Genomic DNA, 72,089 nt, shown 5'->3' on the forward strand with positions numbered 1-72,089 from the left:
CTTAGAAATAAATATAAATCAAGTTACGAGTCCGAGAACAATGTTTCTGCATGTTCATAAGGAGTATGAAGGACTCAAATTCTCACACATATGTATTCAGTTGGTCTACTCGTGGTTTGGATTTCGAGTACTCAATTCAACTGGTTAGTCCTCCTTGCCTGATATTGTACGGAGAAGATGAAATGAAACCATGAACCTTCATACTAAGTACTGGTTTCAGTTTTCTATTCTCAACCAAACCTGACAAGATGTCATGTTATTGTCTTAGAAAACACATCCTTTAGTGTTCTTTCTGTTTGTTCATAGAGCCTAAAATCATGACCCTGGTTCTGAGTTATTCTTGGTCATCATTTCCGATTCAGAATGAGATCTGAGTTTTATTGAAGGATGGGAAAAAAATTTTATTGACTTCAAACAAAGTCAAACTTTTTAGGTATGCCTAGTACAAAAATTAATCAGTAGACCGATGAGACTGGTTATTTTAATGTTTATGTTATAATTATGGTGGATTTAGCATATTATTAACTTTTATAAATCATGACTAAGTCAAAGTCAAATTTTGGGATAGACAATATATATGGCCATGTATGATAGTTCAAGGGAAACCGAAAAGGACAAGAATTTCTTCATCAGAAATGGCATCACACAAAATATAAATTCTTTCTGTTCCAATTTTTTTTTCATCATTCCATTTTTTTTTATATTCATGGACTTTCACTAATAGTTCTTAAAAAAATGAAACTGACATCATGAAATTGATGGTAGCTATCAGAATAAGTTTTGATGGAAATAAGAATAAAGTGGGCGAAATACTTTAAATTCCACTTTGCAAAAAAGCATTGCCTTTTCAAAAAGATGGTGGTTACTGGTTAGTCTTGTCATGTGGCCATGTACTGTGTGGGAACGTTAGTTTGTAGGACCATAACCATTCGTGTTCTGAGGCCATGCATTTTTCTATGACTTATATTTATCTAGCTCCTTTTTTTTTTCTTACACCTAAGATAAAATATGTTAAGAATGATGTTTTACCAGGTTTTTCAGCCAAATTAAAAAACAACAAACAAACAAAGAGAGAGAGAGAAAAAAGGAATGAAGGATCAAATTTAAATAGGTCAAGCAATTAAAACTTGATAATGACACAAGCTTTTCTATTATATCTCATGAGTAATTCATAATAAAGTTATCGCAAAAGGTGGGAATGGGATTATACTTTTTAAAAGGTTTAACTTTTAGTCACAAATAATAGAATTTTCCTGTTGATGCATCATAGTGTTTCTAAACGGCGAGCAAAGCAAAGAGGAAAAAGAAAAAAAATTAAAAAAAAATGCTTCCCCCAACAAATTCAGTTCATAGTCATGCTATACTTTTTTTTCAATCCATATTAATAACCTTATTAGCGTATCATGTTTTTTATTAAAAAAAACTCTAGTAAGTTAATGCATATGGGGTCAAAAATAACCTCGTTCTTATCAATTAGCCAGAGTCAATTATTGTTCCTTTTTCAACGTTGGAGTTTGATTAACTTATGGAGATTCTTTTCCGATGATTAAAAAAAAGGCTTTAAAGCTTGTCTTTGTGCTAATGAATGAGACAAACAAATCAAAAGAAAACAAGAATGAGAGCACAGAGATTATTGATTAGAATCATTTGCCACTTTATTACAAGCTTAGCAATTATTTTAAAATGATAGTATAGTAATTAATAGATGGAGTGGTTGATGCATGTATTGGATTTTTAAAACAACAATAGGTTTCATTGGATAATTAATCTAGTAGTACGTTAAAATCAAACATGACATATTCTAACGACTCATCCAAAATATCGTTTGTCATAATATCATACACTTATTTTGTAAGAAATTAATAATATAGACATTTTTTTAATTGTAAGTAGACCAAATTAATTATACAAACTATAAAGTACCCTAAAAGTATCATATTAATCAACAATTTAACTATCAGATCTTTTTATACGAAAGAAATATTTAAACTATGCAGATTAAAAGGCCAGTTAAAATTAGATAAAAATAATAAAAATATAAAAAAAAGTATAACTTAATTTTTAAAAACGCCTTTATTTATATACTAAAAACATGCTAAAAATTTCAGACAAATTATTAGTAGATTATTAGTGTTTTTGATAAATAGGACAAGTTATTCTTAAAAAAAGTTTTACTTTTTGTAGTGTAGGCAATGTCGGATACACTTTTTTTTAATGAAGATTTGAATTTTTATTAACATATCTCTAGACGTAAGTATGTTGATAGAGAGGAGTTAATAACTGTGAATCATTGATGATGGCCTCACAATTGATTCTTTAATTGATTCTTTACTTTTTTGCCATTGGACCCAAGGGATCTCAAGCTCCACACACACACAATTCTTGGTGGGAGGGTAAGATTCTTGTTGCTTTGAAAGAAAAAGCATTATGAGGCCGAAGAATTTTCAATCTTCACCTAAAAAGAGAATCTCCGAAACCCAACACAATAAAAATTAGTCTTTGTTAATAAGAACACAAACTTAAATATTATTACCTGCAAAGAGAACGTGAGAATAATGTTGCTAGATGAGTTAATAATGTGTTTTTTAGTTATAAAACATGTCGCAACACATGCTGTATTTACTAAAACTTTTTTAATTAAAATGAAAGAAAAAGGCACCAAAAGAAATCACAAGAATCAGATCTGCTCAAGAAAAGCTACGTACAAGGACGTCTTTTAGCTTTGTCTCCATAAATGGCATCAAAATATTTCTAAACAGATATGATGAAGAACAACAATAGTACCACCAGCCTGAAACATTTTTTTAAAAATTAAGTCCAAGTTAAATGGATTTGGTCGATCTGATTCTATTCCGTACACTTGGAAGAATCACAAAAAACAAGGAGGAGGAGAAGATATACGTGGCATGAGGTGATTGGGAAACCAAGTTTAAGAATGTACTCCCTCCGTTCCTTATTATAAGAGACGAATAACCGAATTACGTTGATCAAAAAAGCAGTTAAAATTAGTTAAGAACAATCAATATAATTTTTTTTCCAAAAACGCCCTCATTAATAAGGAGAGAGAGCATGAGAGAGAATAATTAAATTATTGAAAGAAAGAGAAGTGAGAGGGAGAGAGAGTGTGAGTTGGAGACAATAAATATGGGTAAAATAGGAAATCAACACAAAAAAGTAGAGACAACTTTTAAGTGTCTCTTATATATAGGAACATGGCATAAGCATCAAATGTCTCTTATAATAAGGAACGGAGGGAGTAATAGCCATCTAATCCCACATGAAGCATTATTTTATTGTTAATTAAGCAATTAATTAATGGAGTCGGGGAAGGATCTTCCTTGTGTTAAGCGAATCACTTGGGAAGATCTGATTGAATTGGTGGAAGCAGAGTCAGCAAATAATACTATTAGGGTCAAACAAAGTGTCTGGTTATTCTTAATTACGCTGTTAGTACTAATTAGCATAGGCCAGGATAGGATAACATGGAAAGGCAAGTAGATCCTATATTTGATGTGCCTAAATTTGGAGTGCTCACTCACTCACTATTTTATATGACCTTTCTCATGACAATATAAACTTTAAAATTTTTTATGTGATGATAATAATAATTAAATGGGAATTAATTTTCATATGAGATTTTTTTTTGTAAAAGAGATTTGTGTTTAGTACTCCTCCAGTCTTAAATATAAAACTCATATATACACTATAAAATTGGTTTTATATTTAGAATCGAAGGAGTATAAGTATCTAATAATACCGCCAGCAGGCTCTCACATGCGCTTAATAATAAAAACTCGAGAAAAAGTAACCTCACAGATCTTTTGTATTTGAAGTCACACTAAATTTTGACTAATTAAGAACCAACCATGAGAACACTGATTAAGCTAACATGACTTTTTATCAGCACATAATCTTGAACTTTATAGATGAAAAAAATTATTTAATAAGAAAATGATATCATTCAAAGTCAAATAATATTCCAACCTAACATATACCATGTAATTATTGTATTTCCCCTAATTTAAATGTTTCATCCTTAACTCGTCAACTTAAAAGGAATACAGGTAGAAGCAATTTTATATAGCCAAAAAAAATTTGGGTATAAGTAGTTTTGCATTTGTTTTTAATTTTCAAAATTATTTAAACCCACTAGGCCATCTCCAGTCCTCACTGTGGATCTATAAGATTGCACAACACAAGGACCTTAATAAAAATACCAAATCCCATTATATACCGACATGTTTTAATGGTGGGGTTATAATAGTATATTATTTAATCTCCTTTTATTTTTATTAATCTCATTAATTAAATCCTTGATGTCCTCACAAATCACATCCTTGCGGTTTGGAAAAGTTACACGACCACACACTTTAAATTTAAAAATAATTAATTAACAACTTGCTGGAATAAACTTTAATTTCAACTTTGTTAAGCCTCAGTTACTTTATATGTTCATATTATAAAAATAATAATTCTTCTTTCCTACACTTTTCAGCTCATGATTGAACACACTAGTGTTAGTGCTACCTTTCTTCTGTCACTCGCCATCACAAAAGCCTTGTCTTTCGACATCCATGGCTAACTCTCCAAGTTATATCTCTCAAATGTGGAGAGCATAGTCTAGGCACCCATTATTAATTTTTAATATCCCTTAATTATTTAAAAAAACTTAGATAATTATGTCTATATGCTTATAGTTTATCTTGTAATTAACCCTCATTATAAACATATTTAACTTTTTCCAAAGTTTCAGTTCCACTTGTTTGAATTTTATCTAGAAAAGTACACGAAATATGCAAGTTTAAGTGATTTAATTCCTAATTATCATTAAAATGAATTGAAATATGAGGTAAAACCATGATGACAAGGAAGAAAACCCAAGTAGGGGGGGATTTATTAAAACAAGAAAAACCAAATTATCTGTGCCTTTTTCAGGTCCATGAACCATGAATTTCAAAATGCTAATTTAAGATATTCACATGGAAACTACAGTGGAAAGCACCACGCACAGAATCACTATACTAGTCGACTCAGCAAATCAGGAACATACTACTTCCAGTCTAGCCATCAATAATAATCATTAACAGTACGATAGTAAAACACTCTCTCATGGCATCTGGAAAACCATGTTTTGACTGAGAGGCCCTAAGTAGGAAGAAGATTCATGATGAAGAAGAGAACTTGTGTGCAGATTCTGGCCCTGCATTCTAAACCCAAAGGATGATAAGTCATCACCAAACCCATAAGAATCAGCCATGAACAGTTTATCAAGTGCAGGATCGCTCAGAGCAGGCATTGGCTGTTGGGTCCACTGAAACCGGGTTCTGGGAACTGCAGAATTCTGCTGCTGAGATGAGTGAGACAACATCATGTTCATGGGGTTCTCTGGAGGAGGGGAGGAGGAGGACTTCTTCTTGTTGGTGTCTCGTGAATGAGAAGGTGTGATTGAGGTATCCGTGAGGTTCACAGTGGTTATGTCATGGATGCTTGCTCTTCTCTTGTCTTTCCCTCCTGAGAGTTGCCTTATGAAGTATTTCTGAGCATGGCTAGCTACTTGAGTCGGTGTTCGAGTCAGTACAAAGTTCCTTGATATGTTCCTCCAATCTCCTTTCCCATGCTTCTTCAGGCCCAGAAGAAACAGTCTGTGAAGCATTTCATCATCAAGCTTCAGGGCATAAAACTAAAGCTGACTATCAAAATAGAGAGAAAATATCTAACCCCATCTTATCATCAACTAATCATATGAAAACAAACACAGCACTTCAAAACTTGAAACAATTTTAAATAACATATCAGAATCACTAACAACAAAACTGTATCTACAAGGACGAAATTGACGCACCAAAATTGCCAAACCCCAGAGGGCAACAGGAACAAAGGAACTTACTTGTGCTCTTCTTCAGTCCAAGGGACTCCTTTCTTCCTTTCATTCTCAGTGGGTCTTCCAGAGGAGGGTCTCTTTCCATGGAATCCGTGCGAGGGATCATAACCCGGAGAAAAGTTGGCCCAACTGTCCAAGGTGAAAGGTGAGGAAGGAGCAGAGGCGTAATAGTCAGGAACTGAGACCAGACCAGCTTCTATGTTACCAACATCATCTTCAAGTTGCTGGTACTGCTTAATCACGTCACCGACCGTCTTCCCTGGGATCATTGCAGCCACTTTCTGCCACCGATCTGGTGTATCCTTGTCGTAAACCGCAAGAGCATTCTCGAATATTTTGTTCTCAGCACGAGTCCATTTGGTATTCCGATTATCTTCAACAATCCAGCTGGAGTTGGAATTGGTTATGTATTGTCCAGGTGAGAAGATTCCCGTTTCCCACTTCATCACCTCGAATTTAAAACACAAACTATAGAGGCATAGAAACAAGTTCTGAAAAACAGAGGAGATACAGAGGAAGACTGAGGAGAAGCAGAAAAGAAATGCTAAGAGGTTGAATTTTTTTAAAAATTTTTACTGGAAAATATAAAGGATAAATCGGAAAGCATTTTAGAGGAATCAGAATACTTCTTGTGGGCAAGCAATACTCCTTAGGAATCTGGGAAAGACTCACTTTATAAAAATCTACGGAAAAGGTTCCGAATTGAAATTGAACTAATAATATGATATCGAATTGCTGCTAGCAGATAACCCTAGAGCTAACACTGAGATCTGAAACCAACAAACTGGGACAGAGAGAAGGCGAAGAAGAACACCAGAAAACTGAGGAATGGAAGGATTAGAATTCTTGTAACAACAATTTAGAATTTATAGGGAAGGAAGTGATGATTTAGTGAACTTTAACTCAATGATAATTCAATTGGGTATGCAATTGGAAACTGGGGAAAGGCGAAAAGGTGAGAAGCCAAAAGCAATGAAGAAGATATAAAACCAAATCGGGAAACTAGGAGCTCTGAATTTATGGGAGTGCCCTGGCGGAGGAAAAAAGAAACATAGTGAAAGAAATGATAGTTCTTTTCTTTTCCCTCTTTTTCTTGATTTGTTATTAAAAGGAATGTAAATTATGTTTTTAATTCCCACTTGCTCTTAAAGTCTACTTTTATACTGTTCAAATTTAAATTTTTAATATATTTTAAATTATATTTCCAAGGTAGAATTTTATTTTGTTTTATAAGTTATTTTTATCTATAAAAAAATAAAAAATTACTAAATCCCAAATTAGAATTGGAAACAATTTATTTTGTGTTGGCAATACTGGATTTACAAATGACAACAAATTTTTGTTAACATTTTTTATTTAGTATTTTGTGATTTTCAACCTTTTTTTTGTTATTTTCCCTTTGACCTACTGATTTGATTTTTGACTCTGTTTTTTTCCTTTTATTTTATTTTGGTTTGGTAAGAAAAAAAAAATTCAATGTTCTTGCTTCTTTTCTTTTTGTGTGCGTGTAATCTTTTAATTGGGCTCCTGCAATGTTGTACGGATTAAACTTGATTAATGATTAGGTTGAAAAGGATTTCGAGATTAATAAATTTAGAAATAAAATTGAGATGTTAAATTATGATTAAACATAGTCTAAGAACAAATGCTAAGTTAAAATAAAATTTTGATATTAAAAAATAATCAAGATTAATTGATGAAAATAAAATCTACATAAAAATAAAAGATAAACAACATTTTAATATAGAAAGAAATAATAACCAACAGTTCAACGCCAAAAAAGGATGGGAACCCGAAATGGAAATGGAAAATATGTACGTGTGTAAGAAGTATATAACTTTAAAAAGCAGTTTCCATTGAATCTGAGTTATAAATTTGGATTAGCATAGCACAAAGTAGAGAGAGAAAAAATAACTAAAAGAAGAGGTGGGAATGAAGGTGGTGAGCTGTGATTGGAGCACATAGGCTTATGGATCCTGCAACAACAGAAAAAAGTTCCCTGTTATTTTAATGCGCACTTTCTATTTTGTGCACTTTTATTAAAAATTATGTATAATAGGAAAAATAATATTTTATTGTAATGCGAGGGTTATGTTATTGTTTAAATATTTATTTTTATTAAAGTTGCCAGCAAAAATAGACATTCAGCTCATCATTGAGGAGGGAAGCTCACTTGTCAATGAAAACTCAGTAATAAACAATCATCGTCCTTTTGATTTACTCTTCTGGTTCTATTTATAAGACAGAGAAAAAAGACATTTTTTATGGTATTTATGGGGCACTGAGATAATTTTTTTTTGTATAGATGTATAATTTTACCCCTAATTTATTATTGTGTTGATTTTGTTTACATAAGGTATAATATATATTAAATAGAAATAAAATTGGAAAGTTATTAAATTTTAAATGAGAGTTAATGAAGTTTAAAGCTTTCCTTAATTTGGGTGAAATATGCTGAAAGTGTCTTATAAATAAAATCAGCGGAATATCATTTAATTAATGAGAATTGTCGGATATTAAAGAGTTTAGCGTGTAAGATTAAGAATCAATCAAACTTATGTGACTTCTAAATAGCATTTGTATTTGATTTCATTGGCTTTTTGTGTAATATAAAATTAACATAAATTATTTCTCATACATCGAGGGGTCAAAGAGGCATGAGAAAGTCCTAATTTTTAATAATAAAATTATACTGGTTCTTAGGTCCCGTTTGGTAGGAAGCATTAAAAATTAAGGATAAGGATTGAGGTTAGGATTGAGAAAATCCATTAAAAACGTGTTTAATATAAAAGATTGCTTGTTATATAGAATTAAGCAAACCAATAGAGGTAGGATTGAAGAATACCACTTCCTCTATAGTATTCCCCAATCCCACATGCATGCGATTGACTAGTCCCATATAATAAGCAATTACTCATGCGAAATACTATTTTAATAATTTTTTTCAATTATAATTCCAATCCCTATCCCTCATCTTCAATGCTTTCTACCAAACAAAACATTAAAGTTTTAACCATTTTCCCTCTGATGATTCAGTTTGGAGGTATTGAATTCAAAAGCAAGAACACCAATTCCAGCTATTATATATTTTGGTTATGTACAAAGCTAGAGTAGAATTGAAGCCAAATCATGTCAAATGAATAAAATAACGTGTATTTAAAAAAGGAACGTAAAAGACTGTTTTAAAAATAAAACATTTATTAATTTTTGTTCATTGATGATCTAGGTACATTATAAGAGAGAATGTGGTAGCATCCACTAAGCTACCCAAGAGGGTTTCAACACTTTTTTAAAAAAATTTGCATATTGCCTTAACCCCAATTAAAAAAGAATCTTACCCGTTTCGTGCTCTAATATCTTATACTTGTTCCAAACGTGGAAGTTAGGGACTTGAATTTGACTGTTTTGTTTTTCTTTTTTAGCATAGGACGCAACAAAAATTACACCAAAAGGGAAAAAAAATTGTGTTTTTATAGAAGAAGTTGTGGAGAGCAAAATAAAAACATGTAGATATATGTGATGGGTGTGTGAGCCCGTATAAGTAAGAAAATTATATAGATATAATTAGAGCTATTCACAAGATGGGATTGGGACAGGGCCGTCTCGGTGAATAGAGAGAGGACGAGATTTTATTCCTATCTTCTATCTCATCCTGGTTTGGGACCGAAATACGAACGAGACGTCTCGTTTCCCTCTTTTTTAAGAAAAAAATATTATAATTTTTTGTATAAATTTTTTTATATTATAATGTTTATTTTTTATTGGACTTCTAAAGATTAAAATATTATAAAAAATATTATGCAGAAAGTTCAACTATATAGTATAAAAAAAAGTAAAAGCAATACCGTAAAAAAATATACCGTAAACGAAACACTATATAATGGTTTTATGAATTATTTTACTGAAGGAAGAGATTTTGTTGAGATAATACTCCAACTTAAGGGTTGAAAATCACTATAAAAATAATAATTATTAATAATAAATGAATTGAATAATCTAATAATAATTTTTAATAAAAAATACTTCGGGACAGGATGATCCTGTCCCGAATTTTTTTTTGGTCTTGTTCCAAACTTATCAAAACCGGAACAAAACAAATTGAACATCCTTAAATACAATACTGGACATAATAGAGGCTAAAAGCAATTCCAATAAGCGAATGCCATCTAATTAAAGAGATGAACAAAATTTGCAATTAATATATATTTTAAAATTATTTTGATTTAAAACATGAAAATATTATATAAAAAATTTATATTATACGTGAGTTATGGATGCAATGCATAATTTATTCCATATTTGGTTGAATTAAAATTTAATAAATTTTCATCCTAAAAAATAAAGCCCATTTCTTTTAAAAAGAGAAAAAAGACTTGCCCGGTAGCCGCCAAGGCAACGGCTCAGAATTCAGATCAATGGGAAATGAGCGACCCGCAATTTGATGCAGTGGGTCCCACTTAGGGTCGCAACATACTGACGCCTTGTCATTGGACAGCCTCCAAAATAATTGCGGGTTTATGATCTCTAGAAAGGCACCTTGCACAGTGAACCAGATTTGTACACGTGTCAGTTCATTATTGGAAGTATCACCTGAAAACAGCGCAGTCCCGAGCAGAGGGAGAGACCCTCACCATCCAATGATCTGGACACACGTAAGGTGGTGGGGTCACCAACCATTGTCATGCTCGTAGGACATCATTTTTCATTTCCGCTTAATTGTTCTCAGAACAACCACCGCCTCTGAGTCTGAGCCGCTGACGACCTCTTTTTAAAAAAGTTTTTCAATTTCATTTTTTGTTTATGAAAAAGGTTTAATCAGCTGAAAACGGTGCCTCACGCTGTGCGGAACGGGGCGTGTGAAGGTAAAGGTGATATGAGGTGGGAGGGTGTGATCGGAGCGTGGAGTAGACGCGCGGCAGCATGAGGTGGCGGTCCGGGGCGATGGAAAGGGGTGGGGTTTTTGGATGTGACCAACTGCTCCACTGGGTTTGTCGTTTTGCAGGGGTTGATGGGGTCTGCCTCTCTTTGAAAATCCACACGGCTCCCACAACCCCCACGTTCCCCGGTCATTTCCCACAGGGGTCTTTAATTTGTTTCGCTTTGCGCATGTTTTTATCAACATTTTTCCACTTATTTATAAGAAAACCTTATTTCTATTTAGGATTAGTAATAATCAGAAAAAGAAAAGAAGGTGAAACTTATTTCATGCTTTGATTCGTGACAGTATATATTATCGAAAACAGTCTAGAGGATCACCGATGTTAATATATGATATAAAATTTATAAATAAATTACAATATTCATAGCTTTGGCCTTTGGGTGACGTTTTTCAATTATCATTTCGATGTCTTTTGGCATATTCTATTGGATTTTGTGCCTCTGTTCTTATTACTCCTCTGGTCCTTATTATAAGACCCCATTTGACTTTTTATTTGGTCCTAATTATAAGACCTCAATCCATTTTATCTCTTATATTTATGTATTTTTTTTCAAGATAATCCTTCTAATAATAATAGTTTTAGCCAATATACTTAATTAGTAAGGATATTTTAAGAATGACAACACTTATTTATTATAAATAACCAACTTAACTTACTTCCTTAATCTCCTCAAATAAATCAATTGGGTCTTATAATTAGGACTGGAGGAGTATTTCAATTTTGTCCTCAACCTACCCTGTACCTGGCTTGGCCGAGTGGGGAAAAAAATAAAAGAGGAAATGGGAGAGAAAATAAAGAGAAGAGAAAAATTAGAGCATCAAATTTATTTTCTTATAAAATGGAGAGAAAAATGAGGTTTTTAACCAGGAACTTTGTCCCAGGTAACATTATCGTTGGGGTTAACAAGCCATGGACAACTGATAATTTTGGATACTATAAGAACTGCAAATGTATTTCGTATGATAATTCCTCCTCGGTATGCCAAGTATTTTTACATAATACACATTTTTGCTTAGAAAAAAATAGTCCGTTAGTTATAACACCCTGATTTATTGCTAACTTTGTCGTTATTTACTACCAAAGTACCAATAACTGATTATATAATCTTAACGAGACAAAATATTGGGGAGCAAGCAAATTTAATACTCATAAGCATTTCATGTAAAAATGTATTAATTACGATAAAAATTTTATAGAACATCTTACACATCAGAATTTGCACTACAAATGTTTTATAATATGCCACTTCCGATCATTAATATAAAAGTTAGTTTGACGTTCAACTTAGTTTAAAATATAAGATCTCAATCCAATTCATTTGTTATATTAATTTATCCTTTTTTAAGATGATCATTGTAATAATTGCACATGTTAAATATTTCATCAAATCGTAGTTGTAGTTAATAATATGATTATCAAATGTATATTAGGAAGACAACATCTATTTGTTACAGATAAATGACTTAATTAATTTTTTTAATATACTCAAATTATTCAACTAGTTTTATATTAAAACCTAGATGTGTAATAAATATTATATCTATAATATATATATATTTGATTTGCCGTGGCATTTAGGAGGGCAAGGACGCAAGGTTGGTTGGGTCACTTGGGTGAGTAACAACACGGGGGCACCAGCGGCCACTGCCCATACCTTTACATTCAATGAACTTCTCCAACCCCCGCGGGATTAGGTCGACTGGCTGGGGTCGTCCTAGCTTAACCACGGATCTCGGGTTCGAGACGTGGGAACGCAGCACTCCAAGGGGTCAGGGAGCGCCGTCCGTATGGATCCTTGCAAGCCTCCGAATCCGGATTAGTGTGGGGACGTTGTCACGGCTGAAAGACGCCTATTTCCCTGGGATACCGGATGGAGTAATCCAAAAAAAAAAAATGAACTTCTCCATGGTCATGACATACTTATACTATTCCTGTCTCATTTGTCTCGTAATTAAGTGTGCGTTGGAATATTTCTCTGATTCTATTTATGAAATATCATAAACATGTTTTATTAAAATTAGAAAAATAATCAATCTTATAAACTTAAAATTAAAATTTATTAACTTCTCAACTTCAACTCTCTTTAATATATATACTTTCAATAAAATAAAAGTATACTGAACAATACATTATATGTTAAATTGTATAATTCTCATAATAAATATAACGAGATAACTTATATTAATGATGAGAAAATATTCTCACTTTGCCCTGTAAATATGACTATAACAGAAAACTTAAAGTGAACCATTCCTCCTTTGTAAAAAAAATGTTGAAGTTTAATTCAAACAATCTATATAAATTAAAAATATATAAATATTCTGACCTCTAAATAAGTGTATAAGATACCGATTCGCCGCTTAACACCTGAATTTCCAACAAAAATCAATATCAACAATATCATATTAATAATAAACAAAAATATTAATAGCATGTCTCATTTCTTAGATTTATTAAAATTTACTATATATAATTAGTTGTGTTATTCACTAGTAACAAGAAAAAATTTAAGCTCAAAAGTTTGGTCAAGTAATGCGGTGGATTTTAAATTTCACATTCTAAAAGGGGTAATTTCGATCTCGGGGAACTTTGCCGATTATGGCATCTATATGGCCATATCCCCTGGTTGGTGGGAAGCTGAAGCTTTCAATTTCTCTGACGTCCCTCCACAGTCCTTACATTGCACTCAACTCATGACTCCACTACACGTGTAGTTTTACTTGTGCAATTATAACTCTTCCAATATATATAGTCTTTATAAAAAGCGAAAAAAGAAACACCTTTAATATTAGTAAAAATCTATGACTTTTTCAGGTATGATCCTTTCAGCTGAGAAATCATATGCTTATTATATTTTGATGGAATCATCATAAAAAATATATGCACAAGTTTTTCTGTGTGATTGATCAAGTTTATGAATCGCGTGATTTCATAACAGTATTAAGGAGCCAATTATTAGATAACATATTTTGATCAAAAAATTTATTAGATAAGATATTCATTGTAATTAGACCAAAAGTAAAAAGGACAAAAAAAGAAATTTTTTTTTATGCTACTCCGATTTTAACAAGGTTAGTTACAAGTCCAAAAATTCTGTATAGCAATGAAAAACATATTAGAATAGCCACTCCATTAATTAAATATGAAAATACTCAAATTTAACATTGTCATATTAGATATTCATATCATTAATTAGTAAAAACAATACTTATCTCACCTTTTTTTATAAGAGAAGAAGTTTTTTAATCTTACTTTTAAAACGAATTTACTCTTTTATCATTTGCCTAGCGTTATGTAGATTGTTATTTTCTTGCAAAGTGTATGTATTAAATCGCAAATTGCAGAAGAGTCACAAGATATTAAGAGGTTTGAAGGTTTTTTAAATTTTAATTACTTTGAAACATGTTAGAGATGACTTATGAATAGGAGCAAATGAATATAAAACAAAAGAGCATTATACTATTCCGGGCCCTTTTTATAAGATCTTGAAGTTAATTTGAATTTTTTTCGGTTACCCACCCAATTCATAGGAGCTTTGCTCCGACTACATCTGGATCCGATCCGCGTCTCGCACCTTGCTGTGGTGGTTGAGTCTCCCAACGAGAATTTCTGCATACGCTGAACTCGCACTCGAGACCTCGTTTAAGCGGTATCAAGTCCACTTACCACTTGAACCAACCCCCGTTGGTGAAGTTAATTTGAATTGGTTTGGTTTTTTTTTATTTTATAAAATCTTACTTAGGATGTTTGATCTTTAAACGTATTTTCACCAATTTTTCGTTTAATTAATTTTATATTTTTTCTTATATTTTTCTCATACTCTATTTTCTTTCATGCTTTATATCATTACTAGTATTTCTCTTTCTTATTTATTTTCTTATCAAATAAGGACATACTTAAAAAGAAAAAGTTAAATTTTAACTATTTTTTTAAACTGTGTAATTTAATTAAAAAAATCTTATAAAAAGAACATGAGGGATTATCATCACAAGCATGGCAATAACTAAACTATTATAAGGGTTCATTAATTAATCGCTGGGGTATTATCCTGTTATATACGGAATTAGAATTAAATTTAAGCGCATAAAATTTTTGAAAGAAATATTAATGAAATTGAGAATATTGATTCATGCTTATTTATTTATTATTTTAAAAATGTAATTATGTCAAGTTGCTAGTCCTCCTATTTTTGGAACAGTATTTGTCCCGCAGTCTCCAGTCTGTACGTATTCACGTTGTTAGTTCGATGGTTCATGCATCCACTTCTTGGAAAACTAAATAAAATAAAACAATTTTTTGGTTGCCTCCACCTGATAATTTTATTTTTCATCTAAATAAAATAAATGTCCTAACTTTAGTACCCTAGATATAATAATCCAACCAAACAAAAATTGAGTTTCATAATAATACATTATTGTATTAAAGTAAATAGAAAATAAACTGTTGACATGATTATTTTATTTTTTAATATATTTTTTAAATATATTGAACACAATTATTTTGTGATTATAAATATGGGGTCGATATATGTACAAACAAAAATGCACAGCAGAGCATAATCAATATTCTATTTCAGGAAAAAGACAGCACATTGATTCTTCTTCTTCGGTCCAAAAAAGAAAACACATTGATCCTTTTGTTTTAATATTATTTTCAAAATTTCAAACATTTTTAAATTGAATAGTAAAAACGCTTTTGAATTTTTTTTTTCGGAGGCCAACTCGGAAAACACTTTTGAAGGCACAAACGCTTTCATTGGCATTATGTTGGAGATGATTAATGATGCTAACAATTAAATAAAATTACTTTTGAAGGCATTAACACTTTTCTTTGCCTTTACGTTGGCAATAATTATTTGTACATATACTGAGTGGTCAATACGGTATTTAATTTCCGAAAAAGAGGACGAATACTACAAAACAAAGAAATAAATTAAATTAATGAACAAAATGTCAAGCCACCACTTCCCAAACCGTCCCTGACGTATATTCAAATTCAAAATTTTTTTTATTACATGTGGGTTTATTTAATGCCCTTCTAGTTGTCTTAGATTACCGAAAAAAACATTTTTTCAGAAAAATATTAAACATTAAATTAATATTGGCATTCTCATTCATTTCGTAAAATAATCGCGAGTCGTTTTTAAACTTTCCATTATTTGAGCTACTCAAATCAAATGCGGTTTTTTTTTTAACCTTGAAATCAAATATGGATTACTCTTTTTTTAAAATTTTTATTTTAAAAAATACAGAAGCATGACATTGAAAATAATTGTTCAGCTAATTAATTTTATAAAAATAATGATTCAAAAAGTAAATTAAATTAAAAGACATATACAAATAAAAACTTTTGCTCAGATTTAATAATGGACATGTGAGCGAGCTGCTGATGTCCCTTCATGGTCCCGTAGCGACGGGACATTTGTTTGTATTCACAGAGGCTTTATTTTATATGCGTATATATTATGATTATTTTTAAAATAACAAATAATAGAATTAAAATACCCATTTTTTTGCCAATAAATTTAAAATATCCCTATATAATGGAATTAACAATTAATTTAATACTACCTCCGGTCCCACCAATATGTTTCCAAAAAAGGAAAGATTCCTTTTCTCACGATCCATTCCATTTAAAGTCTCCGGTGAGTGCGCACAGTCCATCATTTCACGTGCGGGCGCGTGCACTCCCAACCATCAAGGTTCACCTAACCCAACCAATCCATACATGACACTTCACCGTTAATGCTTAGTTTTTTTATTCAATTTGCCAAGCCAGAATTAATAATTCAACAGTCCTGATTGGAAAATAATAATAATAATAATAATACTTCGTTTTTAATAAATTCGTACTCTGAAGATGTATACATAATTGATTATTTATTCATAATTATTCAAATTGACTTTCACTATATAAATGTGCCCATTATTTTTTGAAGTGTCTATCCAATTTTGAGCCTCGTGGTCATCAGTTGAAGAATTATTAACTTATTATTCATTCATCTTTGCACAATCATTTATTCATTTTGTAGAGAACATATATTTTCTAGATTTGTTTTGCAGTTCATTTAACACGAGCTACAAGTATAATAGTAAAATAAAAATTAAATAAAAGAGCTGAATGTTATGAATATTATATGGATGTCTATTTATCTCTTCCTTTTCATCTTTTTCCAAATAACTTCCACTACCTCCACCATTAATTTTCTCATCATAATTATTTGTGAAAATCTTTATTTTCACATAAACATCCATATATTCTATAGAAACATTATATTTATGTATTCGGACTGCAGCTTCATTTTCACATATCAAAATAATATTTTTATCACGTCTTTTTCTTTTTACTTTTTTTTTTAGCCAAATTTATATTTACTTTATATGATAGATCTATGTATATAGTCCTCTTTTTATCACGTGATATTCTCATGAAATCATTGTTGACAACTTTACTTTTCGATTCTATTTTTTCATTCTCTTGTCTTTATCTTTTCTGTTCTACTTTTGTGGTTTTATTTTGGATCCATTTCATAATACCGAAGTAATTTTGTTTATTATTCTTGAGACGCTCCAAGTGACAGCCTAATGCACATAGCATTCATTATTCAAAATACCAAAAAAAACCTTGTCAACAATAGGACACAATTCAAAGATCATATGCAAATTCTGGGAGGTGTGTTTTTTGATCTGTGGGTACCTTTTGTTTTGAAGGACTCTATGAAATAAGTGTTGCGTGTGACTAATTAATTAAAGTATGGGAGGAAAGTAAAAAGCAAATAAGAGGAGAAAATTTATGAGTTACATAAATATTATGGGAGGTATTTGATATCCAGAAATATTAGATCATGTTCAAGCATTGTCAATATAATATTTAATTAGTAGAGTAGAATCAAACCCTGTTTTTTGGATAATGGTCATTTTGCATTAAAAAAGAAGAAGTCATGTATTAGACAAGTCAATTATTCTGGTGTGATGGGGACTAAATTTCAAAATGATGCTTAGAAATGTAAAAAGTTTCAAATAAAGAAGGCTCATTCCATAGAAAGCCGCCATAGCTGGCTAGCCACGAAGCTCTGTTGCAAAGTCAACTCCTGTAACTCTCATATGTCAGGGCCACAGCATTTATTCCCAAGGACCTCTCCCCCTCCTTTTTTTCTGCCTCCCATTGGGCTCCATTCAGATTCCAGCTGCTTTTATTGGTATTTTGGGAATGTTCAGATTCTATTTTAACCAAAAGTACGCAAACCACACTTTAAATTTGGACCCGAACCAACCCGAATTCATCCCTACAGGGCAGCCCAAACAAATATATTCGAGTTTGAAGTCATCTCAAAGCTCACTCAGTGAACTCCGTCATATCTAAAACAGGACACGTTAGCTTACTCTTTTTTTTTTGGGGAAAAATGTCCAGTTTTCTTGAAGGTTACTATCCTTTGTTTTTAATATAAGAGCTAACTGACTAATTTGAATAGATTAAGGAAGCTTATTAAACTAGCTATTTATAATAAACAAGTGTCATATTCTTCAAAATACTCTTATTAATCAAGCATGTTAGTTTTAACATTTGATGAAAACTTTGACACGTGCAATTACGACAAGAACTGTTTTGAGAAAAATAAATAAATATAAAAATAAATAAATTGGGGTTTTGATCAAATTAAAAGTTAAATTAGCTTTTATATTAACTACTAGTTAATATATAATAAGAAGACAATTAAGGCTAACAAATCTTCAGAACTTGATAAAGATTTTAACTTGTACACTATAATGATACGAGGGTTTAAAACCATTCAACTTTATTGCAAATCCTTGGGACTTTCTTTCCCATTGCATGCATTGTTACATGGAGACCAAAAAATAAACTCGAGAAGGGGAAAATATGAGTTCAAAAACGTGAATGCGATATCAAATAATGAAATAATAATGACAGTAATAAAAGTGAAGTTACATCACATCTGATTTTATTTCCCTACAAAGCCTTGCTTCTTCTCCCCTCCTTATCTTGCTTCAAGAAAATTTTGTTATCAGCTTTTATGGGCAATCAAAATACATGCACTTTCTTCTTCTTCTTCTTAGCACCTGGGAAAATCGCTTGGAGGTGGAAGCAGAGACTCGTTTGGTCCCTTACCATTGTCCACCACGAATGCCATCTTCAGTCCCCACGACGTGTGAATTTCCAAATGGCAATGCATGAACCACACCCCTGTCAATTCAATCACCAAACACCAGTAAGCAAAATTGTTGTCTAAATAATCTTAGAATTTAAAGCTAAAACTTGTGGCATTAGAAGAACGTTACCTGGATTATCAGCTCTGAACCTAATGGCTGTCCATCCACCCGCCGGGACACCAACTGTGTTTCTCTCCACTGGGTCGACGAGGTTGAAGTTTTTGGGATCCTTCTTGGGATTGAAATTTCCAACTCCTCTGCCAACCACGAAGAAATTGAAGCCGTGAAGATGAATTGGATGGTTTTCAGGTGCTATCATTCCTGTGTCTTGCAACACCAACTCGACTGTTGAGTTGTAAGGAAGCCTGTAAAGCCTCGTCCCTGTTGTGGTCGCGAAGTTGGCCGGCTGTGTTCCGGTGAAGTTGAACATCACCGGAGGCTTAGCGGGGAAGTCGTCGGTGAAAACGCCGCTAATGTTGAAGAAATGTGCCTGGAGCAGAGAAATGTTCGGCATCACGAAGGAAACGTTGTTGAAATCGGCAACCACACGGCTTCCGTTTACGCAAGTAGCACAGGGGTTGACGCCGAGGCCGACGGTGAAGAACAGGGAATGGTCGATCTTCAAGGGGACTTTTGCAGGGTAGGCGTTTGAGTTTAGGCTTCTGAGAGAGTCAGTGAACTTTGTGGCTACTGGTGTTGCGTTTTTGGGAGGAAGGGAAGTGAGGGTGGTCATTGTGGAACCGAGAGTGCCTGAGTAGTGTAATGTGGCTTTGGCTGTTCTGTTGTCTACTATGATGGGAGCGTCCATGAAAGGAGATGCTGCAAATAAGTACTTGCCCGTGGCTCTGTTGGTTGTGAGAAGGACGTTTGTGGTCTGGCCTGGTGCTATGACTATGGTGTCTGTTTTGAAAGGCTTCGTGTAGACTGCATCAACCTCAACCACTGTGAGTTGATGGCCTGCAACCTTAAAGAAGAGTTCTTCATTCAGTGCAGCGTTGATAATTCGCAGAAGGTAGGTTTTTCCCTGTTCAACTTGAAAATTGAATCCTGCTCGCAAAGGAAAAGACGATAGTAAGTCTCCTGGTATGGGAATTAGCCATACTTTCCTGTTTCATGTTTTCTGCTTTTTCCCCCTCTGGTTTCATCAAGAATTATTATTTTTAACCAATTTCTCGGTTATAGGCTTCACGCAGCTACCCTAGTTTTAGAAAGTTGGTTACCAAAGATAAATAAATCAAATCAGTTATGAGAAGATGTATCAGGACATATTTTTCTGAGTGAAATGTATCTCTAACGAAATAACGGAGTTTTTTAAAAATGAATTTGATTTAATTTTATAGATAGAGCCTGTTTAAGCTTAAGGGAAAGGTTTTGGCTTTTACCTTGCGAAGCACAACCTTGGACAGGACCTGGGTGGCCATTGATGGTGTGAGCATCGGAGACATTAGGGGCCAACCCAGACTTCAGAGCTTCATTAATGACAGCCTCTGTATCTGATTTCCACCATTCACCTAACCCAAATTGAAGTAAAATGAGATTTATGAGGTTTGATTTTCATCCCGTTTGACTATTATACAATTTAAACTGTTGAGCAGGGAAAAAGATAAAAGGTAGTAGAACTAACCCAACACAATGATTTGTTCCATGTGGGGTCTGGGAAAAGGGTAAGGAACACCAAGCTTGGGCATGATAACAATGGCTCCATGGAGAGTGGCCCTGAGCCAGAGGATGTGTGCATGCCAAAAGAGTGTACCCCTCTGGCCTGTGATGGTGAAGTTGTACACATAGACCTGGCCTGGTTGAATTGGGCACTGTGTTATGTACGCTGGCCCATCAGCCCAACCTGTCCTAAGCTGTCTGACACCGTGCCTGAAACATACATGAAAAGAAAAGGGTCTAAAACTTGAAAATTTCTTAATTTTTCAGGTATAGATTCGGATTTCTCAACATGTTTACTCATGTAAAAGTATTGAAAGATAGATGTTGAATCATTCAGTAATTTGAGATTTGAGTACCCACCAGTGGATGCTGACGTTGTAATTGACGTGGTTGACCACCTTAACCAGAACAGTGTCATCTTCCCTAGCATAGATGGTGGGACCTGGGAATTTTCCGTTGACGGTTACTATGGGCTTGGTTGAACACAGTCTCGTCGCATTCTTCATCACGACCTGCATAAAATATTAACATTCACCAAACTTGATTGCCTTGCTCAACTATATCATAGGCGCTTTGCTGTTTGATAAAGCCTTGCTGAGTCATATTTTGTAGCATTGGGCCTTTACGTCATTGTGTGGTTGAACTAATGGGTGGAAAATGCGTCAAAAAGGGGGAATTTTTTTTTTTTTTTTGCCGACAAGAAAAAAAATCATATTGTTGTATGGGCAATTTTTCAGCATTTGAAATCCGTTTGTACACAATTTGATACCATTCTCACCTGTTAATTAGATGAATTTTGGTAATCTTATTCCCATGCCTGGATGTCTTAATTAATATGAAATATTGATTAGCTAAAAGAAAGAATGAATATTCTTTATGAGCAAGCTTTTCCTTTGGGTCTGTTAAAAAAAAAAAAAAAAGGAGTCACGTGGGGAGGAAAACTCACGTATTGGAAACCGACCATGATTGTGAAAATGGGAGGTCTTGAAGTAAATTGCAAGAAAATGGTTCAATCCAATTAATATGCAGACATTTACTGATGCTTAGCTATCCCTTCTAAGGACTGCAGAATGTTATCAAGATGCAATGTCAATGGAAAAGGACGCTCATTTGCTTTCATAATTTGTGCCTTTTCAATCTTATCTACAGGATTTGTTAACACTTTTGCGTGCTAAGATTTGAAGATGAGGCATCATTTAAAACTCCCTGTTCTTTGCAGCAAAGAAATATGTCAGTTTTGGCGTAGCCAGAATTTACTCATTCAACTAAACTCTGAACTCCCATCCCAGTTAATATTCATGCAATCAAATAATCTAATCAAAATGTATTGAAATGAGGGCATTTTAGTTGACCGTGATGGAATAAAACTTGAAGTTCATTTTCATTCCTTTTCTTGCTTTCGTTTTTTTTTATCTCTGCTTTCATTATGGTTGCATGCAAATAAAAACTGCATTATATTGCACTTACGTTGAACTTGTAGTGCCTAATCCTGGCCTCCGCAAATAGAGGAAGCAAGCACGCAGCAACTAGCAGAATGACTCGAATCCATGCAGCTGCCATACCCATCGGTTGAGCTCTGTCTGTGTGTGTGATTGTTCTGTGAGCACACAGAAACACGTATGTCTCTGTTTTCGTTGTTGTCTGCTGTGAAATGGAACTGATTATATAAAGAGGTATGTACACTCACTGTTGCAATGTCCTTTTAATCAGTTGGTTGGAGGAATGCTAACTCAGACGTAAGGTCTGTAGTATAAAATTCCAAAATAGAAAAGGAATTAAAAAAGGGGAAAAAGTGAACTGAGAAGAAAATGAAAAGCTGGCTAGGAACTTCTGTTATTTTCTTGTGTATTACATAAAGTAGTTATCCATCAAACTAAGACATCTTTCGAAGCTAAGATGGTTGAGCTTCAGGGTGATGCCCCCTTTAATTTTTTTCTTTAATTTTTCCTACATAACTAGGTGGTCTGATGCTGGGTTTGGTCCAACCACATTGGGTAAAGTACAACAATCCCATCTAACATGCCAATTGGTGGAATCGAATGAAGAAACAGATTGCCGCCTGAGATCAGATGTGACATAAATAGAACAATTAAGAAGATAATAGCCTTTTCAAGAATAATAGAAAAGTAACTTCTAGTTTGTCATTGCTATTCCTGGTTGGTTACACAGAGCAGCAACTTTTGAAAAATACTAACGCACATAATAATGTTTCAATATTGTAATAGTATCAGTTTACTTAATATTTCTATCAAACACCCAGACACTGTAGCAAGGTAGTGACACATATTGAAATATTGGTATGCGGAAAGGTGAAGTAGTGATAAGAACAAACTTCAACTTGAAATGATGAAGAAGAGAAATGAGTAGAATGAAATTCATGAATTCCCATTTTTGGTCCAAGAGGAGAAATATTTCAAAGGTTTTGGCGTTCAAGAAAGGCAAAATAGGGGGGCGGGGGGGGGGGGGGTGGTGGGATATAGTAGGTGAAATGTAACAAGCACTGTGGGGGATTGTTAGTCCAACAAAAATTTAATTATTGGTGAAGAATGGCTTTCAGGGATAGCTGGCTGATATTAGAACCAATACATCAAAATAAACAAGCTTCTTCCCTCAAAGCTAAAGATTTTAGGATTGGTTGTTTACCATTCCTTCTGTTGACCGCTGTCCCACCGATTAGTTATTTAACACCTTGTGTTTCTCATTTCCTTCTAGTTGCAGCTGCCGCCTCTCCAAAATATTAATTAATTAACTTATCAATAAATAAAATATTACTCAATGTACCACTTTGAATTAATAATATCTATTTATACTTTTAAGAACATGTAGTCCATAACAGATAGAGATCATCATATTTCTTAAAAGTTCCTTCATAATTATTTAATTGTTATATAGTTAACTATTTAACTGAGAGAGGATGTGTACTTTATCCACCATTTAATTGTTATATATTTATTAAATTCTTCCCATATGCCAGAGTAGTTGAAATTAAACATGTCCGTTGTAAAGAGGATTCTCTAGAATGCCTCTTTGTGCCCAATTTTCACATACAATATGTGGCCTAGTTACGTTCATTTAATCCGTTTTTAATTATAGTTCATACAATTTTGATGGTTTACACTAATTTATATAATTAGTTCTGGGCATTTATTAATTCTTTTTGCTAGAGATGAGTAAAATAAGTATAGAAATATTACCTTCGGTCCTAATTATAAGAGCTAGTTGACTAATTTAAGAGATTAAAAAAGTAGTTAAGTTAGTTATTTATAATAAATATGTGTTGTCTTTTCTAAAATATCCTTATAATTAAGTGTATTAGTTAGAGCTATCATTGTTAGAAGGATTTTCTGGGGAAAAAATACATAAATATGAGATATAAATGGATTGGAGCTTATAATTAGGACCAAAATAAAAATTAAAGGAGATGTTATATTAAGTACCGGAGGTAGTAATTCGGATCATAATTAATCTGGATTCTTGCTGGTTGTCTCTGTGTAAAAAATATTTGTAGGCAAACATGATAATGTCGTTAGTAGTTATTAGTACAACCTTTTAGGCAATATTTTTAAAATCGTAGCAATTATTAATATCATTAAGTCATGATTCCAGATTATTTTTTTTTTGCCCCCAAGTCATGATCCCAGATTGATTGGTTCAACCGCGGTAGCGATTTAATGAATATGTTTTTAATTTTATATATTAAAATATCATATAGAAAATCAAAGAAATTGTTACTAACTAGTTTTATAACAAAATATTGAAATTTAAATAGTATTCATTTATGGTCAGTTGATCGCTCATGAAATTCAAAGTAGCGAGCTACTAATCTATCAATAATTCACTATAGAATTTATTAAGTAAATAAGTAGATTGATAACTATTAATAATTGTGTACAAAATAACTGTATATATAATAATATCAAATAAGAAAAAATTATCCAAGACACGATGTAAAATAAGATATAGTTTGATATGTGATGGTTTGGTATGATTTCGTTTTAGCATGAAATTTAAAATGTGAGCGGTCCGGTGTTCTTATTCTGTGGTTTTATTCTGTTTACTTTTTTTGGGTCAGCAAATGCCATGTCCAAGTCGCGTATCCTCAAATCTTTTAATGTTGCTCCCTTTTCATCTTTAGCAAATCTGAATTTGCAAAATTGCCCCCCTTTTAAATTATTCTGAGTTCAAGCACGATAGCTAATATTAAAATCCACCCCAATAAGAATGAGTTATCGTACTTGACCAAAAACAAAGAATGAATTGTCCTACCTATGCGATTTATCCAATTGAATGAAAAAATTACTTGGATTTGGGTTGATGTATCCAAATAATGGGTTTGCTAATCCACCAAATTCGAATCCTCACTAATCGTAACATATTACAATTGAGTTTTCATAAAATTTGTTTTTCTCCTCTCTCTATTTTTTTTCCTGGTATTTAATTCTTCTTAAGTGGCCATCTCCCTTCTGACATTTTCACAATATACTACCTCTAAGTTTTATATAAAAGTTAGTTAAAATTTAATTTGATCCTAAATATAAGACTTTAATCCATTTTATCCCCCAAATTTATAATTACTCTTTAAAGTTTTTTTATTAATTGCACATATTAAGAAATTTTAATTCAAAGACCTTGATGATTAAAAATAGTACTTTGAAAAGATTAATTCATATTTATGATAAATAATTAACTTAACTAATTTTTTTAATATACTCAAATTAGTTAAATAGCCCTTATAAGAGATATCAATTAACAATGAAACTAACAAAAACTTTTACAACACTATGAATGCATTCACACCTGCGCCTGCATGCACAAACACCTCCACTTGTGATCAACATATTTTAAAAGAATTCCAAAGCGTTGCAGCGCGCGCGCGCGCACACACGAAATTGAGTTCATCTACATATGCATCTGTTTTTTCTTAAATAAGATCAAGAGTATTATTTTCCATTAGCAATAGATGTTAATCTCACTTAGGATATAAAAGGCAAATAATGAACTTCTTCTAGCTTATATTTGCTTCGAATCAAACTTCCAATTTCTTGCTTAGGTTGCTCATCCCATCAACGTTAATTATATCATTTTTTGAATATTTTACTTTAGGGCGTGACAATTTGTTCTATTTTTTTATTTTTTTTAAAAAAACATGTTTGGCAACTTCTGCCTCTATATTTCTGGTTCAGATTATCTCACATCCAAACCAGAATACGAAGAAAGAAAGAAGACATGGCAGATCATGAGATGGGATCTCTGAATAATATGTTAATGCCATATATTAATGATTTTAACTTATTTAAATGGACATGACTCTTATAGTGTCTTGCTCATTTGTCACTTCACTTGAATCAAGCATATATGTAACTCGACGTATGTGAGCGCGTTTATACAAAACAATTCACCGGTCCCCAGAGGTATTGTCGGATTATTAATGATTTATTACACACACGCACACTGCTTTGTATCATGATTACGAATAAACATTTCAGCCTATGAATGGACAAACAGATAGAAAACACAAAGCCGATAATTATTACTAGTAAAAAGTCCTGGACGTTATTTTCAAGTCGGGATATATCAATACTATCGTCTAAATCATCATAAACTTTTTAATTGCACGTTGGGTGTCATTAATTAATCATAATCCGTCCTTCTTCCTCCAACAATGGTGATAGCCACCAGCCCACATCGTCACGCATTTGCATTGCATCCATGACAAACAATCAAAAGCTATTTTATTGCATTGTTGTTCAATCTAGTATTCATCAAACCCCCCCAGTATTTACGTTTCTTTAAATAAAAATTACGATATAGAAAGTTTTTTTTATATATATATTTGAATGATTTTGAACGTATAATGATTTCTAATAGCAACGTGATGTATGGTAGATTTTAATTAGTTTCGAAATAATTTTAAGAAAGATCAAACTTTAGTGAATAAAACATATATTGCTTATGATCACTAAGTTGTCTCTTGGATGTTTTTGTTTGCATGTGTTACTATATATAAATATCATTTGGTGACCTGCGAACTAGGAATAAGAATTAGTCTGCTCCTGGCCCTTGATGACCTTTTAATCTGTTTCTGCAAATTCGCAGAAGGTCATTAGATTTTTGCAAGCGGGTTTAACGTTTATCTTTCTACGTACTTTCGATTCCATATACTTGCTTTTCAATTACCTTCTATAGCAGAACAGAAAGTATTTTTATTTCACTCCAAGAAACTGTTATAATTATAGCTATTTATATATGTAACTTCTTTAACTTCTTTCTGCGATTGTGTGTGTGTGTGAATATATCCATATGGTCTGTACGTTGACAAGATTCTGGTATTATGTAATGTACGTACTGTGCCTGGCTGTGAAATCCGAAGTCTCTTCAATTGTTTAATTTAGTGATCTCTTCCTCTTCTTTTCTTTTCTTTTCTCTTTCTCTCTCTTTTTTTTTTTTTGCCTGAGCTGATGATCAAATATAGTTGGGACTACAAATTAACCGGATTGGGAAGAGTGCTATATATACGCACTCCTCTTTTTTAGGTATATGTTGCAGTATAAGAACATTATGCGTTCAAAGTCTCCCCAACTAAAAATGGAACAGGAATATGTTGAGAAATAAAATAAAAATAGTAAATTAAGGAATTTCATTCTCTTTTTGCCAATAAATAAAGAAACTTCATCATGGAACACTGTAAATACTGGATTCTTGTGAATACAGTCTTGTGACTTACATGCTTCTGGGTTGTATGAAGATTCTGAAGCAGTGCAATGGCATCGAATGATCAACTGATGACGAAAGACAAAGAAAGGGACGGCGACGAAATTTACACCAGAGATGGAACCGTAGATTATCATGGAAATCCGGCTAACAAGAATCAAACTGGAACCTGGAAGGCCTGCCCATTCATTTTAGGTGACAACTATTATACTATATTTCATATGATTGACCAGTTTACTCATACATCTCTACACACATGTATAAGCTTAATCATGGAAATTAAAGCAAGAATGATTTGTGAAACACATATATATAGGGAACGAATGTTGTGAGAGATTGGCATATTATGGAATGGGGACAAATCTAGTACTGTATTTCAAGCACAGGCTGGGCCAGCAGGGGGCTACAGCGTCCAAGAATGTTGCAGATTGGAGTGGAACTTGCTACTTCACTCCTTTGCTCGGAGCTTTTCTTGCTGATGCCTATCTTGGTAGATACTGGACTATTGCCTCTTTCTCCCTCATCTATGTCATTGTCAGTACCCTTTTCCACTCGTCAAACTCATCATTTTAAGTCAACTCAATTAACTTCCAAAGCATTATATATATGGTATGTATATATATGTATATATAACATGAATCTTGATTTATAGGGAATGGCACTCTTGGCACTATCTGCATCAATTCCTGGCATCAAGCCCATCTGCGACGTAGAAGTAGGCAACTGCAAGGCCACCGTCACGCAGAACGCGGTGGCGTTTTTAGCTCTCTACCTCATTGCTCTCGGCACCGGCGGCATCAAGCCCTGTGTTTCCTCCTTCGGAGCTGACCAGTTCGACGACGCCGATGAAGCTGAGAAGGAGAAGAAGGGCTCCTTCTTCAACTGGTTCTATTTCTCCATCAACGTTGGCGCTCTCATCGCCGCTTCTGTGCTGGTGTGGATTCAGGACAACGTCGGGTGGGGATTGGGGTTTGGGATCCCGGCGGTGGCGATGGCCGTCGCGGTGGTTTTCTACTTTTCCGGCACGAGGTTGTATCGGCACCAGAAGCCCGGCGGGAGCCCTCTTACTCGCCTGTTTCAGGTGGTTGTGGCGTCCCTGAGAAAGCACAAGGTTGATGTTCCAGACGATAAACGTCTTCTGTACGAGCTTGAGGCTGATACAGAGTCTGCCGTTGTCGGAAGCCGCAAACTTGATCGCACTTCAGGATTGAGGTGGCGGCTAATATATATACAGTTATATACGGGGTTAAATTCTTGAATAGAAATTTTACAAGATAATATGTAAGTTAGAGACAAAAATAATTTACTATCTTGCATGGCACAGATTCTTGGACAAAGCTGCGGTGGTGGAACACTCCGACGACGGGAAAGGCACGGTGGACCGATGGAGACTCTGCACCGTAACCCAAGTGGAAGAGCTAAAGGCCATTATTCGTCTCCTTCCTGTGTGGGCCACGGGAATCATCTTCGCCACCGTGTACGGCCAAATGAGCAACTTTTACGTCCTCCAAGGCGAGACCATGGACACCCGCTTCGGCAATTCCTCTTTCGAAATCCCTCCGGCGTCTCTCTCCCTCTTCGACACTCTCAGTGTGCTCTTCTGGGTCCCCGTCTACGACCGCCTTATCGTCCCCTTCGCCTCGAAACTCACCGGCAACAGACGAGGCCTCACTCAGCTCCAGAGAATGGGCATCGGCCTCTTCATCTCCATCTTCTCCGTCCTCTTTGCCGGAGTTCTTGAGCACGTCAGACTCAGAATGATGCAGAAGCATAACTACTACGAGATGAAAGAAATTCCGATTTCTATATTCTGGCAGGTCCCCCAGTACTTCATCATTGGGTGTGCTGAGGTTTTTACGTTTATTGGACAATTAGAGTTCTTCTACGAGCAAGCTCCTGATGCTATGAGAAGTGTGTGTTCTGCTCTTTCACTTCTCACAGTCGCACTGGGACAGTACGTGAGCTCGCTGCTTGTGACCATTGTTACCAAAATTACTGCCAGAAAAGGGAGCCCCGGCTGGCTGCCTGATAATCTCAACTATGGGAAGCTTCATTATTTCTTCTGGCTTTTATCTGCGTTGAGTGTGATCAACTTTCTGGCTTTCCTTGTGGTGGCTAAGATGTATAAATACAAAAGGACCCTTGGAACACTTCGCTGAAACCATTCGGCGTCATTCAAGGAGACGCCAATACTCACATCAAATATGTACAATGTTCATGACAAATCTTACTGTGTTTTATTATCGGAACTTCGTAAGTCGAATTAGATTCTTGGCTTTTGGTTTCCGCCACGTAACGTCTACCTGTATCATTGAACTCCAATGTTATGTTGTCAAAATCAAGAATCCCCCACTTGTATAAAATGTTTCTTATGCTCAGCCTATACTTGGAAACGTATTTTTACAATTTTCGATTACTTTCACATTATTTTGGACCAAGATCAATAGGTTTCTAACACCCAGTAATTTTGTAAATTATATTACAGGTATGTCAAAAGTGAAATAAAATTATAAAAATGAATTGCTAGGTAAATAATAAATAATAAAATTATAAAAATGAATTGTCTTGTAAATAATAATAGTACTCCTCCAGTCCTAATTATAAGACCCAATTGACTTATTTGAGGAGATTAAGGAAGTAAGTTGAGTTGGTTATTTATAATAAATAAGTGTTGTCATTCCTAAAATATCCTTGCTAATTAAGTATATTGGCTAAAACTATCATTATTAGAAGGATTATCTTGAAAAAAATGTATAAATATAAGAGACAAAATGGATTAGGGTCTTATAATTAGAACCAAATAAAAAGTCAAATAGAGTCTTATAATAAGAATCGGAGGAGTACTATTTAGGGCTTTATGGCCACGAAGAAACGGGCTACACAAGTGATTATTCAAAGTCATTGGGCCTATCTTTGCACAGCATAAATTGATGCCCAAGTAGATTGGCCCAATAGTTACAAACAGCACTCTCTTTGGACTCATTTGCCGCTCATTCCCTTCTTCCCCAGAGCCAGGAGTCGCAGCTTCGCCATGGTTCGAAAGCGCTTTCCTGACGCCGAAAAAGGTACTCTTTACATATATGAAAACAGTTAAAGCTTTAGCCTCATAGCCTCTGAATTGAATCGTTTGTATCATTTCCTCTTTTTGATTATATAAGCGTAACTTGCTGGATATTACATAAAATTCATGGCACGAATTTTCAGGCATTTCGTTCTTCGAATTAGACTTTTTGATTCATTTTTCTTCCCGCATAGGATTTCAGCTGGCGAATGAATACCTAAAAAGTTACCTAAATTAGAACTAGCTTCACAAACTCTGGACGAAATCATTCGTATACTACTAGTCTAGCAATTTTTGTATGAGCTTGAACTGCATACCAGATGTTTGATAAAATGTATAGCACAAAACTTTGAGTAGTTGTTCTTTTTCTTTACGAGTCGAATGTGTTGATACACAGGATTTCAGCTGGAGAAGTTTCTGAAGAAAATAGGAGTAGGGAAAGATGATCGTTATTTCTGGAAACAAGTAGGGAAGGCTTTGCTATGCACGTACGCCATAGTAGGTGCAGTGTGGGTGTACAATGAAACATCACCATTGGGTTGGTGGACGCTGAAACCACGGCCAAAGGAGGAGCGAGAGCTAGCCCACCTGTACGAGCGGCGGGAGTTTCCTTACCCCGGCGACGAAGAAGCCATGAAAGAGTTTGTTGCCAAGGGAGGGATGATTGGAACGGCCATTGGCCCAAAAGGGTTCGCTGAGACTGATAAGGATGCGTACAATTACCAGAAGCAGCTGCAGGACGAGAAGTTTGAGATAGAAGCTCAAAAACTTTGGCTCAGGATGAGGAAGGAGGTTACTGAAGAGCTTAAAGAGAAGGGCTTTGATGTGGAATGAGTCAGAAAGTGTGGCTGAAGATAAGAAAGGTCATTTCCCAGAGGCTTTTATGCCATTAGCCTAAAGGCTCATTAGCCGTTTCTCAGTCAGAAGAGTGGAAGAATGTAATAAATTTCGACGAGGCCCTCATAAATATTTGAACTGATTGTGTGGCTAATTAGATATATCTGTTGTGAGAACTGAGAATCAATTTGGTAAATATTTAGTCCGAACTGTTACGTCCTTACATGATCTTTCGTTTAACGTTAACCAAGACTGATTAGAATCTCTCTTTCCGAACCACTAGTTTTGTTAAAATCTCGTTAACTATTTTATCTTTTACCACTTGCCCTGAGCGCGTCCGCATATATATGTGTGTGACATGTTGTGCATTTTATAATCCATCTCATCGTTGCAGAACTCAAGTCTCAAGCCATGGCAGGGCGCTGCTTGCAAGTACATGTTCATTGCTTAGCTCACAAGTATTTTGTCAAATCCATGACGCTATAGGACGGATCGAGTTTGAGTAAATGAGTAAATTGGCACTGGTTTTGATGCTCTCACGCAACCAAGAGTTACCAGTGCGTCAAGTGAAATTTTAAAAACAAGTTGTACGGTATTTCAACACACAGTTTATTGTAAATTTTATAGCAACAACATTAACTAGTGAGGTGTATATGTTTTATGGATTGTGATAAAAGTCATATAGTTCATAATTTATGAGTAATCATTGTTTTTCTATTATGCGTGGAAAGATTTATTGGTGTTTAAAGACATCAGTGAGTGATGCAGTGATGGAATAACAGAGAGCATTCGTCATGCTGAGAAGACAGAATCTTTTCGTATCTTGTAACAGTACATACTGAGATAAAGCATAGTCAGAAGTAGATGTATATGTATATTTATTGAAGCAATCGCTGTGTGCGCGCATGTGTATTTTAATTATGAATAGAGAAAATTACTACCAAATCCCATACAAGACCATAAACCACCCAAAAGTCTCATGAGGCTTACAATCACTCACAAATCCCAAATCCCTGAAGTGTAAATACGTCAGAGTCATAAACAGTAGACTTATCTTTCATTGTGGCCCCATGCCGGTGAATGCAAGATAAGCTAGAAAATGGGTTTAGCAAAACACAGTAAAAAATAGAGGTATTATATTGAATTAAAATTTTTTTGGCAGACATACATAGATATAATCATATTCGAGATACTGTGAGATAGTCAAATCTTATTTTACTATATTGTAAGAAATTAATCCCTTTCTTAGACTCAATTCCATTAGAATTACAAAGAATTATTGATATATATTTTTTTGATAGGCATGGGTATCACTTATTAGAAGCAATTATATTTAAAGCATTATCAGATACTAAATATGAATATCTCTCTTACTGAAAATTTGAATCTTAGTTTATCATCATGGAGGAGACTATTATTAATTAATTGACTAATGATGCACATGCTTTAGGATTGAAAACTGAAAAGCCTTTTCAACGGGCCCCGACTGCTTACCAAGGAAAAAAAATAAAAAATAAAAACAAAAGGCCTTTTCAAAGGTCACAGCGTTGAAGTTTTACAGGAACAGCGAGAAATGCACCCACTAGACGAATAATTTAGATTTTCTGCATTTAAATACAATGACACAAAGAATAAGCAAGTTATGAAAATTTATTCTCTCCCTAACTATTTCCTCTTTCCTTTCCAATTTTTTAATACTTCAAAAACACTTAGAAAGCATTTACCTCACAGAAGATCCAAATCTTTAAATGAAAAGTAATCAAAAAGTTGATCTGTGAAATATACAACCCTTAAAAACCTCCATTATTAGAACAGAACAAGGAGAAAAGTCAATAAGAGGCACGTGCAGGCAGTCAGTGGACAACATATGAAGAAGGATGAGACACAAGCAAATAGTCAGTGAACTATATAGAAAGAAGGATGATACTATTTCCCCAACAAGTTAGTTCACAAGTCACAAGATAGGAACAAAGCCTGCGCAGGTCATATGAACGCCTGAAGCGGCCAATTTCAAAGGCCCCATTGACCCCTATATATGATCAACTTTATGGCCAATAATTGAACCATGAATTTGACCCCAAGATGGTGCACCACATGATAAGGACACGTTCACAGAATCCTTATCTTGCACATTCACAGGTAATTCAACTATACCAGAAGTGCACAACAGAACGACCAAGCTGACTCTGACAGAAATTGAACCACAAATGCTTGTTTTTAGTCGCCATGTTTAGACTAAAATCTGAGCAGCTTATAAATTGAATTCTAGAGGGATGTTTGAACAGGAAAAAAAGAAACAGGCACCACGGCACCAGAATAGAACTATCAGAATTCAGTGGAGGGAAAAAAAAAAAAAAACCAGATTCTTCAACTGGCATCAATGGTTTCAGGCCAATCAGCTTAAAGGAATTAACAGAACTTACTAGCCCTCCTGGTAAAAGAAAATTGATAAAGGTACCGACAGCCAGGAGTACCATCTTGGATTTTAGGTTTGAAAAAGCAACAACCACACAAAAATCAGCTATAAACATAAACAGAAACAGCTAGAAGCCATAGCCCATAGGTCTTTCTTTCCCTCCTATGCAAAATCCCCTTTACATACAAGCAAGAATTTGATGACATCCCAAATATACAATGCCAAAAGAGTAACATATAAAATTAATAGTTTTGGAGAATTCGCTTCAGCAAGGAGATGTCCATCAAAGGACGATGACATGCTAAAAATTTGCAAATCATTTCCTTGTCTGCTAGCCCTATTTTCCGGTCAACACTATGCAGATACAATTGTGACAGACGAGGGAGAACGTGACGCCTTAGTTTCAATGTGCCTTCACTTCTGAATTCGAAGGCTGCAGCCAAGAGACAGAATAGGATGCTTTGCTAGCCTGTTTGATATACGTAATTCGGCAGAGACAACGATATTTGTTAAAGGAAAGTATTAGCAGCATAAATCCTCATAACACATGCAAACTACGTTATAAATTCTGCAAGCTTGGAGAGAGGGTACCCAATGTGCTGCTTTTTAATCAATGACAATGAGACATCAGAAATTGACTGCTTTACAATTCCGCCCTACTTAATTAATTATTGATTAATTAACATCTAACACCGTTATTTATAAGCCATGAACATCTTGGCTCACCTTAGATTCTATATAATGCACGGAAAAACTGTATCTAGTTGAATAGATGTCCTAAACTTCTCATTAACCGTATATCTTTAACAAGAGGAAACAAGAACTGCCCATAACATTGCTTTTAGTTCAAGAATAAAGAGGACTTACAGCATAGTTTTTACCTAGTGAAGGATCTTATATTCAAAATAACAAGAGAAGTTACATATTTAAAGAAAAGTGTTAGTTTCTCAATTTCAACCAGATGTAAGAATCGGTGGAGCTGAACTAGAAACCGGAAACTATAGCTTACCCTCTGATATATGACCCCTCACATGCCTGAAAGAACTAAGCTGAGTCTTTCTTACTAGATCTAATGACAATAAACTTCATCTTGCAGCGCATGACTAGTGATGTTGAAAAGTTTGAGACAGCACATCACTACAGAAGATCAAACCATGGAAAAAAGTCTGCTAGTAATATATGTCAGGTGATTACATTAAGTGCTGAAATATGATATTTCCTATGTCAATAACTCTCTATGGAAGAAATACTTTATTTCTGCCACCAATATCATAAGATATTTTGTCATTGGAATCTAACAATGTAATTGTACTTTATCTCATGAACAACGACAATTACATATAATGCTTTTATTTTACAGCCAGATATACTTGCAGAAGCTAACAAAGCTTCACAAGACACTTCTGGTTGTTGGGTGCAAATCCTTTACGCTACTCTTCACAGACTTGCTTCGCCTATAGCTCTTCAACGGTGTCAAGTAGAACCTCAGTAAGCCGGTGTCAGCATTATTCGGTGAATACCTGGCACTCCGGTTTCTCTGAAGCATAAGGTCTTGCCTTCCATTCAAAACATTGCTTTTGTTCTCAGGACCCCCCATGCTATTGACCAAACCGGCCATTCTACAAGGGTTTCTACAGCTAACACTATAGCTTCGAATAAGCTTTTGACTAACTGATTCACTCGCTTGTCCATTAACTACCCTCCTCAGCTTTTGCCAAGAATCTGTGATTGGCTTATTAACCAGATCTCCACTCCAGCGCCATCCTCTTCTTCTAACTTATTTTCCTTCTTCTTCTGTACAATGCCCAACTTATTCCACATCTTGCGCCAGTTTGGGAGCTTCCTGAGGCCCTTTTGGTCAACTCCAGTAGCAGCGTCAGAAGTATCCTCCGATGTAGATCCCAGTACAGGATCAGTTTGAACATTATTCGGAGATTTCAAACCCCTGTCCATTAGTTCTTTCTCTGTGATCAGCAACTTTGCCCCGTAGAATAACTCTGTGGTAGCAGGAGATACTTTGGCATTAGATATCAGTTTTAATTCATCAACCTCTGGTATGGCTGGTTTCCGAGAGCTTGATCTATCAAAACTCCTTCTCCGCTGTTGCCATGACAAAGAATCCGAATAGTAATCTTTGGTCTGAGCTGATCCACCAGGATTCGACTCTCCAGCACCTTCCAGATTCACTTTCTCTTCATGAACTCTATTTTCAGTCACATTAACAGAGAAATTAGCATCCTCCACAACTGATATCATTGGCGAAAGCCTAGGACATGCCTTCCCGATTAAATATCCGTCCCAAGAAGCTCGAGGCACATCAAGCGAAAGCCGCGAATCATCCAGAGACATTCTACCTGCATCAAGTGATAACCTTGGATCAGTATCACAAGATCTTCTTCCCAACCCATATTCCCCAACCTCAGATTGAGTCTCCCTCAATCTTCTGTTTCTCGGCTTCTCAACCTTCAGTCCTGTCAAACCAACGTCCGCATTATGATCAGAGCCATTATGTTTCTTTATCTTCTGCTTTCGCCTCCATTTCCTCAGTTTCTTGCTAAAGGCCGAAGCTGCCTCCCAGAAACTCCCCGCAATATCTCTAAAATCTCTCCCTGCATTTTTCCCACCCTGCAATTCAAGATCTATAAACTCCTTCATCGTCTTCGTCTCCTCCTCGTCATTAACTTCATCTCCTCCGTCCGTAACACCAACAAAACTATCCCCACAAACCCTAACTGCTTCATTCGCATCCCCAAACTGCTCCTCCTCCCGTATTTCATAACTCAAGCTTCCCAATTCCACCTCAAACTTCCGATTCAGGCCCTTCTTCTCGTCATCACGATTAAAGAGATCCCACAGCGTGCTCCGTGCCCGAACCTCACAGGACCTCCGACGAGGCTCCGAAATGGCAGGGGCAAAAGCCGCCTGCCCGCTACCGCAGCAAGATTTGTGTGCGACGGAGCTGAGGGGCAAGCTGAACCTCTTGGTCGGAGTACCCATGGCCGGAAGAGGACTCAATGCCGGCGGCGAGACGTTCCCGGAGACAGGAGGCGCAGAAACCGGTGACGGGCTTGGCGGGATGGCGGTGGCAGCTAGAAAGACGGTGGGATTTGGAAGAAACAGTCATGGCTGCGAAGGGAAGATTTGTAGAAGAATAAAGGGTGAGAGCATGATAGATGAAGAAGGCAAGTGGAGGACAGAATGAGTAGAGAGAGAAGAGAGAGGAGCAGGTTCAGTGGGACTCAGTGAAGTGAGAAAGAAAGTAGCGAGGAAATTGTTGATGAAGGAAACCCTTGATAAACCTCCATGCCTGCCACTACTTTTTTCGTTATCCAATAATTTCCATTAATTCGACACCATTAACAGCTTGAATCATGCATTTATTAATCCTTTTTCCCACTCAATCAAAAATTAATCAACTCAGAGGCTTCTTAGCCACTTAGGATGCCTGAGTGATCAAGAAAGAAACAAAATCTGCATTTATTGAGGCGAGGTGAAATATAAATATAGAGATTCTAATATCAATATCCTACATCCCAACGTGGTAACCTAATCACACATGGGTCCGGCTTCATATCAGGACCACATTGTTTATCATCATTACGAAATTTCAACACTTGAAATCTAATTTTAATAATCCAAATTTAATTTTGTTTAATTGGGATGGATAATTATTAAAAAAAATAAATTGGCGTTGTGTTTGTTTTAAATTCTACAATTAATTTGAAATGCAAACTATTAAGTATTAAAGTTATTTAAAAATAAAAGAATATTAATTCTGAATACTACCTCTGGTCCTAATTATAAGAGCTAGTAGTTGACTAATTTGAAGAAATTAAGGAAAGAAGTTAAATTAGTTATTTATAATAAATATGACTCATCTTTTTAAAAATCCTTACTAATTAAGTGTATTAGTTAAAACTACTATTATTAAAAGGACTACTTTAGGAAAAAAAAAAGTATAAATATGAGAGACAAAATAAATTGTGATCTTATAATTAGGACCAAAATAAAAATTAAACGAGATCTTATATTAAGGACCAAAAGTAATAGTTTAATTTTAATTTAGACCATGTAAGTTGATATTTCAAATTTGCTTTGGCGATAATTATTTCAAAACAAATCAAAACATATGATTTTTTAATATATTATTTATTCTACAAAAAACTAATCACTAAATTTTCCTTGACGGAAAAAGCCTCCTTAGCCAAACACCGAGTTAATTTGGGAATTTATTTTTGTTTGGTACAATCAACTAATGTGTGTCAATTGATTCACTTTTTTCATGGTTTAAAACGACTTAAATTTTGTTTCATTAGTAAACTCTATAATATTGCTTTATTGCATGAACATGATATGAAGTAAACTCAAATCTTCATATTCAAATTTTAAGAATATTTTTAATATTTATTGGTAATTTGTCTTAATGCATTTGCCCTTTATTACAGCATTTTACGTACCCGAGACACTCGGTATCAATATCATATTCCGGCGCGCGAAAAAAAGATCCTCGGTATCGTATTATAATACCATCACGCTTAGGAGCACGAGGTCATCCAGTCCCCCTCCCCCCTCCAGAGAATAAGTCATAAATTAAATTTTGTTGTAATTAATTTTCTTTAAAAAAATTAATTTTTTAATTTTTAACTTACTTATAACTCAATTCATCAATTATAATCCGAGAAACTTTTGACTCGCCTTAATCTCTTGTCTTTGTAATTTTCATATGTGGCTCCTACTCAACTCCACATGGCATTCTTAATTAAATTTAAAGGTATTTGATAGAAATCAAACCATAGTTTTAAAAGTAATTTTATGGTATATGAAATAAATATGTGAATAAATTTATCTCGATGTACGAAAAAATACTTTTAAAAAACAAAGTTCCCAAACATCCCCTTTAACGAAAGAGTGAAGGAGCCGAAAGGATGAAGTGGAGTTCTGGAATTCCCATCAACTGTGATGCTAATGCCAATGGGATTCAAAGCTCCCACTAAGCTCTCCTCTATGTTCTTCCCGCACTCCATGGAAGAATCAAGTTTACATTGAAAAATTAAGATACATTTTGGTGGCTCTATAGAATCAAGAAGAGATAAGACAAGTTTTTCTCAGCATCTGGGATATTTCTGTAGAAATAGTAAAGGCTGTTGGCAGATGGATTCCCAACAAGATATTCACTAGGGCAAAAAAGTTAATTTTATTTTCCTGAACATTGTTTTTGAGCTTCTCTCTTTCGTTAACAAGTTTTGTTGCGAAGAGACAATGTGTGCTTATGATTGCCCATTTAATTTGCACTTGTATGATTTGTGATATAGATGAGGCATCATTACTGATTGAATATGGATCAGAAGAGAACTCATATCTTCTAGCTGCAGCTTGCTTGCAGGTGTTTTTCAGAGAGCTTCCTAGATCCATAGTCCACAGTTTATGAGACTTGCTTTTTTAGCCCAGAGGATGGAGAGATAGATTAGCTATGCAAAGCGTTGGCTTTTTTTCCAAGATTACGCACCTCCATTGTCATTATATCTTGATATTCGTCCAATAAGGAGCCATATGTAAGCACACATGTTGGGGTTCTGATTCAAAAACTCCTTATGAAGGACATGAAGAAGAGTTTTGGTGGAACCTTTGAAGCTTATCATCTGGAACTCCTTTCCGTCATCTCCACTCCTTCATTTTTTTGTTTAAATTTATATATAAAAAAACCACGTGGAACTGAGTTGGGATCACATAAGATGAGTCATCATTGAGTTACAGATAACAAGGATGGTGATATAAAAACTAAAAAGATAATCATAAACAAGTCAAAATTGTAGGAGCTGAATTATACTGAATTATAGTTAAGAGATTTAGCTATAAGTAAATTAAAGGTTTAAAAACTAAAACATTAATTTTTGGTAATTTTTTAACAATTAACTTAACTTTACTACTCTACAAAATAAGTCTTATATTAAGACTATGATATAAATAAAATAGTGTTATATTTAAGACTGAGAATGTTATTCTTACCTTTTGGTTATTCCTTTTTCACTAAGGTAATATTAAAAGCATTAGGTTATAATTTTAAAAATATAGCTCATATTTATTTTGGCCAAAAAAACTTATATTTGTAAAAATTATTAATAATAATCTATTTTTATGATTTATAATTAAAACAAGTGTAAGTACTTGTATGAAATCTAAAATAAATGAATTACCATCATTATAAGTTGTGGAAAACACTAAGTTTTTGCTGGCAAAATAAAAGATAAGACTAAATTTTTTAGGCCAAAATAATTAATGCGATTTCCTATGGACAAGAGTGGGCTTCTTCTGTGTTCGCTTTTTGTCTTCTTCCTCTTTTTATTTCTTTAAAGTGAAAATGAGCCATATTATTTACAGACGATGCCATTTGTTACCATTTCTTTTTAGTTGAACCATTTTGTACAATTTCTATGCTTAAATTATAGGAAAAATGATAAAAAAGAAGAAACTGAAAGTACTAAAATTTAAATCTGGTAACAATACTTTATTTAATTTTGACAATATTAAATTTACAAACAATAATAAATTTTTACCGACATTTCTTAGTAATATTAATAATACTCAGGCCAGAAAATATTAATTGATTTTACTTTTCCAAATCTTTCTTTTCTTTTGGAAAAAAAAAAAAAAAGGAAGAAAAAGGCACGAGGTGTTCTTCGGAGGTTCGTTGGTAGTAGAGCTCGCCAGCTGGACCCTCCCGCGGGTGAAAACCACCACCGCTTGCTACGTTACTGTTTGCGCCGCCTCGATGTCCTCCGTGCTCCCTCCCTCTGCCTTCTTACCCGATGGACCAATCGATCTGAAACCTATCGGACTGTCTCGAATCCATACCAGACCAATCTCCCTTCGATCACCAAAAGCTCATATCGTCTCTTCGAGTTTATTAGTACCCAAAACCGTGGACTCGTTTTTCAGTCACAAAATTCAATCTTGGAATTCCTCAACTGTTTTCAACCGCGTTCTTTCTCTTCCCCGACTTGAGGTTTCGTCCGAAAATGCCCAGTTCAACTCGCTTCCTGAGGACGAGCAGTTGCCGCAGGGCCAGCAGCCGAATTTCGCTGAGTTCATTACTTCGGAGAGGGTCAAAGTGGTGGCGATGCTTGCTTTAGCTCTTGCGCTTTGCAATGCTGATCGTGTAGTCATGTCGGTGGCTATCGTGCCGTTGTCGCTCGCTAACGGTTGGAGCCGCTCGTTCGCTGGAATTGTTCAGGTGCGTTTCAAATACTCGAAGAATTGCCTGTGAGAGTCTTCGCTGCCTCGTACTTATTGTTTGACTGATACTTTTGGACAGTCAGCTTTTCTTTGGGGGTATCTGGTTTCACCTATAGCCGGAGGGGTATTAGTAGATAACTATGGTGGCAAAGGGGTCATGGCTTGGGGTGTGGCTCTGTGGTCGCTGGCTACTTTTCTTACTCCCTGGGCTGCAGAGACTTCCTTGTGGGCACTGCTTGCCGTTCGTGCTTTGCTGGGCATAGCGGAAGGAGTGGCTCTTCCTTCCATGAATAACATGGTGGCGAGGTATTGGCTATTGATTGTTTACAACGTTCGTTTTGGGATGATCACTAGAATTAATGTTTCAGTGGATATGACATGACCCTTTGTTTATTATTGGTACTGAAATTATAAGAAATTGTTGAAGCAACAAGGCTGAATTAGAGAATAATGACCGGTTTCATTCTTCCCTTTAGGTGGTTTCCTCAAACAGAAAGGTCAAGAGCTGTCGGAATTGCAATGGCTGGGTTTCAACTTGGGTCTGCAATAGGGCTCACGCTTTCACCAATACTTATGTCAAAAGGTGGTATATTTGGACCATTTGTAATTTTTGGATTGTCAGGGTTTCTTTGGGTTCTGGTGTGGTTATCAGCAACATCAAGCACTCCAGGTCGAAGTCCTCAGATATCAAAATATGAGTTGGAGTATATACTGAATAAGAGGAAAAAAGCCTTTGATGTAGATACAATAAAACCCAGTGGAAGTAAAGTTAAAGTGACTCCTCCATTCAGGCGTTTGCTTTCAAAGCTGCCAACATGGTCCTTACTTGTTGCAAATGGCATGCACAGCTGGGTAATACTTCACATCTATTGCATTTACCTATTAACAGACTCTTGCTTATAGTGTTATTAAGTTGGAGTTTATAATCACTCGAGTTGACATAAAATTTGCCAGTGCTACATTCATGGGGGATTACCTAGTCTTACTTCCTAGGCTGTGTTTTGTACATGTAAAGAGAGATAGGGTCCAGGGAAAGGGGAAAAGGTGATGAAGTGTCTCTTTTTCCCTTGTGATTGGTATAAAGCAAACCTTTTCACTTGGGAATGTCATACTCCCTTGTTCAAGGGTGAGTTCTCGCTTTCCAGCCCGCTAGTGGAAATGCCCTTTCCCTTTCTAATTTATTTATGCCAAACTATAAAACATATCGTTTTCCTTATTTTTTTTCATCTCCTACCCAACATGATTTGTGTACTTTCCAGCAAACCCCTCTCCCTTTCCTCATCCATTTTCTTATCTATTTCCCTCTCCCTTCACAAGGCTCTCTTCGTACCAAATGTGGCCCTGAAGTAATCTTTACTTTTGTTCCCATTCCCCACAACCCACTTAATTACTAGAGAAGAATAATCTAACGGAATCTTTTTTTGAAAAAGAGACGATGGCAAGGTCAAAAGGAGTAGATATTAGTGCAGATTATCTATATTGAAAGAATTGTCTGCAAGACAGTATCATGCCATATTGTAACTATTCTTTTATCAGAAATGCCTTGTTCTTTTCAAAATTTGACTCTGTTTGTTTTCCTTATTTCACAGGGATTTTTCGTTTTTCTTTCTTGGATGCCCATATACTTCAACTCGGTAAGTCTCATTATTTTTATAGAATTGTAATTTTTGCTGGCAAGCATGCATTGGAAATTATGTTGAAATGAATATTTTTTGAACCATTTTATGCATAACCTTCAATCACAGGTATATCGTGTGGATCTCAGACATGCAGCATGGTTTAGTGCTGTTCCATGGGTTCTGATGGCTATCATGAATTATGTTGCTGGCTTGTGGTCAGACATGATGATACAAAGTGGTATAAGTGTCACTTTAACTCGCAATATCATGCAAGTAAGTAAAATATAGTGGAGAGGTTTATTATGAAGAAGTATGATAATTTATTTCTGATTTACTTAAAATAGATATTTTGTGGTCATACTGAACCGGCAAAACTTTCTTTTTTATTTGGTGATTCCATTAAACTTTCAATTATACTCTTGCTAGATTGCCATCTTTTGATCTTGGATCTGTCTTTGGTGTTGGAGTTTGGGGCAACAGGATGTTTTCTGAAACAAGAAATTTTTGGTTGCTATTCTCTAATTTTAAATTCATTGATCTTTGATGCTCTCTTTTCTTCCCCTCTCTTTATGTCTGTTAATTTTCAATCTTCCCAATGTGTGTAAGTTCATGTGGACAATGCTTCTTGTGTTTTTTCACTGCAGTCCATTGGTTTTGTTGGTCCTGGATTATGTCTCATCGGTTTGGTAAAAGCCAAAATTCCGTCAATTGCTTCTGCTTGGCTGACTTTGGCATTTGGCTTGAAATCTTTCAGCCACTTCGGTTTCCTTGTGAACATTCAGGTTTTTATTTTCAATATTATTATAATATATTGTTTCCAGGTAGTATAATCTTCTCACTACAGCCTAATATTCACTTCCTTCATATTACAGGAGATTGCGCCACAGTATTCTGGTGTTATACACGGTAAGATTTTTGTAATGATCCCATAAACATCCATATGATGTGATTTGATAACTTTTTAATCAATAATACCTTCAAAATGGTTTGTAGCCTGTACTTCGTGATCATTATTTGTATGTTGTAGAAAAATTGTAAATGTATGGCAGGATAGTGTATAGCAGGTGCAAAACTTTGGAAGAGTTCAATTAAAACAACTTCCTGCACTCCGGAATAATATGTTGCCAACAAGGGTTTTTCTGATCTTTTTTCTAGGATTGGCACTCACTGCTGGAACATTGGCGGCTATAATCGGAACAGTTGGAACTGGTTTTTTTGTTGATCTGATTGGATCTTTCCAAGGGTTTCTGTTGCTTACATCACTCCTATATTTTCTTTCTGCTCTTTTCTACATCCTCTTCTCTACTGGAGACAGAGTAAATTTTGATGAACCTGGTGAGTATAATACCTTGTTACATTTATCTTGAACTTGCATTATTTTCTGGATTTTTCGTAGGAGGGGAATGGCTGCTGTGTTATTTCTAGAGTCTGTACTTACAAATGGCTGAGTCAACTGCTAATTAATATTGTTAAATTCACCTTAATCCCCGGCATAGGAAAAAAATAATAGCGAAAAAGGTGGTGCTCAAAAATGGTTTTTTCCCAGAACAATACTAAATCTCTAAGATCTATCATAATGGATTTTCGTCTTTAGTAATGGCCTCTTGTAAATTTCTCACGAATTGTGTGTAAACTCTCTCTGGACAGTTCCTTGATGAGTGTCAGAAACTGCTAAGCCTACTGTACAGTGTCTTGTATACAAAAGGAGTACGAGGATCATGTCCTCTGGAAGAAGCTTTGACCTATTCTCGTCTGTAAATTCAATGCCTTGTATAGCTCTATCGAGGCTCTTTGTTTCAGGTGCATGTTCAGTACAAGGTTTCCCTGATATGAAGAATATATCGAAGTGACCAAGGAAAAAGAAACAAAGTGTAGAAGATAATAATGGTGCTGAATTGGTTTTCCTTGGCTGAAGGATTTTAGAGCCAAACGAATCATTTAGCGGACAAAGAGATGGTGGATGATGATTAATTACACAAGTAACATTTTACTTGCCTGATTTTTTTTACTATAAAGGGAGAATTTCGAAGTTTAACTTGTTAATAATCCGAACTCTAATGAAAAATGAATTTCAGGAAACAGAATTTTCAATTATATTAATTCAGAAGGTGATTGTATTAGTTTATACAATTAGATTTTATGCATTTTGATTGTGTCTCCGAATTTTTGATAATTGCAGCTTCTGTGGCTAACATCTTAGTTGCTTACCCCCCCCTGCTGAGTCTTTCGCATTATTGCTTCTTCAGGATTTGAGGGGCTATATTAAGTAGAGCATCATTGCTTGCCGTGGCCTTTGACAAAGTTCTCCGGATGAAGTTCACTGCCTTAGGAATGGCTCTTGCCTTCCAGTTTCTTTCCCATCTTTCGAGTTTTTGGAACACCATATAAAATCAGAATAATTTTCGTCAAAAATGCTCTGTGAAAAAGATTTTATGGAGGAAATTGAGTACACATTAAATGAAAATATACTCCACTGATTTTTATTACTACCTCCGGTCTTTAATATAGAACCTTGTTTGATTTTTATTTTGATCTTAAATATAAGATTCCAATTTATTTTGTCTTTCATATTTATATATATATATTTAAAGTAATCCTTCTAATAATAGTAGTTCTAGTCAATACACTTGATTAACAAGGATATTTTAGGAAATACAACACTTATTTATGACAAATAACTAATTTGACCTCTTTTCTTAATCTCTTTAAATTTGTGAACTAATTTTTATAATTAGGATCGGAGGTAGTAACTTGTAAGGTCACACAGAATGTGGTTAATCATCCATATAAAGCCACACTATGCATCATTCACAATGAGTTTCGTCGCCGTCAACAAACATGAATGATGCACCCACATAAAATAAGAGGAAGGGGAGCGACGCGGCGGGAGAAATAATTATGAATTATTAAATTTAATAGAGATCATCAAATGTGAATCATCATCGTCTTCGTCATCTTCAAACTCTGTACCATGCCTTCTCATGTTTCAAGTCAATTCCTGCGGATGACGACAATATGTATAGTGTCGTCGGATTGTTCCCCTGCATTGTTGTGAGTTTCCGTGCCTTGTGCTGTAACGTGATGATTATTGAATAGCTTCGACAGATAGTTTTAGGACAGGAACATGGCCAGTACGAGGATAAGTGAGGACAGGTTGATGATGAAGCACTTGATGAGGGAGACCAGAACCAGCAAAAGCAGCTCACATGCGATAATTCCAGAAACATGGCACGCCGCAACCTTGAAATAATCCAGTGACCGATGATCACTGGTTTGATCCGAAGGGAAAGTTGAGAGTGCAATGTCGTAGACCAATTTTGATATCAGAAAAATCATCATGGTAACCATGTGGTCTTTGAAAGCGCGGTTGCTCAATGCTTCATGCTTCATCCCAACCAAAGCAAGAAGCATTCCAGTTAGGTAGGCATAAATTGTAGGGGATGGAACAAATCCGAAGCCCTTCACAAACATTATGTGTGTGTGTAGCAAAGGGTTAAAGATTCTGTGTTTGGCTCGATGGAGGGAAGGGGAGGGGAGGAAAGGGAGGGTAGCTACAAAAGGGAGGGGAGGGAGGGGGAGGGGAGGGAGGGATTTTAATGATCTTCTGTTTGGATTGAATGGAGGGGAGGGGAGGGAGCAATTTTAATAATACCTTATTTTGTTCTAATAAAAAATTGACTATTTTAGCCTCATAAAATTTAAATGAATTTTCTCGCTTTTTTATTTTGTTAAGATATAACTATATATATAATACAATTCACCAATTTTGATTTACAAGACATAGTCACACACTTATAGAATATCAAGATAAAAAGTCACGAGTGATAGATTTCAATCAGAGAAAAGACCTTGAAGGTAAAAGAAAATACCAACAACCTCTTGGAATTAGAAGAAGAGAAAAAAAAAGTTTACAAATGCTCACTAATTTTGGAGACAATTATCTTAATAACCTCTTGTTAGATGCTCAAAAAACTCTCTTATGTAGAAATGTTTACGACTGATTAGAGATTAACAAATCAAAAGGGTATATAAGGAATTGAAATATTATCTCTCATCTCCCCTCCAAAAAACACCACTTTTGGAGGGGAGGCTAGAAGGGAAGGGGAGGGGAGAAGAATCCCTCCTAGGGTGGTAATACGGGCCAACCCGCGGGTTGCGGGTTGGCCCGTGGCGGGTTCAACCCATATGGGTCAGGTTGAAAAGCGTCGTTTGAAGGCGGGTTGGCTTTTAGCCAACCCTAACCCACCAAGGTGGGTTGGTGGGTTGGTGGGTTGGCCCGCCAACCCACCAACAATTATTTACTTTTTTTTTTTTTAATTTTTTAATCTTTAAATATTATTTTTTATTCAATATTTAAAAAAAATATAATGATATTTTTACTTTTTTCTTGAAATATTTGATTGGAAATACCAAATAAATTATATAAGTATTTTTTTTTAATTTTTTAGATATAATATCATATATAATAATACAATTATAATAATTTTTAAAAATTTTAAAAATAAAAAAATATATATGCGGGTTAGCCCGCGGGTTGGCGGGCTAACCCACGGCGGGTTGTGGGCCTGGCGGTGCGGGTTGGAAAGATTCGTTTATTGGCGGGTTGGCTTTTAGCCAACCCTAACCCGTTATTTTTGGCGGGTTGGCGGGTTGAACCCGCGGGTTCAACCCATATTACCAGCTCTAATCCCTCCCCTCTTTAAAAAACATCTTAACCAAACGAGGGAAGGGGAGGGGCTCCCTCCCCTCCTAAAAAATTACACTAGCCAAACAAGGGGAGGGAAGCAACTCCCCTCCCCTCCCCTCCAAAAATCCCGTACCAAACATAGCGTAAGAAATGAAAAGATGTATAAACTAACCAATAATACTCCTCGGATTCTTAATATATGACTTAATTGCTGAGTTAATTTTAGTTCTAAATATAAGACCTATTTTTCATATTTATTAATTTTTTTCTAAATTACCTATATGGATACTCGTTCAACCATAATTAAATAAAAGACGGGGAAAGGATATTAAGAAAGAGGATTATAGTATTTTAGAGAAAACACATCATATTTTTTATAATTAACTAATTTACTCAATTTTTTTAATCTAATCATAGATTTTATATTATAGATACGAGGAGTACAAAATAATGGAAAAAGTTGATCATGACTCACTTGGGCTGTCTAGCAGTCTAGCATGAATTGGTCCAATATTTGGGGGTGTCGGATAAGCCACGAAGAAGCCTAGAGACCAAATATCTCATAATTGCAGTCTAATATCAATAATAATCAGTGTGTGTCTGGTCAATGAAACCGTGAGACAACGAGGTGTTATGGAGACTCTTAGGAGAAGCGCATGGGAAGGATGCGGCTAGAGGATGGGCTCTTGTTTGCAGTCTAATATCAATAATGATCACTGTGTGTCTCCTCAAAGTAAATTTAATGAAACTGTGAGACAACGAGTCAACGAGGTGTTGTGGAGAGTCTCGGGAAGGAGCTAGCCAGAGAAGGATGGGATCTTATATAATCAAATGTCTCCTCACGGATGAAATACAAATACTGCGAAAGTCGGGGGGGAACGTCCAGTTGCGCAAAGTTATTAATAACTTGAAGTGTAAAAATTAACAAGTATTACAACAAGTATTCACAACACATTTTCTTAGCGGATCACAAAAATATAATGTATGAGTTGTCAATATATGTCATGATAGTTGTTACTCGTTACATTTTAAATTGTTCAATGACTGTATTTTCAGTTATTAATGGATACTTTGAAAAAAAATAAAGACAATTTGATAGTTAAACAAATCAAATTTCTTACAATGAGGTCCCTTAGGACTTCATTTTAATATATTTTTTGTATTTAATTTTTTTGGGTGGGACCTTATTACAGTTTTCTTTTCAAAAAAAGTGTTTATAAAAAAAAAAAAACTGAACATGTGGATGACCCCAAAATCATCATTACGTCGACACAACCAATCCAAACACTCTATAACCTGGCACAATTTATTTTTCGACCAAAATCATGATTTAGATATGTTTCTCAACTTTTGGAGGAAAGTGAATGAATAGATTTTGAGTCGAATAAATTTTATGAATCATGAATCTCTTTTAGAGAAAAATAAACTGTGGAACATGGAATGAGGGGCCTTCAAAAGTTCAAAAATAAAGAAAACGGGATTTGGGAACTTCACTGATACGTACGTTAAATTGTCCTCATTGGGACCAATTGATCCAGGATTGTGTTTTGGAATTATTAGCAACAACTGAAAAGTGGTTAGTGATTGAGTACAATTTGGTCTGCCCGCTGCAAAGTAAAATGTAAAATTCTGTCAAGTTGGGCTTGAGCAATTTTCTGGGAAGAATCTGATGACTCCCCCACTTGGGGCCAATATCTGGTGACGCGTGGCGGGATCAAAAAGAATTTGATAAAAATATGGAAGATGTCATGAGAGAAAAGAAAGGAAAAAGCTAGACGTCCAGGACCTGTAAGTGAAAAGCCCAATCACACGGTGGAGAAAATGATTCGACTTGAAAAGCAAAGGATGAACCAACAGGGATTGATTCAAGTAGTAAGCGGCTTGGTACTATTTAAATGAGGTTTTAAGTTCAAGGCTCAGCGTATGCAGAAATTCTTATTGAGAGACTCACCCACTATAGCCAGGTACGCAACGCGAGTTGAATCCAAATGTAGTCGGAGCAAAACTCCGGTAAACTGGATGGGCAACTAAAAAAAAGTAAAGGATGAAGTGAAACTCAATTTGCTTAGCCGTGTGAGTGAAGACTCCACAACTCCAGAGAGAGAAGCCTCGTCGCAACTCAAAGTGCATTGTAATCAAATCCTTCCAAAGCTCTTATTAATATAATATTAAAGATTAATAATATATAATATAATATAATATCTCTGTCGGCGAAAAAAATATAATATAATATATATCTCTCTCTAGCATTGATATATTCATCAAAAGGCTGGGAAGGAAGCTGAGAGTCCAGCATAGTCCGTTTGATGCCCCAAAATTCAAAATGCATAAATTAGAAGGGCGATGTGAGGGGCCTGCAGGATATTTATATATTCATCAGAAGGCTGTTTTTGAATCATATCAAGGAGATATGGGGCGGCCCTTATTCGATCGCATGATTCCAAAAGAGTCCAAAATAAATAAATAAATAGAACCTAAAAAAAATTTGGGAAAAAATATCAGAAAAAAATATAACTTTGAGTTTTAAGATTTTAAATTAGAAAAATTTACATAAATTTGTTGTTCTTTGCTTTTTAAGTGTAATCAATTACTATTAAAATGTAAAAAGTAAAATTGATTTGAGATTCTCAAATTCAAGTGATATTTTTTAGGGTTTTACCCGAAAAGAACTTTGGTGTGACAATTCTTAATGTATACTCTGGATACGTCATTAAATTGTAATTATTTTGTATCCCATGTTCCAACAATTCTAGTATCAAATGGGTGGCTCATCACTCTGTACCACAAATTGATCCAAAAACAGGAGGTGGGAGGTTGAAAATGTGCAGCCCGCGTTGGCTCCGCGTGTGAGTGGGAGTGCTGTGAAGTGTGAACAGTGAACAGACTTTTCATTTGGCTTTGAAATTATCACGCTACTCTCGCTCTTTAATATAAGATTTTATTTGATTTTTATTTTAGTTTAGAAAAATAAGATTTTAATTAATTTTATCTCTCATATTTGTTCTTTTTTTTTTTCAAGTTAATCATTATAATAATAATAGTTGTAGCTAATATAATTTATTAACAAAGATATTTTAAGAAATATAACACATATTTATTACAAATAACTAATTTAACTAGTTTTCTTAATTTACTCAAATTAGTCAACAGATTCTTTTATTAATAACAACAGCCTCAGAGCTTCAAAGCCCGCCCAAGAAGCGGATCCGCATCATTTCTTTCCCTTCTGTTTTTTTTTTTTTTTTTTATCTTCTCCTCATCTCATTCTCATTACGAGATAAAAAAAAATAGTTGAAACTCAATATCTTATAAAATTATGATTATGATGTTACCTAAAAATAAATAAATAAATTTAAAATATTAAAATTTAATCTCAACATACAAGTTATACTTTTACATTCCCTGAAAATAAAAAAATAAAAAAAATAAATCTCAATTATTTATTTTTTGAAAAACATAATACCTGACCGAATCGATAGCATGGCGTCATGATGTCAACATGGGTGATTCCCATTTCCCAGCGGCCACTCCAAGTTAACACTATCATGAATATAATAATATTTTTATAGATGTCTATATATCTCTTATTATATTTTATATCTCTTATAATTTTTAATATCTTTTATTATCTCTATATTCTATAATTATCTTTTGTTATTATATAATTTGTAGATTCTATCAAAAATGTAAAAGTGTACCTATAAATAGAAGTCATATGTAATGTATTGAGTACTTTTAAATGGAATAAGAAATAATCTCTTTTGTTGATCCTTTCTTTTTCCCTATTATTCTTTGCTATTTATAACAAACATATTTATTAATATTATCTTAAGATCTATCTCACGCACAAACCCAATGACAACCACAAGCAAACCATATAAATAATTTATAAATTACTTTTAATATATTTTATACAGATTAAGAAAAATTTTAAATTTTATTAACTGCCATTTAAAATTTAACAACTTTTAAATTTTATCTTTATTTAATATACATTATACTCATATAAACAAGGTTAACACAATAATAAATGAATGATAAAATTATACATTCATATAAAAAAAATTCTCTCACTATCCTATAAATAAAACAAAAAAATATCTTATCTTGTTGCCTTATAAATGGAACATGAATATTAAATAGTGGCATGGCCAATATTATCTTAACTCTCAAGATCTCTCTCTCCCCCTCTCTCATGCTGCGTGTCTGACACCACTATTCATAACCATAAGCTGATATTAATACATTCTCTCTTGATCATGGTTTATATATATTTCAGCATTTGGCAGGCATTTTCATTTATGAAAATTAAGCAGAAAGTCCTTTCCCGTGTATATATAATTGTATTGCAGCAAATTAATAACCGACTTAGTTAGGAAGTTTTAGATTACAGCTGTTACTCTTTTTTTTTTGACCAGCGATTACAGCTGTGACTAGCGTCCGTCTACCACATGCATGTATAATGACAAGTGTCCTCTCTCAACTTTCTTTTTCTTTCCACTCGTGTTAACATATGGCAGAAATAGGGTGGAATGGGAAGGGAAAAAAATCCTATTATATTATATTATATTATATTTTTTTAATTAGTACTTGATAACAAGTTAATAACAACGACAGTATATGTATGTGCATGCCAACAATAGCTTTTATTTTTATTGAAGAGCATACCATAACTTATTATCCACAACATTATTATTCTATCCAAAATGAGTTGACATTATAATAAGATTGAAAAAAATTGGAATATTATGTTTTTCTATCATCATTTCGGTAACATATTTTTTCATTGATTGTTTGGTATGTTTGGCATGTGCTAAAATTATCATTATCACTCCTGCCATTTTTTTCCTGCCCTTCTCTACCACCTCTTTTCCACTGGAGAAAGAATAAATTTTGGTGAACCTTAGTGAGTATGATACATTGTTACATTTATCTTAAACTTGCATTATTTTCTGGATTTTTCTTAGGAGGGGAATGGCTGCTGTGTTATTAATTTCTAGAGACTGCACTTACAAATGGGTGAATCAACTCCAAACTAACATAGTTGAATTCACCTTAACCCTTGCGAAAACAACTCATTTGTGAGCCTAGTCCATGAATAATGTGGCAGGCACTGGCAATGCCAAAAATGTATCTTAGTCCCAAGCATGGGGAAAAATAATAGGGAACGAAGTAGTGCTCAAAAAAGGTTTGTTTTTCCCGGAACAATATTAAATCGCTAACATCTATCTTAATGGATTTATATTCTTAGTAATGGCCTCTTGTAAATGCTGATGAATTTTGTGTAAACTCTCTGTGAACAGTTTCTTGATGAGAGTCAGAAACTGCTAAGCATACTGTACGGTCTTGTGCACAAAAGGAACACAAGAATCCCTGATTTGAAGAATATATCGAAATGACCAATCGGAAAGAGAAACGAAGTGTAAAAGATAATAATGGTGCTGAATTGGTTTCCTTGGCTGAAGGCCACATGGATCATTTAGCCCACAAAGAGATGGTGGATGATGATAAATTACAAAAGTAACATTTCAGTTGGCTGGTTCCTTTTTACGATAAAGAGAGAACTTTTTGAGTTTAACTTTTCAATTAATAATCCAAATTCTAATAAAAAATTATTGTTAGAACATAACAGAATTTCAAATATAAAGGCGACTGTATCAGTTTACACATCTACATTCCATTCATTTTGATTGTGTCTCCGAAGTAATCCAACACAATGTTGTAATAATTGCAGCTTCTATATTTTCAATCTTGAGTTTCTTGCGTTATATTATTGCTTCTTCAGGATTTGAGGGGCTGTGTTAGATACTTGTAACATGAGAGCACCAATGCATTATGAGTCTGGGTCGAGACATTTCAATGATGAACACCACAGTGGAGAGACTAGGATCTTCAATAGTACTGCTTCACAAGCAAAGGCTTCAGAAATATGAAACTGAAAGTTTTAATTTGCTCTGTGCCAGCACCACTGCAACTGGAGAGACCAGAAACATGAAACTGGTGGAGTGATTAATTTGATCTGAATCGGGCCATGACGTAGACAGACATTGCAGTAAGAAAAAGCAGCATCAGAAGTACATGTTATTTGAAACTGTCGGTGCTTGAGCCTTGAAAGGAAAGCGAAAAACCTCATTGAAGAAATAGAATCTACACTCGCACTGTGACTTAAACCGTGTGGGATATAAAAGAGAAAATGAAGGTGTGGATTTATAGCAAGTTAGATGTGATTGCCTCACTAGCTACCTTCTCTTCTGACCTTTACTTAGATGCCCAAACATAATAAAAGCGAGGCAAAGGCTAAAGGCAAGAGAACGTGCCACTGAAATAAACTTGTAATGAAGTCAACATGAAGTATTAAGGAGTATTAGACATTAAACAAAGCTTAGAGTTGTGGGCATGGGCTCAAAACTGTCAATCCTTAGACTTCATATGATTTTAAACCCTTTTTTTTTTTTTGAAGTTGCAAACGGTGAATACTGAATTGTGTATGATATTTAACAGTGTTTTTTGTCCAGGAAATCCCGCAATGAAATATAAAATAAACTCCACGTCGATAAATTAATTTTTTTCCCTCAAAAGGGAACTTAACAATAGAATAACCATCTTTCCCTCAAATGCTATTGGAAAATTGAACGCCGGACCAAAAAAGTTAATGAAATCTGATTCGGGAAAGCTTCCTGGTAATCTTAGGTTAAGGCTAATAATTTCATATTATGTTTTTTTAACACTTCAAATGTATATACGTCTGTATAATAGGTTACCTAATTACAATCTATGTAAAAGGTGATATCTACATCAGTCATTTAACAACAGATATTAAAAATGTACTACTACTGATTGCATACGCTCTCTCTGCAAACTGATGTGAAGAATCCTCCTTAATTGATGTAGAGTGCTTCTCCTTGAATGATAAACTTAAAGATGATTAATGAAGCAAATATCAAACAAGCAGCTAACAAGTTGGCTTTTGTATATCTGTTACTTGGCAAATGATTTGCCCAGCCCATCTTCAATGCCAGCTCACCCTTGATCCCATCAGCAATTAACTAAATCCTAGATGTCTAAGATCAAAGGGTAAGGACTGATTCTTATAAGATTTGGAATTATATTGAGGATAAATTACGTATAGGGACTAAATAAAAGATAGAGGTAAATTATAAGGATCAGATGATTAATTTTCTTTTATTTTTGAAAACTATCATTTACAATAAAAGAAAAACAATTCTGACCACTAGTATTTTTAGAAGTCATCCCAAACACTACATATCAAGTCAAAGTGGCTTTTTAAGATTAAGAAGATATTTGAATGGAAACTAAATCATAATTTTAAAAATATTTTAATGGTATATGAAGTAAATATATGGAGGAGTTTACTTCGATTTGTGAAAAAATATTTTTTAAAAATATTCCTGGGATGTTCCAATCACCCCCTTAAAAAAAAGAAAAGAAAAGGAGTGAGGTATGCATCACACAAAAAGAAGTGATGCCAAGGATGCTCCTGAGAAGTTGCGATGGGCGTCATTTATTAATTTATTATTAAATAAATAAATAAAATGTCATAACCCGCCCACAAGGGGTCAATGATAAGTTTTATTAAATCATTAAATAAAGAAAAGTTAATACAAATTCTGCCCCACACGCCAACAAGAGTAAGAAAGCGTCGCAGATGAAATTACTTTTTTCTGCAAATTCCATAAAAGCTTTTTTGGGATGCAAATGCAAATATTACTGTGTGAAACATACTTATCCATCTATGTAACGGGAAAGGTGTTTTCATCCTTATTCAAGTAACTGTCTGCATTATTTAACGGCATACATGCTATGCTATTTTAAAAATTAAAAAAAATTGATGGCGTTCTAAATTTTCAAAGTTTTTATAAGCTTATCCTGTTTTTTCCCGTAAAGTTGATTATTTGTTTATAATCTTTACGGGAAAAAACATGACTCATACTTAAATTCCACATGATATAAATAAATGTGTTTAGTACTCGATCGTTCCATTTATATAGGTATCTTTTTGCTTATGCCCCCAAAAAAGGTATCTGTTTTTTTTTTTTGCCAGCAAAAAATGGTAACTTTTAGCATATACATACAGATTGCAAAGTATAACTACTATATCGGAAATATTTTTGTAAGATATTGTAATCTGACCTTAATCTGTTACTCTCTTTCTTTATTTAAAAAACAATCTCTCTTGTAATGATGTTTCTAAATATAAAAAAAAACTTTTATTGTCTAAAATTTTAAACTAGTATTTCTATTTTTATTCCTATTAAATATATATAATTTATTATCTCTTCGTAGTAAATTTTACTCATTATTTCTTTTGTATTCTCTCCATAAAAAATACATCATTCAAAATATATCTTGCATATTTATTAATTTTAACTAAATTTAGCTAAAATTTTGAATAACGCGATTTCGCTTGTTGTAATTCCTTGTAAAAAGAAACGGAGGGAGTATACTATATTTGGTCCTATATATAAGCTATAAATAATGTAATCAGGAAGATCAAAAAGTTGTTAAAACTAATTTAAAGCAATAAATTAGTAAGAAATGTATTTTTCAAATATATTTTTATCCATGACAAGTCAAGTAATCAATGAGTGAAAAAAGAGATGAGAGAGAATATACGAAGAAAAAGAGATAAAACAGATATATGTATTCAATTGGGATAGAAATAAAAATAATTAATTAATTAATTAAAGTTTCAGACATGTAAAGCTTATAAGAAGGACCAATCCTATGCCCATATCCCAATAATTATAGCTTAAATATAGTATCAGAGGGAGTAGATTTGTTCAATTTTTAGCCTCTGGGAAAAGAACAAAAATGCCGTGTGAAAGAAGAATAGAGGAAGTGTTAATTAAAATATACTCCATTGACCTCTATTAAGTCATGAATATAACAAGTTGTACATAATGCAACTCATGCATGTCATCAATATAAAGCTACACCATTCATAATGGAGGGATATCATGTCCAGCTATGGTTGGTATAGAAGCTTGAAACTAGATCTTGAGTGCACTCACTGTAAAAAGAAAACATTCATATTACTTTTGATCCTAATTATAAGATCTCGTTTGTAGTCTAGAAACAAGATCTTATAATTAGGACCGAAAGTAGTATTAAATAGGCCGCCGAGAAGGCCGGAGATCGAAACACACACAACAGACATTAAGGAGTACTGGAAGTTATTTCAGTTTCATCGTTAACCGCGTTGTCAGATTGTTCCTCTGCATTGTGAATTGCAGTGCCTTGTGTTGTGACATCATCAAGTGGTTTCAATAGATAGTTGCAGATGAGGGACAAGGTCAGCACGAGGATAATTGTGGAGGCGTTGATGATGAACCACTTAATGGGAGAGACCAGAACCAGCAAGAGTAGCTCAGAAGCCATGGTTCCAGAAATATGGCACACCACGACCTTCAAATCCAGCAGTAATAAGTGATGATCGTTGGTTTGATGATTTGACGGGAAAGTTACGAGGGAAGCGACGTAGACAGATTTTGATATCAGAAAAAGCATCATCGTAACCATGTGTTCTTTGAAGAGGTTGCTGCTCAATCCCTCATACTTTATCTCGATCAAAGCAAGCAGCAACCCAGTTACGTAGGCATAAACTATGTGAACTGAGCCAAAATCCGAAGCCCTTGAACAAATATAGGGTGGGGAGAGAGGGAACTCAGAATTAGACAATGCAAAAGAAATTGAAGGAGATATATATAAACAATAAGAGATGAAGAATTAATAGCTGATGACTTGAACTCACTTGGGTGGTGTGGCATGATGAATTGGTCCAATATTTGGTGGGACAAAGAAGCGACGAAAAAGCCTAGAGATCGAATTTCTCATAATGGAGAATGAAAATACTGCAGTCTTCTCAAGGAATGAGACTTTCGAAGAACAATGTGTTGATTAAGGAGGGGAGGGGAGGATTGGCTTCCATATACTCCTATATATATATGTGTGTGTGTGTGTGTGTATGAAAGAGGCCAAAAAATTTTGGTCTACCCACTGATAAATTAAAAGATTGTGAAAAATGGGAGATAAGTCATGTGTTGGTATCAAATTTGTTCTTTGAAAGAATATGAGAGAATAGACGCTTCTTGTGACATTAGACATGGAAAGTATATACTCCCTCCTCCTTCGTTATTAAATACTCTTTCGGTCCTTAATATAGGACCTAATTGTTGAGTTAATTTTGGTTCTAAATATAAGATTTATTTCTCGTATTTATCAGTTTTTTCTAAATTACCCGTATAAATACTGCGTTAACTATAATCAAGTAGAAGAGAGATGGATGATATTAAGAAATATGATTATGGTGTTTTAAGAAAAATATGACATATTTTTTATAATTAACTAGTTTACCTAACTTTTTTAATTTAATCAAATTGATTACCGGAGGAGTAAAAAACTAAGTAATCATCAACTTGTAAAAATTACAAAAATAGTTAAATTAGTTATTTGTAATTTGTTTAATTACTAAAATATTTTTTTAATAATAGAAAATCTCTTTGTTGTATGCAATTCAGAAGAAAAGTCTTTAAAAAATTATATATGTAGAAGATATATCAGTTGAGATGTTTCCTCTAAAACCGAACAAAATATAATGGATTAATATAACATCTGTGTGTGAGCGTGCGTCTAATGTATATATTTTATCGGGAGTCGAAAGCTTAGTTTGACCATAATGACATGTAAACAAGGCAGAGAGATCAGGATGATCTTATCTCTCGTCATGATGCTGCCCCACAAGTTCAAAATGAATAAATACAAGACTAAGGGGAAAAAAAAAAACTCTGGTCATTTGGTGTAGTGGAAGTTAGTGATGAGAGATTCTTTTTCGAAGAGGGGTTTGGTGATCTGGAAATTTAAAAGAACAATATTTCCCGTGAAATAGTTGAAAGGGACCAAAAGTATATATTAACAAATAATTGAAGGGATGACACGCGGGCTTTGGAATTAATAAATGATGTGAACCAAGGAGGGGAGGGGGAAGGAGGGGGAGGTGAGAAAAAACTGCTTAAATTTTATTCAATCAATCAACTGCCTAATAGATTTGGCCAAAAAAGAAAACCAAGCCGGCTGATAAAGAAGAATCTCTGTAGACTTCCAACTTAAACCGTACTCCTAAAAAATGTATCATCCTTAAAAATAGGATAATTTCTTATTCTCATAAGATATAAAATATTATCTTAGAAACATTGAACTGAATCTTAAAATAATCCTTGTGTTATACTCCTCCGGTCCTTAATATAAGACATATTTAACTAATTTGATTAGATTAAGAAAGTTAGGTAAGTTAGTTAATTATAAGAAAAGTGACATATTTTTCCTAAAATACCATGATCATTTTTCTTAATACCTCATCTCTATCTTCTACTTGATTATGGTTGAGGGGGTATCCATAGGGGTAATTTAGAGAAAATTGATAAATATGGCAAATGACTCTTATATTTAGGACCAAAATCAACTCAACAATCGGGTCTTATATTAAGGATCGGAGGAGTATATGAATAAGATATTTGTGTGTGAATGCATGTCCATATATCTCTCATGTCACTTCAAATTCAAATTTCATAAGGGAATGCAACTCTTGCAAGTTACAATTCTTGTAACCTATCCCCCACCTATATTATATTCATAAAATTTTATATCTTTTTATTTTTTTATTTTACTACTTCACATTGAACGTGAGACTCTCTTGAGCTATAGAGCTCTGCTTATAACTAGAGATCATGTAAATTGAAAGCGAGAAAGAGAGTGTTATCTTCCAATGCTACTCTCTCCAATTCTCTTCCATTTTATAATTCTTCGTTCCTATTTGTGTGTGAATGCATGTCCATATATCTCTCATGTCACTTCAAATTCAAATTTCATAAGGGAATGCAACTCTTGCAAGTTACAATTCTTGTAACCTATCCCCCACCTATATTATATTCATAAAATTTTATATCTTTTTATTTTTTTATTTTACTACTTCACATTGAACGTGAGACTCTCTTGAGCTATAGAGCTCTGCTTATAACTAGAGATCATGTAAATTGAAAGCGAGAAAGAGAGTGTTATCTTCCAATGCTACTCTCTCCAATTCTCTTCCATTTTATAATTCTTCGTTCCTATTTGTGTGTGAATGCATGTCCATATATCTCTCATGTCACTTCAAATTCAAATTTCATAAGGGAATGCAACTCTTGCAAGTTACAATTCTTGTAACCTATCCCCCACCTATATTATATTCATAAAATTTTATATCTTTTTATTTTTTTATTTTACTACTTCACATTGAACGTGAGACTCTCTTGAGCTATAGAGCTCTGCTTATAACTAGAGATCATGTAAATTGAAAGCGAGAAAGAGAGTGTTCTCTTCCAATGCTACTCTCTCCAATTCTCTTCCATTTTATAATTCTTCGTTCCTCTCGTTTAGTTTGGGTCATATGCATGGAGGTACGAATGGTTCCAACAACAATGACCCAGGAAAGAGGGGGGGGGAGTGTAAAAGGTAATAATGGTGCTGAATTGGTTTCCTTGGCTATAGGATTTTAGAGCCCAATGAAACATTTAGCGGATAAAGATGGTGGATGATGATGAAGAGAGAACTTTTAACTTATGAATTAGTAATAATCCGTATGACTCATATGGTAATGCTTACATACTACGGGAGTGCCACATCATCTAAATTTTGACCAATCAAAATAAAACAAATCATCCTACTTTGGTCTTAGTTGGATGATGAGTCATATGGAGTAATTAAATTTTTTTTTTATTATGACAGTGACCCAAGCAGTTAAGACAAATTACAGCCACTGTACTCAAACAAATCAGAGACGGGTCAAGGCACATTTGTTCTTACCCGGTTCTTTTCGTGGGCAAGGAAGCAACATTCGGCGCCTGTCATCACTTCCAAGCATTGTTCATTTTATCTGGGGCCTGCACCTCTTGGTGCAGTCCAAGAAACCCAATATGCGGCCCTGAATATAAATTTCACTTATTTTCCTGTTTCTATTATATTTTCTCATATGCTAAAGCATCAAATCAGTTTGATAATCTTTCCTCAATCTCATTCACCCCATCCTCCTCGCTAATTTTTCACTTTTTTCATTAATTTTAATAGTTTAAATTTATTTATGTAAAATTGTAATAATATGATTTCAGAAATATTGATGAACCGTTAAAAATTTAATTGGGAAGAAAAGGGAAAAAGTAATTAATAACATGAATTTTACTATTAAAATAAACCTTTTTATCAGGCTAAAAATTTCTTAAATAAAAAATTGATTAATTAATTCATTAATAGTAATTCGAGTTTTTTAAAAAAATTAATCTCATCCCAACAACAATTTTACTGTTATGGTGAGAAACTGAATCCTGTTGAAACATATTTTGGCTTGCTAAAACAAATACCTAAAATGTAGTCTAGGATATTGAATGTTCCTAAACAATTTTTTAAAAAAATTTTTTTTATAGGTTTTCAAAATTCTTTTAGCATTTTTTTTCCTTTTAACATAATGTGGTTTCCTGGTTTCCGGTCTAATTTCACATTCTAGCTAATGACGACTCAATTTCGATTTAATGTAACTCAACTATAAAAACGATTTTTTAGTTGAAGTTCAAATCAACCCTTCGGATTGTCCAGGTTTTTTAACCATTGGTTTCAACATTGTTCTTAAAAGAATCTGACAGCAGAATGTGGACGCTTTTGTTACTGATAGATCCAGGGTCACTTGTATATTTATGGAATATGGATCAGTACGCGGAAGTTTTTCTGGAAACAAGATGTTATAAATTCACTTGAAAGATTTCTCATCAGTCTCAAATGGCGGCGCTTATACGAAAACAAATTTGGCGGTTGATTTAGTGGTCAAAGCTTCACCGGACAAATCTTTCAGAAGTACTTGGACTCTTCAAATACGCTTACGTGTCACTAAAACCATTAAAGTTGCTGAGATGGGCTGATGATTGGGCACTGGGCAAATTGATCTGCAAGCTTATGCTGCCCTGCACATGTTAAAAGAAAAAAAGCTTAGACGCTATTCATCAGGTTCTTCTGCCTCAACCTTCATGATCGAGCGACGAGGGATCAGAAAGGGAGGATTGAACGAGGGGAGGGGAGAATGGATCCAAGTCACATTTGGGAGACTAAGAACGCACCGTTCAACTCCTCTTTCATCGACTCGACCAGAGGAAGCGACTAAACGAGATAATAATGAAACAAGATATGATATAACCAAGTCTATAGATTACAAATGCAGGTTACAAGTAATGAAAATTATTCTTCATTTTCTTCCTCTTTTATCCTTGAAGTTTCGGTCAAAATGCTCGTTCTCATCATGCTCTGTTTCAAAGCCAATAAAACAGAGCTTTCGCAAGTAGAATCAATTCCAGAAATTAGGCTCTAGAATATAACGACAAAACAATTAAAATGAGAAGCTCAAAATGTTGTGTTTTGAGGTGATGGCAAAGGCATTGTGAATTCCGGGCTTTCTCCTTGTCTCCCCATATCATTAATTAATGTATGTTTGTTCACGTAGAAATTAATGGCTGCGTTCTCATTCTCCATACCATCAATAAAGAAATTAGGGGAAAAAAAAAAAAAACTGGCACAACGTTAACGTAGATATTGTCAAGGGGTGTGATTTATAAGCTGGTCAGAGCTGTACAGCATCATCAGCAGTTTATTACTTTATGTGAAAAAATGAGTGAATTATTAAAAGAAGATATATATATATATATATATATTTAAGAGCCGTGCATGACCTCTTTCTTTGGTTGTTCTCGGGTGTCCTGTAGTATATATATTTTAATAACACTGCTTACGTTTAATATATTAAAATAAAATAAAATATCAAAATAATACTATAAACATTGTACATGCGCACAAGTTTTTTATCACTGCAAGTGAGGAAAACAAAGTAGACCATAAGTGCCATCCAAATTTAGCATGCATCATCGATTATGTCTTTGCATTATGTCTCTTTTATTGTGGCTGAGGGACAGCTCCTTCACGAATCACTGAGGGGAATTGATTGATTCGGGCTTCAGTAGCTGAGGTTGACAGTTAATAATTGATTGATCGCTTTCTCGAATAGCCCCACCCCCACCGCGCACGTGATGATAAGAACAAATACACATGGCCAAATACACGCGCTTTATTTTTTTATGTTCGTTTCTTTTCCTTTTCTACTTTATTTTATTTTCTTTTCAGCTTTTCTTTATTTTATTTCTATTAGACATTTCTCTTCCATGGCCAAAACATACGCAGCGTTTAGGGGAGACTGCTATGGAGAATGGACGCCTTGGAAGTGTTCGTTCATCATCGTCTTCTTTTTTTTTTGGGGGGAGGGGGGGCTGATTTAGGAGAGAAGGGTTGAATTTTAAAGGGGATTCATATTCGGCTGGATCATCTTGAAGGCCGCCGAACTCGGAATTAGGAGAGGAGGATTCATCATCGTCTTAGACAGGGGGAAGGCGCTGGTTCTGGATCGAAAACAGAGGAGCCGAACGTTTGAACGGCCGAACTGTTCTGGTAGCTGGTTCTGGTTCTGGGAACAGAGGCTGCATTTTCGGACTGTCCATCATCCCCTTCTATCTTCTTCTTCCGCGAGTTTGGGGGCTCTGGTCGATGGGTTCAGCGGAGGAGATCAAAGACAAGAGGAGGTCGCCGACGCTGGTTCTGGATTTTTGTGCTTCAGTTTTCTCGTGCCTTTCTCCTTTGATTTCCATTATCATTATTGAGTCTGAGCGTGTCGGTGCTGAGATGAGCTTAATTACAGTCATTTTGTAGCTAATTTTGTTTTGCAACTTTAGAGTACCATGAAGTTGTTTTGATTTAGAGATTATTCCCACGGTTTAGTTATACTTTTATTTAATTTAGTTTCCTTCATCTTATTTTTAATTATAACTTGCTTAGTGTTTGGTCACCATTGAGTTTGTTTTGAAAATTTGGGATTGAACTTGATGAAGAGAATCTTGAATAGACCATGACACTAAGTAATATGGAATTAGATTTAATTTAATTTGTATTTAGGATAGACCTATACTTAGAGGCTCCATATAATCAAATTAGAGTGAAATTGGATTAAATTGCACCTTTTATAATTGTGTGAGATTACATAATTAATTGAAGTAGAGTTATAAGTGACCGTCAAGCACTTTTAACTATTAATATTCTAAATTAACTAATTAAATTTAAGTATAATTAATTTAGTTGGAATAAAATCTAAAGATTAACAATGAATTAGTAACTCTAAATTGTTCTTTTTGTCTTTTAGAAATTATTAATTGGAACTCCTGCTTTGTTTAATTTTAATTTTATTTCACTTAATCCCAATTTAATCGAAAAGAAGATTTTTATTATCTAATTACTGATTAATTAAGTTTTCTGTAGAATCGACCTTAATTGCCATGCATCTTAATATTTGGTGGCATCAGATCGAAACTTGTATGGACTATTGGATGACGAACTTATACTGGGGAATCGAATAAAGTATTGTTACATATGATGGATAGTTTTATATGTATTAATTTGATATCAACGTGACGGGAGTGTTAAGAAACTAGGAGTGAGAAGTTTTCGTGAAGGGATCTGTCTAAATATGCAGACGGCTTTCGGACAGAGAGAGATGTCAACCCTTTTTCTTTTTCCCTCTCTTCTCCCCATTCTATCTGATGAAGCCCGAAGAAAACCTAAACCACTTCTTTTTTGGTACGAATTCGGAGTTTTTATTTACAGAAACAGAGGAAACGAATGAAGACCATTACAGGAAGGAAGAGAGAGGGGATATTGGTTGCTCTGTTACCACTCAGAGAAACAGAGGAAAAGAATGAAAAGGGCTGTGAGGTTAAATTTATGACCGCTGTACCTTTTTTGACTGTTGCAGGGATCATTTAACAGAAGCTGAATATGCTGAGAAGGTTCGTTCCGTGTTCTTTTGCTGAGATAGAAAGCGTACGCAGGGAGGGAATTAAAGGGTTCGTGCATGTTAAGTAGTGAGGATCTCAACTGTCTCTCAGACTCTGACTGCAAAGATAATAATTGTGCTGAATTGTTTTTCCTTGGCTGAAGGATTTTAGAGCCAAGCGAATCACTTAGCGGGCAGAGAGATGGTGGATGATGATTAATGACACAAGTAACATTTTAGTTGCCTGATTCTTTCTACTATAAAGAGAGAACTTCGAAGTTTAACTTATTAAACATCCAAACTCTTAATGAAAAATGAATTTCAGAAAACAGTACAATTAGATTTTATGCATTTTGATTGTGTCCCCGAATTTTTGATAATTGCAGCTTCCGTGGCTACCATCTTAGTTGCTTACGTCCTCCCCATGTTGTGTCTTTTGCGTTATTGCTTCTTCAGGATTTAAGGGGCTATATTAACTAGAGCATCATTGCTTGCTATGGCCTTTGACAGAATTCTCCAGATGAAGTTCACTACCTTAGGAATGGCTCTTACCTTCCAGTTTCTTTCCCATCTTTCGAGTTTTTGGAGCACCATATAAAATCAGAATAATTTTCGTCAAAAATGCCGTGTGAAAAAGATTGTATGGAGGAAATTAAATGTACATTACAATGAAAATATACTCCACTGATCTTTATTAACTTATGCATATACAAGTCCTACAGAATGTGGTTAGTCATCCATATAAAGCCGCACTATTCATGATTCACAATGAGTTTGGTCCCCGTCAACAAACATAGGCGATAGACCCACATACAATAAGAGGAAGAGGAGCGACGCGGCAGGAGAAATAATTATGAATAATTAAATTTAATAAAGATCATCAAATGGGAATCATCATCGTCTTCGTCATCTTCAAACTCTTTACCGTGCCTTCTCATGTTTCAAGTCAATTCCTGCGGATGACGACAATATGTATAGTGTCGTCGGATTGTTCCTCTGCATTGTTGTGAGTTTCCGCGCCTTGTGCTGTAACATGATGATTATTGAATAGCTTCGCCAGATACTTGTCGGATAGGAACATGGCCAATACAAGGATAAGTGAGGACAGGTTGATGATGAAGCACTTGATGAGAGAGACCAGAACCAGCAAGAGCAGCTCACATGCGATAATTCCAGAAACATGGCACGCCACAGCCTTCAAATAATCCAGTGACCCATGATCACTGGTTTGATCCGAAGGGAGAGTTGAGAGCGTAATGACGTAGACCAATTTTGATATCAGAAAAATCATCATCTTAACCGGGTGGTCTTTGAAAGGGCTGTTGCTCAATGCTTCGTACTTCATCTCAATCAAAGCAAGAAGCAATCCGCTTAGGTAGGCATAAATTGTGGGGGATGGAACAAAATCCGAAGCCCTTCACAAATATTATATATACATAGCAAAGGGTTAAAGATTAAGAACTGAAGAGATGTGTAAACTAACCAATATATGACAAGATTATGGAAGAAGTTGATGAACTCACTTGGGCTGTGTAGCATGAATTGGTCGAATATTTGGAGTGTCAGAGAAGCCACGAAGAAGCCTAAAGACCAAATTTCTCATAATTGCAGTATAATATCAATAATGATCAGTGTGCGTCTCCTCAAAGTAAATTTAATGAAACTGCGAGACAACGAGGTGTTATGGAGACTCTCAGGAGAAGCGCATGGGTAGGAGCTAGCCAGAGGAGGATGGGCTCTTATATAACCAAATGTCTCCTCAAATACTGCGAAAGTCCGAGGGAACGTCAAGTTGCACAAAGAGAGAGAGGTGATCAGGTGTGGCTTGTCTCACCCAGTGCCTTTCACAGAAAATAAAGAAACTGAACGATTGGATGACACTCAAATCATCATTATTTTCAAACAACCAATCCAAACGCTCCATAACTTTGCACAATTTATTTTTCTACTAAAATCATGATTTAAATATGTTTCTTAACTTTTAGAGGGAAGTGAATGAATAGATTTTGAGTCGAGTTAATTTTTTGAAAAACACTGATTACGGAAAGTTGTTAGTAATTGAATCCAAGTTGGTCTGCCCACTGAAATGTGAAATGTTGTCAAGTTGGGCATTTGAGCAATTTTCTTGGAAGAATCTGAGAAGGGCCTGATGATACGAATGAAAGAATCCGAGGTATCTGCTGAGGCGTGGCGAGCTAATAAGGAATTACATAAAGATGGGCAAACAATGAAGTAGACGGATGAACATGCATGAATGGGTGCAATGTTTGGATTTCTTTTTGGTCCAATGGTCCAATGTTTGGACTCTGGAGGCACAACTTGTTGCTTATTATTTGATTGTTTTTAGGATTTATTCAAATAATGTGTTGAAATAAGGAGTAGGGGAAATAAAGAAGGAGAAGAAGGGAGAGGAGGCTAACTGCTACAAGATCGAGAAATTACGGGAGAAAAAAATACTTAACCTTTATTTTCTTTCTTCTTTTTCTCTTTCTGGCAAGAATTCAACAATGATGAAATAAAAAAAAATACTGTTAAATGTCCTACAAACAACTTATATCTAAAGACAAAAATTTCTCCAAATGACTTATAATTGGAATCAGAGTGGTACACAAAAGGTATCTAAATTTCAGGCAACCGATATCAGGACACGGATAAAGCATCTATTCCTCCATAATAAGAATATTGATCATAGGAAGAAATCCTTAATTGCTGTTTTATGGTGGGGTATTTGATGTGACATTATTTTTTAAGGAATCGAAGTTAACTCAATGCAAGTTGTTACTTTAATGAAGTTTGATGTGCACAACTTATTTTTCTACGAAAACCATGACTTAAATCTAATTTTAATGGTCTATATTTAAATTTTTAGCCTTTAAAAAAATAAAAAGAGAAAAAAAAGTGAACAGAAGAAGCTCCCTCTTGTATTGTCCATAGGAAATTACATCAACTATTTTGGCCTCTGAAAAATTAGTCTTCTCCACAACTTGCACTTTTAAAATTATAACCTAATGCTTTTAATGCTATCTTCTTGGCGAAGAAAGCAACCAGAGTCCAGAAGGTCTAGTCTTCAACAATAATAATAAAGTTAGGCTAATTGTTAAAAAAACCTAATTGAAACAAAAGTTAATTTATGACTTGTAAAATAATAAATATAATTTTTTTGCCAACAAAAATAATAAATTTCATTTATAATTTTAACAATAATAAAATATTGTTAAATATTGTATAACTGGCTTATATTTAAAAACAAAAATTTCTCTAAATGACTTATGATAAGAATAATTTACAATAAGAATCAGAGTGGCACACAATAATAAATAAAAGATAAAATTAAATATTCATATTAAAATTTTAATAATACAACTTATAAATAAGATTTTAAAAAAAAAATCTCGCGACTTATAAATATAACCTCGGGAATAGCCCCTCCGGTGCTTATTATTGAGTAAAGCCCCTTAGTGGAAGAGTTCTTAATCTTATAAGACTTTTGATACTTTCAAATTAATTGGTATTATATTGATAATAATAATAATAATACTCCTCCGCTTTTAAATATAATATCTATTTTATAGTATAAATTACATTACAAAATGAGTCTTACATTTACTATCGGAGGAGTATTATTTAATATTAATTAATTTGTCATCTGAAACATAAGACCTCAAACTATTTTTTTTCCAAATTTATAATAATATCCCTAAAATTTTCATCAAACGGTAATAAAAATATATATGATTATAAAAGGTTCTACCCAGTTCTTCATATAAGAACCAATTGACTAATCTGAGTAAATTTAGAAAATTAGTTAAGTTAGTTATTTGTAATAAATACGTATTGCATTTTCTAAAATACCACTGCTAATCAAATGTATTAGCTAGAATTACTAGTAATACAAGGACTACATTGAGAAAAAAATAGATAATTATGAGAGACAAGGTAGACTAAGGTCTTATATTTAGGACGAAATTAAAAGTCAAACTAATTCTTATATTTGAAATTGGAGGCATTATTTTTTACAAAACTAATACACATTTATTATAAATAACTAACTTAACTAATTTTATAAATAATTACAAGTTAGTTATAACTCTTTATAAAAGATGGGAGGGAATGAAACCAGCAATTTGAGACGACTTGAAATATCAACCATACGCGAGTCGCGTTTAAAGTACGCAGATATGAAGATGTCATGAAAGATGTCACGAAAGAGATGTCACGAGGGAAAAGAAGGAAAGGTCAGCCACCCGGGACATGCAACTTGCTTTGCCGACTGGGTGAATAGGCCACAACTCTAGAGAGAAGAGCCTCCTTGCCGGTCTAAGTGCACTGTAATCAAACCATTCAAAACAAGCTCTCATTAATAAAATATTACTGATATTAATTATCTAATGCAATCTAGAGACGGCTTTTGTTTTGATGGGTATTAGTTAATATAATGTAATACTACCTCCGGTCCTTAATATAAGACCCAGTTTGACTTTTAGTTTGGTCCTAATTATAAGACCCCAATCCATTTTGTCTCTCATATTTATGCATTTTTTTCCAAGATAGTCCTTCTAATAATGATAGTTCTAACCAACGCACTTAATTAGCAAGGATATTTTAGGAATGACAACACTTATTTGTTACAAATAACTAATTTAACTTACTTCCTTAATCTCTTCAAATTAATCAATTGGGTTTTATAATTAGGACCGGAGGTAGTATAATATTTGCCTCTCTAACAATTATATATATAGTATTCATCAAAAGGCGCAGAGGGAAGCTGAGACTCCATACACCGCGTGATGCCCCAAAAATTCAAAACGCGTAAATTAGAAGGCCGACGCGGGGGGCCCGCAGGATATCTATACATTCATCAAAAGTCTGCTTTTTGAATCAGATCAGGGAGACAGGGGGCGGCCCTTATTCGATCTCATGCTTCTAAAAGAGTCCAAAAAAAAATAAATGAATAAAATCCTTTAAAAAAAAATTGAAAAAGAATCTCAAAAAAATATGAATTTAGAATTTTTAAATCAGAAATTCTTACAAAAATCTGTTACCATTTACTTTTCAAATGTAATCAATTACTATTAAGATGTTAAAAAATAAAATTGATTTAAGATTTTGAAATTCAAGTGACTTTTTTTAGAATCTTAGCAGAAACTTGGGTGTGACCAACTTTTTATACTATTATTTAATTATGAGAACTGAATACAGTTGATCATCTTAGTTCTATTTATAAAGAGCTAAAAATATTAAAATAATAATGAAATTTTATCCCATGTTCCAACAATGGGATGAGGTCCCCCAGTCCGTGGACACACGCTGATTATTGATTTGTCGGTTTTCTACTTTAATTTCCTATTGGGGTTGGCCTTGGCCCTCTCTCACTCTGCACCGTACCCAAATGACCAGAGGAGCATCAAATAAACTCCACGTCGATAAATGGATTTTGTATGCCTGTTACTTGGCAAATGATTTGCCCAGCCCATCTTCCATGCCAACTTACCCTTAATCCCCTCAGCAGTTAACTAAATCCAAGATGTCTAGGATCAAAGGATAAGGACTGATTCTCCTAAGATTTGGAATTATATTGAGGATAAATTAGGTACAGGGACTAAATAAAAGATGGAGGTAACTATAAAGATTAGATGATTAATTTTCTTTTATTCTTGAAAACTGTCGTTTACAATAAAAGAAAAACAATCTTGACCACTAATATCTTTAGAAATCATTCCAAACACTATATATCAAGTCCAAGTGGCCTTTTAAGGAAAAGAAAAAGAGTGAGGTATGCATCACACAAAAAAAAAAAAGTGATGCCAAGGAAGCTTTTGAGAAGTTGGGATGGGCGTCATTTGTTAATTTATTACTCCTTCCGTTTCTTATTATAAGAAACATTTAATGCTTATGGTATGTTCCTATATATAAGAGACACTTAAAAATTGTTTCTACTTTTTGGTGTTGACTTCCTATTTTACTCATATTTATTGTTTCTAACTCATACTCTCTCTCCCTCCCACTTTTCTTTCTTTTAATAATTTAATTGTTCTCTCTCATGCTCTCTCTCCTTATTAATGAGGGTATTTTTGAAAAAAAATTACACTTTTTGCACATTGATTGTTCTTAACTAATATTAACTGTTTTTTTTTATCAACGTAATTCGGTTATTCGTCTCTTATAACAAAGAACGGAAGGAGTATTAAATAAATAAATAAAATGTCATAACCCACTCATAAGGGGGTAAAAAGGCTAGCGCAATTCTCACCACTAATTTTTGCTAAACAATAAATAAATTAGCACCACTTAATAATAACGATCAGGAGGACAGTTCCCCATCGGCAACCAGTGCCCAAGGCGTCAATGATCAGTTTTGTTAAATCATTAAGTAGAGAGAAGTTAACAGAAATTCTGCCCCACACGCCAACAACGGTAAGAAATGAACAGATAAAATTACCTTTTTCTCCAAATTCCGTAAAAATTATAAAAGATTTTTTTGGGATGCAAATGCAAATATTACTGTGTGAAAAATACTTATCTGTTTATGTAACTCTCTGCATTATTTAACGGTATATATGCTAATACTTTTTTTAAAAAAAACTGATGGCGTTCTAAATTTTCAAAGTTTTTATAAGCTTATCTTGTCTTTTTCCGTAAAGTTTATTATTCGTTTATAATCTTACATACATTTAGTTTTTTTTTTTTATTTCATCTTAGCTCTTCAAATGATATTGCTTATTTATATAAGACCATTTAGCTAAAATAAGAAATTGGTCTCAACATGTGTCTACATATATATATATATATATATATATAAAACAAAAGTTCCATTAAAGCGGTATCATCACATTATCCACTTTCCCAAGTCACAATCAACATGACTCATACTTCAATTCCACATGATATAAATAAATGTGTTTAGTACTCGATCGATCCATTTATTTAGGAATCTTTTGGCTTATGCCCCAAAAAAAGTATCTGTAACTTTTTTTTTTTCCCAGCAAAGAAAGGCAACTTTTGGCTTATACATAAAGATTGGAAAATATGACTAATATATCGGAAATATTTTTGTAAAATATTGTAAGCTAACCTTAATTTGGTACTCTCTCTTTCTTTTTATAAAAAACAATATCTCTTGTAATGATGTTTCTAAATATAAAAGAATAAACTTTTATTGTCTAAAATTTTAAACTAGTATTTCTATTTTTATCCATATTAAATATATATGATTTATTATCTGTTCGTACTAAATTTTACTCATTGTTTCTTATGTACTCTCTTCATAAACAGCTATATAATTGAAAATATATCTTACACATTTATTAATTTTAACTAAATTTAGCTAAAATTTTGAGTAATGCGATTTTGGTTGTTGTAATTCCTTATAAAAGAAACTGAGGGAGTATGTATACTCTATTTGGTCCTATATATAAGCTATAAATAATCTAATCATGAAGATAAAAAAATTGTTAAAAATAATTTAAAGCAACAAACTAGTAAGAAATGTATTTTTTAAAAAATATTTTAATTTATGAGAGGTCAAGTAACCAATGAGTGAAAAAAGAGATGAAAGAAAATGTATGAAGAAAAAGAGATAAAACAGATGTATGCATTGAATTGGGGTACCAAAAAAATAAATAAATAATTAATTAAAATTTCAGACATGTAAAGCTTATAAGAAGGACCAATCCTATGCCCATATCCCAATAATTATAGCTTAAGTATAGTATCAGAAGGAGTAGATTTGTTCACTTTTTAGCCTCTGGGAAAGAATAAAAATGCAGTGTGAAAAAAGAATAGAGGAAGTGTTAATTAAAATATACTCCATTAACCTCTAGTAAGTTATGAATATAACAAGTTGTACATAATGCAACTCATACATGTCATCAATATAAAGCTACACTATTCATAATGGAGGGATACCATGTAAAAGGTGATATCTACATCAGTTATTTAACAATAATGGTAGACCCCCCAGGGGGGGGC

At 34.2% G+C, this 72,089-nt stretch overlaps 5 protein-coding genes and 1 pseudogene across 5 annotated transcripts; 3 read left to right on the top strand and 3 right to left on the bottom strand.

Annotated features, from left to right (window-relative positions):
• Nucleotides 1-4,861: 4,861 nt before the first annotated feature.
• Nucleotides 4,862-6,865, bottom strand: LOC114728665 (transcription factor DIVARICATA). Its single transcript, XM_028915592.1, has 2 exons — nucleotides 5,888-6,865; nucleotides 4,862-5,642 (listed from the first exon to the last, which is right to left on the bottom strand). The coding sequence occupies exons 1-2, from the start codon at nucleotides 6,325-6,327 to the stop codon at nucleotides 5,108-5,110; spliced, it is 975 nt and encodes a 324-aa protein (XP_028771425.1). The 5' UTR covers nucleotides 6,328-6,865; the 3' UTR covers nucleotides 4,862-5,107.
• Nucleotides 6,866-18,590: 11,725 nt separating this feature from the next.
• Nucleotides 18,591-22,296, bottom strand: LOC114728664 (laccase-4-like). The gene is made up of 6 exons (XM_028915591.1): nucleotides 22,116-22,296; nucleotides 21,009-21,160; nucleotides 20,614-20,858; nucleotides 20,372-20,500; nucleotides 19,119-20,036; nucleotides 18,591-19,023 (listed from the first exon to the last, which is right to left on the bottom strand). Exons 1-6 carry the CDS (start codon nucleotides 22,212-22,214, stop codon nucleotides 18,893-18,895), a joined length of 1,674 nt encoding a protein of 557 aa, XP_028771424.1. The 5' UTR covers nucleotides 22,215-22,296; the 3' UTR covers nucleotides 18,591-18,892.
• Nucleotides 22,297-27,409: 5,113 nt separating this feature from the next.
• Nucleotides 27,410-29,518, top strand: LOC114728697 (protein NRT1/ PTR FAMILY 8.2-like). The gene is made up of 4 exons (XM_028915631.1): nucleotides 27,410-27,554; nucleotides 27,676-27,893; nucleotides 28,012-28,571; nucleotides 28,684-29,518. Exons 1-4 carry the CDS (start codon nucleotides 27,410-27,412, stop codon nucleotides 29,516-29,518), a joined length of 1,758 nt encoding a protein of 585 aa, XP_028771464.1.
• On the top strand, nucleotides 28,919-44,698 carry LOC114728686 (probable anion transporter 4, chloroplastic). Its single transcript, XM_028915622.1, has 9 exons — nucleotides 28,919-28,923; nucleotides 41,038-41,212; nucleotides 41,383-41,758; nucleotides 42,496-42,540; nucleotides 42,652-42,798; nucleotides 43,170-43,307; nucleotides 43,398-43,431; nucleotides 43,681-43,860; nucleotides 44,173-44,698. Exons 2-9 carry the CDS (start codon nucleotides 41,064-41,066, stop codon nucleotides 44,178-44,180), a joined length of 1,077 nt encoding a protein of 358 aa, XP_028771455.1. The 5' UTR covers nucleotides 28,919-28,923; nucleotides 41,038-41,063; the 3' UTR covers nucleotides 44,181-44,698.
• LOC114728687 (uncharacterized) lies at nucleotides 30,356-31,520 on the top strand. Its single transcript, XM_028915623.1, has 2 exons — nucleotides 30,356-30,424; nucleotides 30,818-31,520. Exons 1-2 carry the CDS (start codon nucleotides 30,391-30,393, stop codon nucleotides 31,252-31,254), a joined length of 471 nt encoding a protein of 156 aa, XP_028771456.1. The 5' UTR covers nucleotides 30,356-30,390; the 3' UTR covers nucleotides 31,255-31,520.
• LOC114728698 (protein OCTOPUS-like) lies at nucleotides 35,032-36,997 on the bottom strand (annotated as a pseudogene).
• Nucleotides 44,699-72,089: the final 27,391 nt, after the last annotated feature.

The sequence above is a fragment of the Neltuma alba genome, unplaced genomic scaffold (genome assembly GCF_004799145.2).
Source record: "Neltuma alba isolate B1F8T4 unplaced genomic scaffold, ASM479914v2 tig00012565_pilon, whole genome shotgun sequence".
NCBI classification, from domain to species: Eukaryota; Viridiplantae; Streptophyta; class Magnoliopsida; order Fabales; family Fabaceae; genus Neltuma; species Neltuma alba.

What these genes read in the sequence shown, in the direction of transcription:
- LOC114728665 (XM_028915592.1), bottom strand. Translation starts at nt 6,327, where the DNA reads ATGAAGTGGGAAACGGGAATCTTCTCACCTGGACAATACATAACCAAT. An exon ending in TGGACTGAAGAAGAGCACAA is followed by an intron (nt 5,643 to 5,887) that starts GTAAGTTCCTTT and finishes AATGCTTCACAG; the next exon opens with ACTGTTTCTTCTGGGCCTGA.
- LOC114728664 (XM_028915591.1), bottom strand. Translation starts at nt 22,214, where the DNA reads ATGGGTATGGCAGCTGCATGGATTCGAGTCATTCTGCTAGTTGCTGCG. An exon ending in TACAACGTCAGCATCCACTG is followed by an intron (nt 20,859 to 21,008) that starts GTGGGTACTCAA and finishes TGTATGTTTCAG; the next exon opens with GCACGGTGTCAGACAGCTTA. An exon ending in CCAAGGTTGTGCTTCGCAAG is followed by an intron (nt 20,037 to 20,371) that starts GTAAAAGCCAAA and finishes CTTTGCGAGCAG; the next exon opens with GATTCAATTTTCAAGTTGAA.
- LOC114728697 (XM_028915631.1), top strand. Translation starts at nt 27,410, where the DNA reads ATGGCATCGAATGATCAACTGATGACGAAAGACAAAGAAAGGGACGGC. An exon ending in GGCCTGCCCATTCATTTTAG is followed by an intron (nt 27,555 to 27,675) that starts GTGACAACTATT and finishes ACATATATATAG; the next exon opens with GGAACGAATGTTGTGAGAGA. An exon ending in GATCGCACTTCAGGATTGAG is followed by an intron (nt 28,572 to 28,683) that starts GTGGCGGCTAAT and finishes TGCATGGCACAG; the next exon opens with ATTCTTGGACAAAGCTGCGG.
- LOC114728687 (XM_028915623.1), top strand. Translation starts at nt 30,391, where the DNA reads ATGGTTCGAAAGCGCTTTCCTGACGCCGAAAAAG. An exon ending in CTTTCCTGACGCCGAAAAAG is followed by an intron (nt 30,425 to 30,817) that starts GTACTCTTTACA and finishes GTTGATACACAG; the next exon opens with GATTTCAGCTGGAGAAGTTT.
- LOC114728686 (XM_028915622.1), top strand. Translation starts at nt 41,064, where the DNA reads ATGGCTTGGGGTGTGGCTCTGTGGTCGCTGGCTACTTTTCTTACTCCC. An exon ending in ATGAATAACATGGTGGCGAG is followed by an intron (nt 41,213 to 41,382) that starts GTATTGGCTATT and finishes TCTTCCCTTTAG; the next exon opens with GTGGTTTCCTCAAACAGAAA. An exon ending in GTATTCTGGTGTTATACACG is followed by an intron (nt 43,432 to 43,680) that starts GTAAGATTTTTG and finishes TCTTTTTTCTAG; the next exon opens with GATTGGCACTCACTGCTGGA.